The sequence below is a fragment of the Alosa alosa genome, chromosome 18 (assembly GCF_017589495.1).
Source record: "Alosa alosa isolate M-15738 ecotype Scorff River chromosome 18, AALO_Geno_1.1, whole genome shotgun sequence".
NCBI lineage: Eukaryota > Metazoa > Chordata > Actinopteri > Clupeiformes > Clupeidae > Alosa > Alosa alosa.
The window spans coordinates 14,271,798-14,343,886 of record NC_063206.1 but is presented as its reverse complement, the minus strand read 5'-3'; the positions used below and the strand labels follow the sequence as shown (position 1 = coordinate 14,343,886).

At 42.4% G+C, this 72,089-nt stretch overlaps 3 protein-coding genes across 3 annotated transcripts in view; all 3 read left to right on the top strand.

Annotated features, from left to right (window-relative positions):
- usp54a (ubiquitin specific peptidase 54a) overlaps nt 1-2,508 on the top strand; it is a 59,095-nt gene extending 56,587 nt beyond the window's left edge. The window contains 2 exon segments of the mRNA XM_048269632.1: nt 951-1,146; nt 1,823-2,508. Of these exon segments, the coding sequence (XP_048125589.1) occupies nt 951-1,146; nt 1,823-2,430 (804 nt within the window). The 3' untranslated portion in view covers nt 2,431-2,508.
- Nucleotides 2,509-24,519: 22,011 nt separating this feature from the next.
- Nucleotides 24,520-62,336, top strand: opn4a (opsin 4a (melanopsin)). Its single transcript, XM_048269648.1, has 11 exons — nt 24,520-24,684; nt 39,059-39,201; nt 39,471-39,604; nt 47,642-47,845; nt 48,760-48,931; nt 49,119-49,280; nt 49,916-50,023; nt 53,403-53,598; nt 54,081-54,251; nt 57,035-57,103; nt 58,614-62,336. Exons 1-11 carry the CDS (start codon nt 24,535-24,537, stop codon nt 58,848-58,850), a joined length of 1,746 nt encoding a protein of 581 aa, XP_048125605.1. The 5' UTR covers nt 24,520-24,534; the 3' UTR covers nt 58,851-62,336.
- Nucleotides 62,337-70,359: 8,023 nt separating this feature from the next.
- Nucleotides 70,360-72,089, top strand: part of ldb3a (LIM domain binding 3a) — a 47,750-nt gene continuing 46,020 nt past the window's right edge. The window contains exons 1-2 of the mRNA XM_048270363.1: nt 70,360-70,448; nt 70,608-70,803. Coding sequence (XP_048126320.1) covers nt 70,708-70,803 — 96 coding nt within the window. The 5' untranslated portion in view covers nt 70,360-70,448; nt 70,608-70,707. The remainder of the gene's footprint in view (nt 70,449-70,607; nt 70,804-72,089) is intronic.

Below are 72,089 nucleotides of genomic sequence, written 5' to 3'. Positions count from 1 at the left end.
GTGCCCACAGTCCTAATCTGACAGTAGCCGTCTGTTGGGGCAGGTTGAGTTTTCTCCATCTCTGGATGAGCCTCCTGTGCTTAAGGGCTCATCTCTGCAGCCTGAGCGTTGCCTCATGTGTGCCTTATAACATTACATCATCGCCAACCCCCCCAACCCCTCGCCATCACCCGGCCCCCTGCTGTGTTCATGAGCTCATACTGCCATCTGCTGTTAAAGCGATGTAACTGCAGCTGTTTGCAGTGGCGGGACAAGGCCCTCTTCTGGCTATTGTTGTACATAGCAATAGTAAGGGAAATGCTGATTATACTGTGGAAAGGTCCTTTTGACCCCACTCATGATTAGGATTTAGCTTTTTCTTACACTCAAAATCTTAAGCAGTTGTGCTTTTTCTTTGTGAAAACATGTTGAACAGTGAAACAGAGTAGGAGGAGTCATTGTTTCCTCCTGATGGAGCTCATAGAAAAGGAGTTAGAGTTGAGCTGTTGTGAAGCCTTAATGGTGGAATATAGGAGTTATTGGTCATATCTGTGGAATTTTGTTTTGGGGGTCAAAAGCAAGTATATTGTGTTAATGCGGATGGTGCCTAAAACAGACTTTCATTTGTGTGTGAGCCTGTTTTAACTCCATCTCTCTTCATGTCTCCCCTTCTGCTGTCTTCACCCATGGTGCTCTCATCCTTTGGCTCTCTCCCTTTCTTTCTCTCTCTCCCTTTCTTTCTCTATCCCTCTTCTTACCGTTCTGTCTCATTCTCTTTCTCTGCTGATCTGTCTTTCTCATCTTTTTTTCCTCTGGCCTCATCTTTCTCATCTCTTTTCTCTTGCTCTCTCTCTCCCTCTCTTTTGCTCGCTCTCATCTCTTTCTCTCGCTCTCATCTCTTTCTCTCTCTATCTTTCTTTCTTTCTTTCTTTCTTTCTCTCTCTCTCTCTCTCTATCTTTTCCCTAAGAAGGAGTCCTCTGTAACCAGGATGCCAAAGCATGCAGACGCGCGGGTCATCTCACATCACCATAGCAATTCCCCGCACTTCACATCCTCCCCCACCTCCCCCCACTCCCCCTCCTTCCCCACCACCACCCCTCAGCACCTGTACCCCCACCCACACGCCCCCCCGACACACCCAACCCAGCAGCCTCGGGGACTCACAGGTAACCTCCTCTGCTCCTGAACCACCTCACGGAACACACACACACATACACACACACACACACATGTATGCTTATACATACACACACGCGCACACACGTACGCTTATACATACACACACACGCACACACGTACGCTTATACACACACACACGCACACATGGATACATATACACATTCACATTGCACCCACACTGTCGCTCACACACAAATGCATGCACACACATACCTATGCACACGCATTCTCAACTACTGGCATTAGACCCCCATGCTACAGACAGATTGCTCTGATCAGCATGGATGGTAAAGGCCTGCATTACCATCACAGTTCACTTTCATTGTGTGATCCGTACCCCACTCCTCCCCACCACTGGTACTGCAGCTCTGTCCACAGGGCTGCCTTTCTTTAATGTAAAGAGTTTAGAATGTTAACATATCACATATCCTTTCACTGTAGACTACCGTAACTGAGTAGCAGATTAGCCTCTCCACTACCATACGTACCAGCTGGCACGTACCAACTTCAACCTTGTTTTTGTTGTTTTTTATTGAGTGTGTGTGTGTGTGTGTGTGTGTGTGTGTGTGTGTGTGTGTGTGTGTGTGTGTGTGTGTGTGTGTGTGTGTGTGCGCGCGCGTGCGTGCGTGCGTGCGTTAACGCTCTTTTTGTTGCCACGTGCAGGAGATCACTCAAAGGTCAACCCCTTTCTGGCTATGTTTGACCGGAGTGAAGCTCTCCAACGCGACTCCTACCACAACGTCGCCATGAGCTACGGCACGCTCCCGCGGGCTCCGCGGCGGCCAGCACCGGCCAGGCAATGGAGCCAACTGGACTCCGGCTACGCCACCCTCGCCCACCCCCGCCGCTCCGCGCCCCAAGACCGACCTGCAGAGGCCCCTTACAGGCGGCCCATGCCCACGCACGCGAGCCGAGTTCCAGTGCCACCACCACCACCACCACCACCATCGGCCCCCCAGCACCACGAGCTCCGCAGCCCACACACCCAGGCCCCCCCTCAGCCACTCCGCCTGGACGTGCCCCCCGAGGGCGACTGGAGGACTACCGGCTACCAGACGGTCACCCTGGGCGGCAGGAATACCCAGCAGCAGCAGCAGCCGACGCAGCAACAGCAGCCCTTCGCCAGGACGGACTCCCGGATGAGGCTGACCCGGAGCCCCTCGGTGGGTAGTCCGCTGTGCGCCCTGTGCCACCGCGCTCCCGCCGAGCCCATGGCCGGCTACTGCCGCTCCTGCGGGGCACACGTGGCCCGCTTCCGCACCGCCAGCTGAACCCGCCGACCCGCTTGCACACCTGGGACACCTGCCACTACCACACACCTGGGCTCTCTTCTCACCTGCTACACCCCAAAACGCTGAGTCACACTTCTCTAGCCGAGGTTGTGCCCAGCTAAGGGGATTGGTAGGGTAGAGCACTGGTTCCCTAACACAAACACAACCTGCTCTTCACTAAGAGTACAGCACTCTTTCTCCATTGGATGGCCTTAATGCATGCCCCTAGCAGAAATGGAAAAGGCCGAATTCTCTTGTGGAGTGAGATGGACTTCAGCCTCTGATACGGTCACTCTCCCGACTGCAGCGTCTCCACTGCCTTTCATGATGCCTGCAGCTCTCCTCTCTCCATTCTGCCATCGTCTGAAGTTCATCAGAAAGTGGGTTGTCCCTGTCCTCTGTAATGGTGGTAGTGGGTGACCATTTTACATTATCCTTGGTTCAGGGCCTCTGTGTGTCTGGAATAGGACCTGCAGTGATGTGGACTATGGAGAGCTTGCAATGTAGAGTCCTTCGGCAGCTCCTCCTCAAGCTGACCACTGCAGTATCTGAAACAGGACACTAGGGAAGTTCTGATGGCTCCCCCTTCTACAGACACAATGATGACACTGATCCTGGCCTCCAGTAAGGGGCTTCGTGTTGTATGAAGGCTTGGGGAGAGACACTAAAGATGGATTATGGGTCAGAATAGCTGTAAAACATATGAAGGAAGAGGTATGAAGCCTGCCATGGAACCATTGGAACCGTTAGCCTGAAATTCAAATCAGGATCTGCTATATATATATATTCTGTTTGCGATTTGTCTCACTTTCAGCAATGACAAGCACATAATTCTTCCTCCCAAAAACCAGTTTTATTTATAATCAACATAACAATTAATTACTTACTAATTATTTACTCAGAACTGTTAATACATAATTAAGACTATGAATGCTTCTTCATTTCAAAGTGATTACTAAACAAAGTGTTACCACAACTATCTTACTAATCAGTATACTCTTAACTTCCTTTCCAGAATCTTTGGTATATATCCTAGCAGCGTCTGGTCATTGTTTTGAAGCTGAAAAAGGGCTTTCCAACCATACACGTCATGGTTGCTGTGCAGAAAGCGACTGATGTTGATTACGGTAGCTTTTGTGGATAATATTTTTAAAAAATGGTTTATTTTAGTGCAGTGAAATGAACATAACAGTGTTAACACCAATTTAGTGCACTTCAGAAGTGCAAGCACTAGAAGATTTAGTATAAAAAAAGTCGCTCTTCTCCGATGTTCTGGGAGAAATGTTTTGTGAAATATTTATATTTTGTACAGTAGGCAAGGATGTTTAAAATGCCATCCTATAGAGGCACAGCTGTTTGCGACCCATAGGCGCCATTCTTAATCAGCTTTTGTCAGACAATGAAAACCCTGCATGTTGAAATGGGAGTGGTCCTTTTCGATTCTGGCAGTAGAGTTTTAGACTTGATGGATTTTCTTGGGAGGTTCTACTGAGAGGTGGGGGGATTATTGGGGGGATTATTTGTTGTTTATTGGGGGATTATTTATTGTTTTGTTACTATTATATCTCCACAAATTCAATTTCATATGTTTCTGTTACACCATGAATCCTTGGTTTTGCCATTTCTCCCGTAAGGGATCTTTTTTATACACTTGTAGGAGCTGACTGAATTTTGAGCAAATTCACTCTTTAAAAAGTCTGCCTGTTTTCTTGGCAGGCAAGTTACACAGAGGGTCACATGGCATTAGCAAGTGCAGAAATGTAGCATCGTGGGGCCTTGTGACAGTTCTCAAACTTCAGATTGTTTATGTTGCAATTTTTTTTTCACTTATACAAAAACAAACAAATGTAAAGCCTTATGAAAATGCTTTTGTCAAAGCATTACCTTTAAATGAAGGAATGAAAATGAAACATGTTTTGTTTTTAAGATAAAGTTTTTGCCTATTTTTTGGTTGCATATTTTTACATTTATTTTTCTATATTGTTGAAACTGCTGGCTAAATGCTACTAGTACAACAATGGGACAGGGTTGCCCTGGACTATGTAGTCAACAAGAGTGTGTGTGGGGGGGGGGTGATTTAGGGGCTAACAGATTTAACTTAACTGAAAGTCCTGAGAACTGGATTGTAACTATTCTGTTAAATTCATACTCATAGCTGGTCTTGGACAAGGATTAAACTCTGCTAAACCATCCATTGAACTGTTGAATGTTAACTGCATTCATCATAACATGTGTTACTACAAAATCAGAGTAAATTTTAATCTGAATTGGAATTTTGAATGGAGAATTTATATTGTGGTTAAGTCACACTTATAAATCCTTGTCTAGTGATTAAGCTGCCAGTATCTCAGTGATGTGAATAACCTTTGGTTAGGAGGTTATAAATATTGTTGTGTACTGAACAGCAACACTGCCCCCCTAAGGACAATGAGCAGACTACTGGATCCAGTGTGTCCTTAAACTGTACCAAAATGTTGGTGGTCCATCGCATACTGAAACTGTTGAAGTATGTATATAAATGTTTGTACATACATGAATAGCCTTTAAATCTAATGAATGAGCTTTGCCCATATAAAAGCTTGACAGATTTCCATTTCAAAGGTTGTTTGTAAATGCTGTGCTAGAAAAAAAAGGAAGTTCATGTGTATTTTTGCAATAAAGTTGCTATCCTCTGCTCCAGATTTGAGCAGAATTTAAAGACAAACACCCATCTCATTTTCATCTGTTAAAACAAAGCAAACCTTGTTGTCACGCTCATGCTCTTGTGGATGACAATCACCAGCCTCGTACACACCATCACATGCTCGCAGAGCTCTTTTCCCAGATTGGGGTGTGGGAAAAGTTTAGGGCCGTAAATCACCTTTTGGTCCCTGTAGCGGCAAAAGCCTCACACAACACCCATTCAGGCACAGTACCTCAAGAATAAAGCTCTCCATGCCCACTTCGCTTAAACTCTCACCATGGCAGTGATTAAGACCATTAGGCCACAGTCTCTATGTCTCTTGAGGTTGTGTTAATGTAATATTTTGTCTACTCTCACCAGTAATCTTCTCTGCTTTTCTTTGATCCCCAAACATGGAGTTCCGTAACTGACCAAGGGACATACCCTGCTGAAAAAAAAACAGCTAGAAACCAGCTTATGCTGGTAGCTGGTTTTAGCTGGTCTTTGCTGGTTTTCTTCCAGCTCTTGCTGGTCTTTGCTGGTGTAGCTGGTTGGACCACCAGCTGGATATGCTGGCGTGACCATCTAAGGAAGCTGGTCATGCTGGTTTGACCAGCCTGTCGTGTGGGATAAAGCAGGTGCAAGATGGTCATGCTGGTGACCAGCCTGCCAAGCTTGACATTGTTGGTGTAAGATGGTCATGCTGGTTTGACCAACATAAGCTGGCACGGCCAGTTAAACCAGCAGTGTAGACCAGCAACACCAGCTAAAATGACCAGCTTGAGGTGGTACGACAAGCAAAACCAGCTGAATTACCGTTAGGTGGGTAAACCAGCTGAAGGTATGTTTTCGCAAGAGATTTGCTGGTCTAGCTGGTCAACCATCATAGGGTGGTCAAACAAGCTGGTCAACAAGCTGGTCAACCAGCAAACCACCTTTAGCTGGTCAGGCTGTTTTTTTCAGTAGGGTAGTCATGAGCTTTAAAGTCTTCAAGATGCCTTTCTTAAGGCTTAGCTCTGAAAGGCTACAGAACCTGTAGGCCTTTAATATAATACTTTAAAATACATTATTTTAAAATCACCTGTCGTGAAGGCTGTGAACAAATTAAGACCATGTACAAAATAAATTTATTTACGATTATGCTTGTTGGCAGGCAATTAAATCGCACTGGTACAAAATGTTTCTTCGTCTCCTGCTCGCAACACCAAAGCCATGGATTCCATATCTAGGGCATATGCATACCTCTAACATATATTATTTTACTGTATATTACTCTGGGTAGAATCTTTCAGAAAATGGTTGGTGGAACGCACTACCAGTTACCAGAGCAGGGGGCATCCCTCTCTACCTTCAAGAAATTCCTGAATAGCCAGCTCTTCAGGGAGTATCTCATCTTGTAGCACTACCTACAACTAGACTTGCTAATTCTAGCACTTATCACCTGACTAGAACTGACACTTGACTATGGAAATGGCACTTACTGCTGCACCAACTTGTCCTTATCGTAGATGCAATTGGCCTTGGTGGTGTTGCAGTTGACCACCGGAAAGACATAAAGGCTGGTGGGAGTCCCCGTGAGCCATTGGCTCTCATGTAGGTCTCTGGACATGTGGATGCCAGTGACATTTGGTGGGGGTACAGCAAAGTGTTTTTCTTATATGGAAATGCCTGTGTGTGTGTGTGTGTGTGTGTACAGGAAATAGCTTGATCTTCCACCAAGTAGTATTTCTTTTGACTTTTGACTGTCTTCATGTGAGGCATAGTGAAGGCGAATTGGAGGCTTAGAACAAAATCCAACATATTGTCCATTCTTGTATCTGTCTAGTAGTACATTCCTCTCTGTTCTTGGATTACTTTATATTGCTATGGCTTACCATGTGGAGATTTGGAAATGGCTGATTTCGATAGACTGTGATTCTGTGCAAGTCTGTGCACTCAGTGGCTCTTAACCAGTTTTCCCTTTAGCAATCTGATTAGGACAGATTTCTGCATTTCATTACAGTCAGTAGTCTACTATATGCCACAGGTAGCCTGGCTGACGCCAAACCAATTCTCAATTCATATTCGGTTGTAATTGCGTCGGTGTGTTTCAGAGTTTTTGGTTATTTGGAAATGGGCTTGAATCGGATGGTGGGCAGGTGAATCTGTCTGATCAGAGCAAATTCAAATGTGCTCCCAGACTCGTCTGCGTTACCACTTGTTAAAATTTACCCACTGAATTATGTGATTAGAGCCAACCCAAGACATTTTTTTTTTTTTAACCTGCCTACAATGCAATGTGACTGCTGCTCCATTCACCCTTTCGGTTTCTATTTGAGATCACATCATTAGGCCTTCCTTAACAACTGCCTTTGCAAGGCATCCAGTTCAGTTCACTAGTGTCCCCTCACATTAACTATACCAAATTCGTCCATGTTTGCCTCCAGACATAATGTGAATACAAGCTTTGTGAGGCTGCACTGTTTGTACAGTACATTATGTTGACCCCAGCATGGAATCCTCAGAAAGAGCAAGTGCTTTTAGATAAACAAGAGAGCCTCCCTTTGACTGCAGATGTGCTACCTCAGGTAACGGAAATGTTTAGTGCGTTGCACTCCAATGACAAGGTAGCTTTTTCAAATGGGGTGCGCCTCGGGGGTCTACCTGAGATGATGCTCCCTGCAGTGCCTGAAAGTGCAGGAAAGAGCCTTTCTTGAAACTCAAACTAAATCCTGTGTACTAGGTGGCCAAGTCTCGGTGTGGTCTGCAGGAGGATGGCATGAGAGAAAGGACAATCCACCGTTTGGGCTTTGCTTTTACATCTATTTGTATTGCTGTTCAGTGTGCAGATAGCCTATGTTTATTTAGTTAAATCAAATCTATTCATTTGTTTTCTTTCTGTGTTCTATGTTTAGGTTCCCCATGAAATACACTACCTATCTGATATTCATATGTTATACATTAAAATCTTTATTATGTCCTGTGACCTATGCAGTAGCAGTAGCTGTGACCTATATGCAGTACTAGCCAGAACAGTTGTGGGTTCGACTCCCAGTCAACTCCTCGTTGTGCCCTTCAGCAAGGCACTTAACCCTGCCTCCAGTGAGGCTGGCCCTGTAACTGAGGTCTGTAATGGATAAAAGCATAAGCCAAATAAATAAATATCCCGTACAGTATATATATACACACACACATACCGTATATGTATATATACAGTTAGGAACAAAATTATTCATACTCCTGGCAAATATTGATTTAATGTTGATTTTCTCTTGACCAATATGTTTGTTCTGTCTGAAAATGACCCTGCCACATGGCTAAAGGTTGTAAGACAATGTGGTAGAAACATGGAATCAAAAAAACTTTTTTAACATTTTTATGAAAAATGGCATATCCAAAATTATTCATGCCCTTTTTAAATAATCAATGGAAACATTGCATTCAAAGCTCTTAAAATGGTTCTTATACCTACCAAGCCTCTCCAAGTCTCCACAATGATTCTGGCCACACCTTTTTAGCAGTAATCCGGGTTTTGAGGCAGGAACGATTATTTGCCATCACTCTGGCCGTTAACCATTTCTTGCCTTGTTTGGCTGTATGTTTTGGGTCATTGTGTGTTTTAATGGTCCAATGCTGCCTATTGGGGCAGGTCTCTCAGCAGACTGCCTGATCTGTTCCTCCATAATCTTAATGTAGCCCCTTGTTTTAGTGATACCATTTACTTTCAGAAGGTCGAGATTGTGAAAGAATGAATTATGTTCTCTTTTTTAATGCAAATTTTATGCGAGGCTAAGATGCCGTGGTGTCTCTTTCTTGACATGATTAAAACCTGAGGTGTTTGGATAAAAGACTGAATAGATGAATGTTGTTGTTTTTTTTTTTTTCCAGCCCTGCATGGATGGCCGCATTTTCTCATGTTGCTTGTCTTTTTTCACACATTATCATATGTTTATGCTGCACAAATGCACTCATACATAATCTTATTTGTCCTGTTGCTAAAGGCATTCAAGTGTGTGTGTGTACGTGACAGTGCATGAGTGATTGCTACAGTATTCTTTTAACAGCCCTGGGTGATATTTCTAAACCTATTGACATAATTTCTCTCATTTGTCAACCATGACAATCTAACATAAACAGTCTAATTTCCCTACCTTTAGTGGTTATTAAGTTCTATATTTTCACAAAGCTCAAACATCATGAGTAAACTTGCAATCAAAGAGGAGAATGTACCTGATCGGGGACTGTGAACTTAAGTGTGTGTGTGTGTGTGTGTGTGTGTGTGTGTGTGTGTGTGTGTGTGTAAGAGAGAGAAAGACATTTGTTTGCTTTTTATACATGCAGAGGAAGGCCAGATAAGGATCTTGATTAAAGTATGAACTCAAGGTTACATTTTTCAAATCTGCTGGGTGCTCTTGTTTACCTCAGCTTTAAATTATTAGCATTGTGCCATAGACCACATCTGACACATCACTACTTTGGAATGAACCCTTCAGGGCAAAAACTCGAAATTCATGAAACTTAAGTTTGCCTGATTGTCAAAAGTGTAAGATGAATCACAGTTAAAGCCTTGCCAGTGCCCCATTTTTGTCAGCAGCGAGCACAGTACGATTTCCTGACTGCAGAAGGATGGGAGGCTATGTTGTCTTTAAATTAGCACGCTTCCTTGTGTTGCCAGCTGGAGTTGAGCTCAGAGCACTGTGTTTAGGCTGTGCTTAACCAGGCTTTATTGGGCATTTAGAAACTGCCACGGGGTCTCCTACTTCTGCTGCTGTCTGAAAAGTTCAAGTTACTTTGAACAACAGCCCAGGCACCCCTGCAGAGACCTGAGAGAGAGGACTGTTCCTCCAGCCATACCCCCTGTGCCTTCTTGATAGTCCCAGCGCACTTCCATCTGAGGCATGGACTCTACCTCAAACACCTCTGGAAATGAATTCAATGACAAGGTCCCGTTCGTCATAATATTATTAAATCTATGCAGTGAGTCTGAGATCCTGAGGGCTTGGGTGAGATATCTCAGGGCTGCTTAATCAAAGGTTAGGGTTGCTGCTGCAAGTGGTCTCCCCATGTAGCCGGGTCAGGCATTTGTGCAAGATGTCAGGTATTTCTAACCACTAGGCTCCACTGAATACTTCCAGCTTTTTAATTAGCTACATGGAGGTGTCTGGCTGTGCAAAACATGCAGTAGAGAGTCCCTGTGAGTCTCTATATGCATCCAGGACAGCCGTCAGGTATCAGGGAAGGCAAGTTTATAAATGTTGAGAGGAGATGTGAGACTAGTCAGAGGATGCAGATTAGGGGGCCGAGAAGAGTGGTCAGCATTAGATACTGTATTCATCTTGGCGCTGTACTATAGTCAGGTTACTGGCTTATCCAGGTAACTTCAGGAGCTATCACTGATTTCTAAAAGAACATATTGAGTATCCGTGGTTTTAAATGTGACATGTTCTTTTAAGATTAGTGCTCCTGCTACCTTGATAAGCCAGTGACCTTATTTCATGGTATAGCCTTCTAGAATCTCAAATACAATGTAAAGATCGTAAAGAATAATCACAGGCATCCACTTGTCCCTGCCCAGTTCCTGTGAACCTTTTCCTCTATTCTTATTTGTTTGGGTTAAAATCCATACTTCAGTGGCTCATTGTTCTATACAATGACACATTTATCAATATGTAATTGTATGTGGACATCATATTATGTTCACTCAATTGCCTATTCAACTTTCCTCTTTTGCCAATAAAAAGCCTTTTCAATGTGTCACTTTTTTTTGTTTATCTGACACTCAAAACAAGTAATTTGTGTGCATTGACTCCTTAACACAAAGGCTTCCTTACACTAACATCTGTAATCACATCTTTGTGGGTTTAAACACGAACATGGTCTTTCTTTGATAACAAATTGTTCAATACATCCTTTTCAGTATTTTCAGAAAAAGGAGTGTATTGCCAATACATTACTCTGGTTGTATTGACACAGCATGTCCTTGAGTGTGATGGTTGTGTGCTTGAAATTGCAAAGAGGTCAAAGGGTTACATGAGGTACTTGGTCGGCCTTTTTTTTGCATACAACTGTGGCACTGTTACATCACAATATTATGAAGGAAGCAGTGTGACTCACTGACCCTCATTTGCTAACATTTGAAACTTAAATTGTGTCAGATAGTTTTGCACGGCCCCTCAAGGGTCATTTGGTAAATGCTAAGCACGACAGCAAAACAATGTACGCAGTTCATTTCCTGTCACTTGGCTAACATAGACTCAGAGGCCAGTTTCAGAAGCTGTATTAATGAAGGGCTTCTGTCTGGAGATTTCATGGCGATTGTGAAGGTTGTATAGATGTCAGCAAGTTACTGGTCAGCGCAGACAGTGAAACAGCTGATAACCAGTATCTTACTATCTTCTTTTACCATCCAGTCAAAGCTTATAGAATATAAATAAATGTGTCAGACACTGTATGAGTCTGAGTTTTTTGCTTCTTTCCTTTCTTTAATGTCCTTCATATATGTGATTTGTAATGTGTTTTCACATGTTGGCATGACCGTTTCCTTTTTATCTAGATCCATTGCCATGGACCGTCCGTCAGGTATGAATTTTACAGTCATGACCATTAGAGCGAGCCTCTATTAAGGTGACAGGAGTGAGTGGCTTTCAAGTAAAGACCCTTTCAACAATAAAAACAAAAACAATGCTTGAACGTTCTATTTGGTTCCCAATCTACTTCCTCTGCATTAAGATAACATATGGAATGTTAAAAAGGAAGTCTTGTGGGGCCAACTATGATGCTGATAATGGAACTCTCTTGAAAGGGTCCATAGTGTTGCTGCTGTCCTACAACCAGTTACACAAACTCCTTCTGGACCACAAACCTGTTCATGTCTTTACCAGCTGGGCCATTCAATCAATCAAGTGATTATGCTGCTCTTCTTTGCCCAAGTGTGTTGGAGAACTTCAGATGGTAGGTTTTGTATTCTGCATAAACATATTGTTTGGACATAAATGGGTTATCAACAATGTTTGGGATAGCGTGACTTGTTTTTCGTGTGCTGCACTGTTTGACCTGCTAAGTAAATGTAGGAGAAGGTGACCGCTACCTCAAGCTTTTTACCAATCTGAATTTTAGGGGGTAATTTTGTTGCAGTACATACTGTATGTGTATGTGTGTGTATCTGCGTTTGTGCTAGTTCAGACTCAGACTGGATCATGTTTAAGGGGAGGTGATATCTGTTGCAACCAGTTATTTTTTTGCCATTAGTTAATCTTACAATCCCAAAACAGAAAAAGTTGGGACGTTGTGTAAAATACAAATAAAAATAGAATGTGATAATATACAAGTCTCGTAAACCCATATTTGGCAGCAAAAAGGATATAGACAACATATCAAATGTTGAAAATAAAAAATTGGACTATTTCATGGAAAATATATGTTAATTTTGAATTTGATGCCAGCAACATGTTTCAAAAAAAGTTGTGACGGCAGCATGTTTACCACTGAACTGCTTCACGTCTTTATTTAACAGAATTCTGTAAATGTTTATGAACTGAGGAGACCATTTGCTACAGTTTTGAGAATTAAATGTTGTCCCATTACTCCCTTACTGTATTTAGGATTTCAGTTGCTCAACAGCATAAGGTATTCTTAGTCATGTTTTTCATTCCATTATGCACCTAATTTGACAAATCTGGACTGCAGACAGGCCATCTTAGCACCTGAACTCTTCCTCTATTGAGAAATACCATATATAAATGTGCAGAATTCATTTTGCCATTGTTTTCCTGAAATATTCAAGGTCGTCCCTGGCGTTGACATTGCCTGGATGGCAGTATATGCTGCTCAAAACCTATATACATCATTCAGAATTGATTGTGCTTTGCCAAATGTGCAAGATGCCCATGCTGTAGGCACTAATGCTCCTCCACATCGTCATAAATGTTGGGTTTCAAACTGAGCACTAAAACAAGTTGGATAGGTTGGACACTTGGATAGGCCCTCTCCTCTTTAGCCCAGATGAGTCCATGATTTCCAAAAAAATGGCACTTTGATTGTTCTAACCACAGGACCTTTTTCCACGTTACCTCAGTCAATTTTAAACAAGCTCAGGCCCAGAGAAGAGGGTGGTATTTTCTGCATCATGTCTCAATACAATTTTTGCTGTTACAATTTTAGCTGCAGTTTTTGAATTGAGTATCAAACTGCACATAGACAATGGTTATCAGAGGTTTTCCTGAGCCCATACAATGACAGGTGGAAACAGGGCTGGTATTGATGCAGTGATCTGAGGTCCAAAAGACCACGGACATCCAATTTGTTTTTCAGCAAATTCTCTGGGATGCTCTTTTTCATACCCAATCGTTAGATTCTTCCTTTTGTTTTTTTGTCATTACACAACTTTTCCAGCATTTTGTTACCCTGTCCCAACTTTTTTTGAAACATGTTGCTGGTTTCAAATTCAAAATTAACATATATTTTCCATGCCATAGTCAAATTTGTCATTTTCAACATTTGATATGTTGTCTGTGTCCTTTTTGCAACTAAATATGAGTTTAAGAGATTAGCAGATTATTACATTCTGTTTTTATTCACATTTTACACAATGTCCCAACTTTTTCTGTTTTGGGGTTGTACAACAGCTTTGTAATTGAATCCTATTATCTTTTATTGTGTGTTATCTTAGATTGACATGCACTTGTAGGGGGATGACCTGTATGAAAATATGCTGTCTTTCTGTCTTCTGTTCACTTTCACGCTGTAAAATGAACGGAAAGCACAAATGTGACCGTTTTATAGAGCTAAAAAGAAATTCTCAGAGAAACTGGAACTCTTGTGGGAGGACATTTATTTGGTGCTAAAAGTGCAGTCTAGGACAAAATGCCTTTTTTTGGCTTGGGGGAACACGCAAAGGAGGAATGGCGTCACCTCCCTATCTGTTGTTTTTCTGTCACTCATGAATATGTTCTCTGAAAAACCACAGTGCCTCTATGCACCGAATAAAAATAAAGATAGCTGAAACCACAAGTCTGCTTAGACTTTTAGAACCCACTGGATTGCTTACCGTTTTGCAACATTATCAAATAATGCAAATTTCAAAACTAAATTTGTTACCCCTGTTTCTGCATTTTGGGCATAGGACATGGTGTGACTTTGACTGTCTCTATATCAAGGCTTGGTTTACAGTTACATGTCGCTGTTTTGTTTATAGGTCTCATGGATCCTGTAGAATCACTGCCATTTCACAGTAATGCCTATATTTGCTTGTATAAGAACGCCAAATCCCTTGACCCATCATTGGTTTATCGTCTGCACTTAATGGAGAGACATGCAGACTCCTCTCTCTCTCTCTCTCTCTCTCTCTCTCTCTCTCCTTCTGCTGTGTTTGTGTGTGTGTGTGTGTTTCTGCCAACATTATAAATGATTAAGTAATTATTTCAATGTTGCATTAAAATTGTGAAGACATGAGTTGTTATTCATGTTTTCCACACAATGTCTGTGTCTGATGCATATGTGTTTGTTTGTATGTGTTCGTTTGCACACATTGCGTGTGTCTGTCTGTGTGTGTGTGTGTGTGTGTGTGTGTGTTTGTCTGTGTGAGTGAGAGAGAGAGAGAGTATGTTTGTTTTGTGTACATCTATGTCTATTTCCCAAAGCAATATCATCTTTGATTTGGCTCTGAGACAAAGTAAACCTCAAATCTGCCAGTGTTTGTTTAGAGGGTATTGTGCCTTAGAGCATGTTATTAGGAGTCCTGTACACACTTGTGTACTTTATGAGTTCCATCATACAGATACAGCCAGATGTGCATTCAGCATACAACACATGCAAACAGAGAGACATACTCAGTTGTTTTAATGTAACCGTGTGTACTCGTATATCCAAATTAATTACTCTTGTCTCTATAATCAAAGTTGTATTCACTTTTGTGTATCAAAATGATTCCAAATATTCTCTTCAATTTAAGACTATTCTTTTCGAATTTACCTCAGTAAAACACAGATCAGGAAAAACAATACAACAGGACATGACATGAAATATCATGAGATTAGAGACCATCCTAAAATGAAAACACAACATCTCACACTGCAGTAGGCTCTATAGCATAAGAAAACAGAATGTGACAAAAACACAATGTGACACAGCAGAACAGAATGTGTGGAGAGATAGTCTGCTGGGACACGCAAATCCATAAGCACAAGCCCCTGGCAAGTCTTCCGAGCTGCGCCGCACGACAGAGAGCTCTGCTCAGAGAGCTCTCGCACGGACATGCTTTTGGGAGGTTGTTTGTTGTCAAACACATTGTCCTTTTCTTTATTTAAAGGCATGAAGCTATTTTTCTTTTCTAGTGTCTCGTCCGTTTTGCACACATGGGTCAAACATAGTCTCAGGAAAGAAGCAGAGTAAAAAGCTCCCCCAGGTCTGTGTCTCCCAGCAACCATCTTGGCCACATGATATTGATATAGAGGTCAAGGCAGTTCGCATGACGAATGCCTTACATGGACATCGACTCTCTTTGTTGAGGTATCTCTTACGTCCCACTTCCGTTTCTGTCTTTATGTATGCAACTCAATAAATTCAATAAATTAATGGAGGAAAGAAACACACAGCACAATGTTTTTGTATTGACTTTCCTTTGTTTGTCCCGTCCGGTTAAGTTTGTCATAGCAGTTAAATAGCCTGTATACAGTTCCCCTGGTATTTAAGCAATATGGCACAAGTGAGAGTGGGTTGGTAAGGATATAGGCCTACCCACGGCTGTGGTTTGGTAATAGGCACAAAGCCGGAGGCCTAGTGCCGCAGGTAACCACAACCATGGGTGTATCCTTTACCAACCCCATGATCATGAGTGCCATATTACTGTATACAACAGTTCTATTTCCAGCTAATCGAATTAAAAAATCAAATTGTGTTTTCTATCTTAGATTTTTTTTTGTTCATCCTCTGCCCCAAAAGATAGCTCCAATTTTAGGCTTGGCATTTCCTGTTGCTAAGCAACGCAGCATTTAACTCAAGACAAGTTCAGTGAGAGAGGTTATAGGCCTATGTGCTTATGCACACAATCATTTGTCAGCCTTCTTGCTTGTCTATACGTCACATGCTAAATTGAACCCTACTCCATTTACTCAATTTTCTTCTTCAATAACTGTTAAATGTGACGTTATGTAATCACTGCTCTCTTGTTTTATTATGTTATATAGCCTAGGCCTACTGTATTTGCCCACAACCACAAAACACAGAAAAATACCTGTTGCCTAATGTTATTCTACCTACAGTAGGCTACTGTGCAAAATAGTTTAGGCACCCATTAGATTTGATGTTTTAGCAATGTTATAATTGACCATATATGTTTATTTCTCATTGACTTTATTAGAATTCAACCAGAAGATGAGGGAATATAAAAAAAAACACAAAAATTGTGCATTTCTGGTTCAGGTTCTAGTCTTTGGATCCATTTGTTTGGTTGTTTTTGCAGCGTTATAATGACCAATCTCGCAGGGGGGAATTGAAGTCGGTTGGTACTGGTAGACTACTGGTTCTGGCTCTGACACATTGGTATCAGAAGTGGGAAGGAGATGACGACACTTTGACAGATCGAAGATCTCATTGAAAAGCTACAGCTGAAAGAGTTCATTGCTCACCTAATGTGGGAAATGCGTGGCCAAAGATTTCTATTTAAAGAACCTTGATGAGGCAAGCTGACACTATATTACCACCTGGGAATACAATGAAGAGGGCCACTGGAGATGCACAGTGCTTTTCAGGTGTCTCCTCCACTTTGCGCCCTGCCAAAATGCTCTTGACATCGCAGCTTCTGGTAGGCCAGGCATGGTGGGCCAGGCATGCCCACCTGGGTGGGGACATGGGCGGATTATGAACTTTCAGGCCCCTGGGCCCAGATGTATTAAGGGCCCCCCACTCATTTTCGTATATGTGGGAGGGGGGGTTTGGGGGTCCTCCCCCAGAATTTTTTTAATTTGTTTGATGTGATTTCCTGTATTCTGGTGTATTTTGGGGATGGCCAATGCTAAATTCAATCAGATTCATAGCCTACATCCTGATTTGTTGATATTAAGGCAATGATTCCATGCAAAGGCTTGGGCTTCAGGGCCCCCTGACCCCTTGGGCCCCTGGGCCTGGGCCCGGTAGGCCCGTGCAGTAATCCATCCCTGGGTGGGGAGCAACAACAGCTCCATCAAGAACTTCTCCCTTGGTGATTAGTCATTATAACATTGCTAAAACAACAAATCTAATAGTAGCTTGAGACTGAAAATGGACTGGTATCACAACAAAAACTACATTTTATGTGTATTTAAATTGCCCTAATTAAGAAAGTGAAAAATAAACAATATGGGCCTTTTATAGCATTGCTGAAACATATAAGGTGCCTGATACAAAACATGTAAGGTGCCCGATACATTTGCACAGTACTGTATATCAATCCATGTAGACTGTCAATATTTGTGACAGGGTGACCAATTAGATTACTGGCATTGAAATACTTTGCCCCACAGCCAAAATAATGGTCCAGGATAAAGATTAATGTAATGGCACTGGATCAAAATTAATATGATGGGACAGAATAGACTTGCATGACCATGCAGCGCCCAAGTAAGAACAGGGAGGAAGTGGAAAGCCCAGGAGGAGGTTGACATGGCCATCAGCAGGTTAAAACACCAGGAGGTCACTGGAAGAGTCCAGGAAGGTCGAGCAGGGTTGGGGAGAGGCGAGACCCCCCTCTTCTGGTCCAAGGCCTCCAAGGAACAGAGAGCCATGGTGGTGGCAGAAGTGGCAAGGACGGAACAAGACCGTCTACGTGTCAAAGCTGTGTCTCAAAGCCGGCAGGGAGGCTGGATGTCTTGGGAAGGCGTCACAGGCAGGCCCATGTCATGGGCAGATCTGTGGAAGACCCCCCAAGCCAGACTCAGCTTCTTAATCAAGTCCACCTATGACACTCTGCCTTGCTCCCGAAACCTCAACCTATGGTTTGGCGCGGAAGAAAGCTGTTCCCTGTGCAACACCATCAACGCAAGCCTCCAGCACATCCTCTCTGGATGTAAGACGGCACTGTCACAAGGCCGCTACAGGTGGCGGCATGACCTGGTGCTGAAAAAGCTGGCAGAGGTGGCAGAGGCATGCAGACAACAGGCCAACAACCAACCTCCTGCCCCAGTGAGACGGCACATCTCCTTTGCTAGAGCTGGGGAAGATCCCAAACCCACCCACCAGACAGCAACACCAAGACTCCTCTCACCCGGTGGTGAGTGGACCATGAGGGTTGACCTGGGGAGACAGCTCCATTTTCCAAGGGAGATAGTGGAAACATCGCTCCGGCCAGATTTGATCTTGTGGTCAGTTCCAGACAAGACCATCCTGATGGTGGAACTTACTGTCCTGTGGGAACAAGGCATGGAGGCTGCCAATGAACGCAAACGTTCCAAGTATGCAGACCTGGCAGCAGAGTGTCAGAAGGCTGGCTGGAAAGCCATTACACGCCCTGTTGAGGTGGGGTGTATTAAATCTATGGTATCAAAATTACCATCAGGGCTTTGTGGGCGCCTCAACAGTTCGCTGCACAGGAGCAGGGAGCCGGAAAGCCATCAAGGAACTGGCGGAGGAGGCAGAGAGGGGCAGCTTCTGGCTGTGGCTGAGGAGGAGAGAAAGAGGGTGGGGGCAGAACACCTAGGGAATCAGCAGGGGGTGGCAGGTAGAGATACCAGCCATCGCTCCGCCACCAAGAGATGTGCTGGGGTTAAAGGAGCGAAACATCAGTGACTGGTGGTCCCCAGCTGATGACCCGTTCCTGCCCATAGGTGTATAGGGGAACACACTTGCATAGAGTGCACTGGTGGAGGTGCATCAGGCAGCAATGCCCAGCAGGTATACCAACAGCCTGTATCTTCAAAGCAGGACAGACATTCACATACATATCCAGAACAAATCTATAATTCTGAACAAATACTAAGTATGATTTTTAGTACTGAAGTAAAGGTGTATTTGTGCCAAATTCCACATTTACTTTACATTTAGTGATTACTTTAAATAAAGTAGTACTGTAAAGGCCGTCAAAATGTTACCACGGAAAACAGCTGAAGGGAAGGTTCAGGCGTGTCAGAACTTTATGGGACAGTATTGATGCATTAGACTTGAATATTGTAGAAAACATTCGTAATCTGACTCCATAATTAGTTGACAACCTACAGTATAACTAAACAGTTTATAAACCAAATGTTAAAAGCAAAGGCATGGCACACCAATAAGTATATGTACAGTATGGTAAGAACAGTTTAATACTGCAATACACGGTAGCTTAAATTTTACAGCTGGCAAGTAAACACAAAACCAAACCTGGGATGAGTGACAGAAAAGGGGAAGGGAAGGCAGAGACAAAGAGTGTGAAAGAGTAGATGAGCAGAGCCGAGAAGAGAAGCCAAGCTCCCGAACACCCGAAGGTGTTTTGGTTTTACACACTAAAACTCATTGCATTTGCCAGTGACCAGAGGCCCTAAGATAACACTATACCATTAATCAAGGCCCAGTAGAGATTAGATAGATAGATAGATAGATAGATAGATAGATACTTATAGATAGATAGATAGATAGATAGATAGATAGATAGATAGATAGATAGATAGATAGATAGATAGACAGACAGACAGACAGACAGACAGACAGACAGACAGACAGATAGATAGATACTTTATTGATCCCCATGGGGAAATTCAAGAATTGGACATTGGACTAGTTGAGCTATAAAACTATGGAACATATCTCAGATTGTAATGAAACCATGATCAGATTGCTGCCCATATAACAAGGATCAATTAGAGATCATATATGAATTTTTGCATTAATATACAGTACAATTACACAAACTTGAAATACCACTCTTCTCGAGTCTCCCTCTGACCCTGGTGAAGGTCTGGGTCAAAATGATCAAAGGACACAGGAGATGCAATCAGCAGCATTGTGATCAGGCCTTGGGTGCCTGTTATAATCAGTCCATGGATGCAAACAGTTCAAGTTGGAAAGCTGTGGTGTGACTTGCCTTTTTGGCCACCTGGGCAAATAATGCCATTGACCATTCATCTAGATGTAATCATTCTCAGAGTGGATTTGGCCTTACAGTAACTTAAAGTAAAGTATTACAGCTTGGGAGTTGAACATAGGTCAGCTGTTCCTAGAACAGTGATACTAGCACTGCTCCACCATGCTCGCTCTGCTTTTCCTGGGATTTCAATTTAACATAAAATTGGCTAATAATATCTCATTTGTCCATCTTATGATGCCAACCCCTTTGATTTCATATTGTATTAAACAAATATTTGTTCATGTTGTGTGTGAGCAGAGCCAAAGATGTTTGGTAGAACTGTGTATGCGTGAGCAAGATTTTTCTGTGTCTTTTCTCCAAGTTGCACAGCTATGACATCACACCAGTGTGATTGTTTATTTGCAAAGATGTCGTCCTTGACTGAAATGATATATAATGGTCCAGGTCCAACAACAATAAGCTAATATCAGATCATGTGGTAAGCACTTACCCACGGCTGTGGTTTGGCTGTTAGCCAACTTATACAAAATTGATTAGTTGAAGTAGAACTTGCGTGTAAAAGTCATATGGACCTTGTGATCGTGGGGTTGGTAAATGATATACCCAGGGCTCTGGTTACCTTCTGCAGCCCTTGGCCTCCGACCTTGTGCTTGAAGTCGAGCCACAGCCATAGGTATATCCTTTTCCAACCCCACACTCACTCATGCCATATTGCTGAATCACTGCTAAATTGATCAAGACCAAGATCAATTTTGGTGGACCAAGTCTTCCATGTGATTGTATTTGGTTGGTTGTTCTGGCTTGGGGAAACGGGTCACAGAATCTCCTTTCAATGTAACTGTCCATCTGCAGAGGTTAGATTATATAGTTCTATGGCACCAGTTTGTGGCAATGGATAATGTGCCACCTACTGTAATTTGCTTGTTTGTGAACATGCGGGCTGAAGTGAACACATGCTGGACACCATTTTCAAAGATGGTGGCAGCCCACTGAGTATATTTTTGGCTGAATTAGCTAGCCTAGCATCAGCCATCAGATAAATGTGGCCTGAACACAACATGTTGTGGTCAGCTGTTATTGTTTGGGAAAAAGAGTGCTTTTCTCAAATCACCAGCAAAGATCGAGGTGCTGAAAGGTTTGCACTTATGGCTTAATACATAGAGCTCTCTCTCTATCTCTCTTTCTCTCTCTCTCTCTCGCTCTCTCTATCTCTCTCTCTCTCTCTCTCTCTCTCTGTCTCTCCTCCTCTGAAACCCTTTTAGAGGGCACCCAGACCGTTTCATCTTTAATCCTGTTGTCCACGCCAGCCTGGGTTCTGGATTGACTTCCTATCCCGATGACCTCCACTCATCCATGTCCTCTAGGATATGTGTGTTGTCCTGCTCCCTCAACATGGGGTTAAAGAGAGTAAGGGACGCAGGGGCGGGAGTTGGCCTTCACCGCCAAATCTGTCCCCCTTCCCACTCCCCTGGAGCTCTTTGCGTCAGGTGTCAATCATCCAGAAGTCCTTGCTGTTCTGTGAGTGAGGTCCAGTCCGGGAGAAGTCCTACTTCCTTTAATCAAACCTCCCCTCCTGGAGTGCTCTGACCAGGTGAGGTGAGGTGGTGATGATGACCCTCCGCCCCCACAACCTGATTGTGTTACTTGTGCTTCAGAGTCTGCGAGATTCACAGCAGACATCTGCATGTCATCATCAGTGAATCTCGTCAGCTCATCAAGGACGGCCCTTTTTCACTGACCTACATATTTCAGAGACAGACTGTGTACAACCCTGTTTCTTTTAACAGTGGACACATCTTTTAGTATGCAGAGCTTCTTATTATATGTGTGCCCATGTAATGAAGATGCTGCAGCTGATTTTGAATTAGTTTACTTTTGTTATCGTCTGTATGTATTTATTTAGAGCTTTAATAATGTATACAATAGAATACAACAATAGATAATCATAACAGGTACACAACAACACAAACAAACAAACAGCAATAAAAATAACAAACAAACAAACAAACAAGCAAACAATAATACAAATAATAACATGATAATAACTAATTTATGTTCTTTATAATGCAAAATATTACTCTTTTTATGTAACTAGTTAAAGTATAAATATAATCATTATAATAATAATTTAAATATTGTGTACTTGAGTGGGTTTATGGGTGAATGTGTGTGTATTAATGAGCCACTGGTAGAAATCCAGAATGATTCCATGCCATATATAGACTGGTATATATATGGCGTCAGGTATGACACAGTTTTCTCAACCTTTTTTAGGGCAGGGCACATGAACCTGCCATGGAGAATTATGGACCTCACAAGTGGGGATTTACGAGACTTTGTGCTGATTAACCAAAGCTTTAATCTGTTAGTTTAACATGTCCTCATCCCATAGGCTGACCTTTTTGTGCTGGCTGAATGACTCGGGATATTTGCAGAGAGGGTCAGGCAGCAATTTAGATATGTTGCACAAAAAGAACTCCTTGTTCCAATTCCAGTGTTAATATAAATGGTCAATACTGTGACCCATGTTGTATTATTGACATGCAAAGACATGAACTGTAGACATCAGGTCTGTATGCAGTGAATTTTGAGCCATGCTTATCCTTTGAGGTGGAGATTAGTATGGTGACCTTAATGGCACATACCTACCTCCCCAAGCACAAGAATGAACAGGGGAACCAATCATTCCTGGACACGTGGATCACACTACAGAACAATTTCTTTTTGAGGTTAATGTATTGTATTATAGTTATCTGTTTTACATTGAACTATCAGATTTTGCTCATTCAAGATTTGCCTCTGAACCTACTTTTAAGAATGCTCTCAAACACACTCCTCACCCACCTATGCACGCACACACACACACATGAACACACACAGACAGACATTGAGCCACGAGACTCAAAGACCTGGCCGGTGGAGCGTTAGCACTAAGTGTATGAGACAGTTTCGGGCAGGGGTGGTGTCGAGACCAGCAGATCAGGGGGTCATATCTCACATCCAGACCCCAGCTGTGAGGAGCGGAGAGGCCTGGTGGATGCACATACAGACACACACACACACACACACACAGTCCACTGTCCCCTTCCGGTCGACTGGGCTCAGGTGTTCCTGAGTGGGCACCCCATGGGCCAACAACTCCCCCTCTGTGAGGTCACACTGCTGCTCTTGATTTATTTTTATATTTACTTATTTGTTTATTTGGTTGTTTTTGTTGATGATGACACATTTTGCTCTTTGATAGTCTGGTTCTACACCTGGAGGTGTGCACCAGGGGCCAATCTAAGTGACAAATGGATTGTAAAGATGTCCTTGATTTGTGTAACTTAGGTAACATTCACAAATTTGATTAACAGATCTCATCCTTAACATTGGTGAGAGGTAAGGTGGCTAAATTACATAAGGAGAAGTTACGTGTGACCCAGTTTACTGCCAGTGATGGGGCCACCAGTTACCCTAGCTTTTAATGGTGAGTGTATCTCTGACAGAGGAGCAGATGGCAAACCTAAGCTTGATATGAGGTTGGATATCAGGTTGAAAAAGATCAGGTTGATACCTTTTTGTCACCTATTTTCTATAACAACAAATCTCCATCTTCAGCAGATTTAAACACCAAATGCTGTCAAGTGTACTAAAACTTATAAATCCTTCAGAAGAAATTCAGTTTAGTCAAGTTATTTTTATTTCGTGGAGATGTTGGCTACAGTAGAGTTTGAGTTGGGAAAGTTTGGGGAAAAAAGTTTATATAGATTCACAGACCAAAGAGTTAAAAAGAAATCATTCCTCTTTTCAAAAAAGAACATTTTTGCAGATGTTTATTCTGCACTTTACAAATTCTTTGTATAAAAACTGCAACAACTAGGTCAAGGCTCAGAATCGTATTCACATGAATAACACAGCAACATATTTAACGAAAATGGTGACTCAACCTCTAACTGAACAGAATCAAAAACAAAACAATCGACCTATAATGTTTACTGACACAATCCACTCTGATTTAGATTTAATATTGATAGAAAATGAGCCATTTTCCCAATGGGTGGCCTGTGGTGTTACGTTGCGTGGGAGGCAGAGCGCACAGCTTACGCCTCACTGGAACTGTATAAGTATGCACACCACCAGGCTTGGGCAGATGAAAGCAGGGCGCGCGGTTTGACAGTGGCTGCTGTGGCTGTAGCTACTCACACGCACAGCTGGCTCGAGCTCATACGCGCGCTAACACGCGCGTGCAGTGGTTAAAGCAGAGGTAGTGGTAGTGATTAGACTAGTGAGTGCCATCGCATGTGGCCTGAATGCGACCGCCAGTGACTGGTCTGTGATTTAAGTGTATGTTGCTGTTGAAAGAGCTCCCCATTTAGTGTTGATTTTGCTTCTTTTTTAATCGCACCTGCCATTGACTTGACTGTTCGTGTGGGTTGCTGGAGTCAGGATGAGCGGCGACTTGCACTCCGTAAGGAAAATCATTCCTTGTCCATCTCATGATACTAACTGCACCCAAATCTCTGAGACGGTGTCTGCGTGGAACGACTCCGGGGTCAGCGCGTACCGGCTGGTTGACCTGAATCCTGTGGCTACTTCGGTGAGTTTGCCGTTGTTTTCACATTAGACTGCCTTCTCGTATGACTTTTGTTTATGTTAGGCAGCGACTGTTGTTGGACAATCTTGTTGACCAAGGTCTGCTTCAGGTGTTATTGTATCGGTCTTTCCAAATGGATCGTGAAATCCTTCCTAAATGAAATCTGGAGCATACAAATATATGCCGCGCGATGAATGCATAGTCCTAAAGAAAAAAAAATAAAGTTAAGGTTAACAACATGGGGCAAAGTTCTTTTTTTGCATGGTATGCTATATTCTTATGATACAATTATCAAGAAGTATCACAGTATAACTTATTTATTTTTTTTATGAATGTTTGGGGCACTTTGATTTGAGATGAAGAGCATGACTTTCTCATCATTATTTAATCTGCGAGGGATATCCTTTGGTATAACAAACTCAAACACTTGTTACTCACAAACAGATGTAACTACCAGTTTTATTTATAGAACACCTCTACTATCACCAATTTCTCTGTGTGCAATTCATATCACTAATATATGTTTAGAATATTTCTTTAATTTATTGTTTTCATTTGTTGCTTATGCATCCTGACAGCGTATACGCAAACATTTATAAGTTAAATTAACCTTTCCTTATCAGATTGATCCACAAAACACAATAATGCCTTGCTTCTGCGCTCCATAATTTTGTGTATTTTGTCCAATTATATTATTGTAATCTAGTCAAACTATAGACGATTACTCATCAAAACTCTTATTTTGTTGTCATAGCCTATCACAGGTCTAGCATCATATTATCTGATTAGGTTAGCATGTGTTTTGAATCAGTTAGGCCTAGGCTACACAGCAATATAGGCCTGTAAAAGAAAATTATTCTTTCTCAGCTGGAGATCCTCCAGGAACCTTGATTAAATTGGGTTATTTGAGGAACCTCCTTTCATACTGAAAAATCGTTAAGGTTCTTGCAGAGACCTCTAAGAGCATCAAGGCACGTTTGAGTTCTCAGAAGAGCCCCTGGGTTCTTGGAGTAACACTGAGGTTCTTCAAGGAACTATCCTATTTTTACAGTGGATAGGCTATTTGTCAGGCAAATGAAAATCCATTTCTGGTCTATGCATTGTTCTAGGCCTACGTGGGTGGGATTTTACATGGCCAAGGCGAAAAATGTAAGGTATGTGTGTGTGTTTGTGTGTGTGTGAGAGAAAGGGGGTGGGTCTCGTGGGGTGGAGGGGTTTCAATTAAAGAGAGAAATAAATTAATACTTATCTTGACTAGATTTAATTAGTTTAGTAGCCTTACTTGCATGCCACTGCTGCTATGCATAACGCATAATGCAAATCGCATTCCCAGTAATTCAAAGACATTTAAAAGAAGGGATGTGTGCTATGGTGGGTGGTGTCAGACCCATGATTCTGCTGTTTTAGCGCTAGGATACTGTTTTAACTGTTTCTGTGTTCTATCTGTGTTACCTTGGACACAGTATAGTGATTTGTGGTTGGTTTCATTTTTATCAGGTAATTAAGACTAGCCTACCATTGGTCAAAATATTTCCACAGTTTTGGCGGTGTCTGAGGTGATCTGAAAGAAAATATCTGTCTGTGTGTGGCAGGTGACAGCGTTTCATCTAATTTGATTTCCTTTTTAATATCACGGCGAACCCATCTGATAACGCGGAGAGTTGTGTGCCATCGAAGATAAAGGCTGATTCGAGCCCGCCGTAATTGAAGGAATAATTGATTTGTGAAACTGGAAGACAGATGGCTTTTTTCTCCGTTTTAATCTATTTTATTTTATATCGCGACTTTAACTTAACTTAGAGTAGACCTAGATAAATTATTGTTGGGGTGATGGTTGGTTTGCATGTGCCACCGTAGGCCTACAAATGACATTTTGTGGCTTGACGAGCTCACACTCCGCGGTTAAATGAATGAAAGGAACAGTATTATTGTAAACAGACGCTATTTGTTTCCCCCACATGAGAAATAAGAGTCACACTCACCACCTCTGTGAGACAGAAGGGGGCACTGTACATTTGTACATTTTTATTCTAACTCATTCATTTCATAAAAATTGTATTGTAGCCACAATGTGTATTAGGCTACTTGCTCAACGTCAGGTGGCTACAATATCCTCCATTATGCAATATTTCATATACTACAGACATAACATGACATGGTCCATTCAAGTGTACCCTGAAAAACATATGGATTGAAATTCAAACAAACACTGTTGAGATACTCTCCAGACAAAGACATGACTGTGAAATCAGCAGAGACTGCAGAAAATTGCTTTCCCACCATCACCTCCGAGCAGAGGTTTCAGGTCAAGTGATATAGACCTGGGGCATCAATACCAGTAATGGGTGAATTGTGTTTACATGCAGGAGACATGTGGCGGCATTGATGCCCCATCCATCATCATTCACCTGTTGAGTGGTGAAAATGGCTGACAATAAAGCCCCTGATAGATGTGAATCCGGAAGTGAGAGAGATTAAAAGAATGAAAAAGAAGAAAAAAACATAGAATAGGTTCACCAACAAGGTTCAAACCAACATAGGTTCACCAATCATAATTAAATTAATTGACAGACCAGTTCTTGATCTATTCACTGGCAGCATTGTGTAGCAACATGTTCTTAGGGCCAGGGGTGTGCTGCCATTGAAAACCAGCAGTGGGTAAGAGTTCTAACTATTGCAGTCATAATTAGTGCAACCAGTTTTATTGTGAATGCCTGTGACTGTGTGTGTGTGTGTGTGCCTGTAAAACATGGGAGTGATGGTGAGAATACTCCAAGAAAAGAGATCAAGAGGGTGAAACTGAGTCCTTTACGGATTAGTTTACTTGATTGATTGCTCATCCTTCTAAACATTTGCTTAGTCTGTGTGTTGGTGTGTATGTATGTGTGTGTGTGTGTGTGTGTGTGTGTGTGTGGGGGTTGTTATGTTTGTTTGTTCTCCCTGTGTTTGTGTGCACAAAGATGCACCAGTGCTTGTATTGATCCTTGTTTGTGTTCACATTGCAATGAAATGCTTTTAACAATTCAGGATATCTCTTATCGACGATGGGTGATTTTCAACCACAGCCATTTGAACAATAATCCCTGGAGGATAACCAGAAATTGAAAGAGGGAAGCAAGTTTGTGCAGAGGAGTCTGTTTTCGATTAGTTTCCTGTGATACGCAGAACTCAGATCATGGGCTGGCCAAAGAACCTTTGCCATCCAACTGAGCGAAAAAAATCAGGATTTCACAGGATATGGGCAATGGGATCCTGAAACCCAGGAAAACATGCTCCCATGCAAAGACAAAGGACCACTTCCTTTAAGGATGTGAGTGGGCCAAACCCGCACTTTTTAATAAACACTTTGGCTCGTCTTAGACTCCTGAAATAGACTACTCCCTGGTTTCATTCAGCTAATCTCTTCGTGTGTGTCGTGTCACTCTGTGATGGCACGTACCGAGATCACCAGATGGCAGATGAATGTTGAAGGGATGCACATTCGACCTCATCAATAAGGCTTCTGGTCTGTCAGTCCCATGCATGTTTTCAGCTGTAGCAGAGATGGGCTCAAGGTTGCTTCTTTTGTTTCCTTGTTTTCTGCCCAGGAAGCGTTCACCAGGTATTAGTGATAATTATGTATTTCTTGGAGAGCACATGGAGAGGATTGTTTTTAAGTCTGGAATAGTTTCCAGCATGCCTGAAGCACCCCCACCCTGCCCTTTATGCACTCATAACTCATAATGGTTTACTTTACCTCTACTGGGTATTTATTGCCAAACATGATTGCAGCCTCTAAAGACCTCTGATTAGTGTATGAAGTGATCAGTAGATCATCATTAAATATTAACCATGGAGTAATGCTATATATGATATCATTCTGTAAACCTCTGTAAAACTGCACATTTATAAGCATTTTGGATTGCTTCAAACTTAATTACTTGTAAGAGTGTAATAGAGGTCCTGTGATAAGTGCCTAAAAGTTCTCATTGTTTTTTTTTTCAAGTCTTATCAAACATTCTCACACAATTTCATTTGAGTTTTTTTTTTTCTTTTCAAAAAAATCACCTCCAACCCTGAGGATAATCCAATGTTTGGAGAGAGGAAATGCTGTAAAAGTGGGCACCGAATCAGAGACATGGATGAGAAGTGGCTGGTAAATCCTGCTGGATTCGCACAGAAACCTAGGTGTTAGCAGCTCACCTGAGGACTGAAGGCTAAAGCACTTTCTTATCAGCCACAGCACGCTGACCAGAGACAGCTTGCTGTCAGGAGTAGCAGCTTTCTACACTGTGTCCAGAAGCAGAGCCCTGACTGAACTTTATATCTGGTCGATATACAGTAGGGCTACTTTTGAAAAGAAATTTAGTTGGTTAATGTATGCGATGAGTATTGATAAAAAAATAATAATAATGTAAGTGGTTATTTTACCCTGAGTGGTCAATAGTGTTTATCTCAAAAGCGATAACTCATTAACTCTTGTTGACGGAGTGGAATTGGTTCTTGGGCTGTAATACGAAGCCAAAGATTAATAAATAGAGACATTGATTGTTTCACAGACTTTAGAGTTCACCGCGCAAACCTCTGAACCAATTCTCAGAAGCAAGCACACCGAAAAGATTTGTTGTCAGAATTCATTCCACACTGGCTGTGCTTATTAACACCGATGGAAACTATCTCAGGATCCTTGAATTTCTCCTTGGGGATCAATAAAGTATCTATCTATCTATATATCTAGGATTTGGGGGTGGGGGTTGTTGGTCGGTTCTTGATTGGGAGGTGAGGGGTGGCAAAAGGGAAGGAAAACAAGGAGTTAGCATCTCAGTGTCGGTTTCTCAGGGAGCATAACCTTAACCCGCACATAATGAATGAAAACAGTTTAAAATGAGTTATGGTATTTTTGGAACCGACATCTTCATTTTGTTGTTGATGTAAAACACTTTTTAGGACAGAAAATGATCCCCTTCGGCTGTGGAGATTGCAGTTTTTGGGCTTCTGGCGGCTTTGGTGCTGGCTGAATGCTGCTCTTGGAGAGGGAGATTTCCTTGAGAGGGAACCAAGTTTCTCTCATCTCCATCTTATAGGCTATAACATAGGGGAAAAAAACCCTGAGTGATCGTGCCCTTATCATTGCTGTTATATCCTAACACTCATTTAAAGAGTTTTTCTGTCCTTAATATAATTGTGCAGTAATTCCTAAGACTGTTTCTTACTTGCTGAGTTCTACTGACATTAATCTGTTCTCGGTGATTACAGCGTACACCACAACCTTAACTGAAAATGTACACAAAACATCATGGTGGATGCTTTCACACCTAGACCATTTTTCCAAACAATTGTCATCAGCAGAGATAGATCCTTTTAATCTCATATAGCTGGCACCCTGTATTATGTTAGTCAACATGTTTACCTGTAAGAAGGTGTCAAAAAAACATGTTGTAGGGTGTATCCAACAGCTCTTAGTCCAGGTCAAGTGTGACACAGTGCTGTTTTTAGTGACTTATAAGTGCACCTTTGGATTCTATGAAGCATTACATTACTTGGTTTGTCTTGTAAGTTTTTTAAGTGATGTTGAACAGTTGGCTACATGGAAATAGACATCGATATGATCCTAGTGTAACTTTTGCCATGGTGTAGCCATTCTTATTTCAGTTTGTCAACAATATTTAAAGACTTCCTATCTTTGAAAACATCATTTAGTTAAATAATAAGAATCACTAAGAGATGTTATTGGCTTCTTTCTTTCAAGACTGACTTGACTGTACACGGGTACGCTCATGGGCGGATTATGAACTTTCAGGCCCCTGGGCCCAGATGTATTAAAGGCCCCCCACTAATTGTCGTATATGTGGGAGGGGGGGTTTGGGGGTCCTCCCCCAGAAATTTTTCAATTTTTTTTTGATGTGATTTCCTGTATTCTGGTGCATTTTGGGGATGGCCAATACTAAATTTAATCAGATTCATAGCCTTCATCCTGATTTGTTGATATTGAGACAATGATTCCATGCAAAGGCTTGGGCTCCAGGGCCCCCTGACCCCTTGGGCCCCTGGGCCTGGGCCCGGTAGGCCCGTGCAGTAATCCATCCCTGGGTACGCTGGCGAGTCACGCCGCTCCGTCTAGCTTCTTGTTTATGTTTGAATGTTCGTCTTTTTCGTCTTTTTATGTAAAAATGTGTCCTGTCGAAGTGTGCACTCTTTAAGATGAACATAATGAGCATCTGTAGGCGCTTTTATCAACGCGGTTTGTTGCTAGCCTAACACCTGTTTTGAGTCCGAGACCTCGACCACAACATCCACGTCCTCTAGTGAGGATTCTGCCTGTCACTATAACGTTATGCCTGATGACTGCACTACGAGAGATACCTTCTCGGTGTCTGGTGAGAGAAAACATCTGTGGGACCTGACTGTGAGCTTTTGAGTGTCAGTCGAGCTGAACCGTCATCCGACGTCTGGATGTCGACGTAGTGATGCTAGCTAGCTAACTAACTAGCTATCCACTAACGTCAACCATCAACAGACGTCAACGCACAAGCTGTGTCAGGATTTCACCTTGAGAAGTTGCTGCTGCAGGCCTACGTTTCGCCACTGGACTGTCCAGGAGCAACGTACGGGAATATCTTGCAAGCGACTTTTTAATCACGATGCGGAGAGAAGAGAGCCATCACACGGCCACCGCCCCCCTCATCTGCTGGCTGATCTACTCACCGGGGCCGAAAGGGGACCTGTGGACTAAACTGCTGGCGAAGCACTATCACCTGCCTGTGGACTTATTGAGTGTTTTTGTTTGTCTTTATCTTTGTCTGCATGAGCGCTGAGTCTGTTTATTTTATGTCTGGTCTTGTTCTGTAAGCCTACTGTCTTTGTAAAGACAGGCTTGCTTTACTGTCTCTGTCTATCTGTTTATTTGTGTTTGGGTGCATTCAGGGCACCTCAAGAATGACAAGGACCACCCCCATGGCTACTTTGTTTTTCCGACAGCAAGTGTTCATGCTTTGCCATCAGAATGTGTGACAAACACGGATGCCACAACAAAGGTTAAAACATACACTCACTAATCCTAAACAAACAACTGTATTTGCTTAAAATATAGTGTAAGATGCTCGTGAAAGAATGATATGCAGCTTTCAAGTGACAAAAACGGCAAATTCCCAAGTTCACATTAAAACGGTTGGACATGAAAGGCCACAAGGACTACAAACGAACTACAACGTGGCGGCAAAAGTGATGACGAAATTTAACTGGGCAACTCTGTTAGCAAAATCTAGCCCCAGTTTCCGACCTCTGACTCACACATTAAGTGACGTGAATGACGCGGAATGATGATGTTTTCACTCGGAGAAAGGTTTTTCCGAATCCCATGAACGCTAGGTAAGTCTTGGTGTGATGTCACAGGTACGCTGGCGATTACGCCGCTCTGTCTGTCACCTGTTTTGTGTCTTTTGTTATTTTGTAAATTGTTTGTTTATGTCTTCATGTCACGGGTACGCTGGTGACTACGCCGCTCCGTCCAGCATTGTTTGTCTTTATGTGTCAATGTCTTTTGTGTGGAGCGCTTTGGATTGTACTATGTACATGCGCTTTATAAATAAAAATGACCTGACTTGACTTGACTTGACTTATTGGCTTTTTTCTTTCATATGCTTTATGATATTTTAGTCAGCTTTGTGATAAGCAAAGAATCTTTGGTGATAAGTAAGCAGGAAATCCACAGACATTTAGCAAAAGTACTGTGACAACTGTATAAGAAAAAAATGCTTTTAGTAGATTGTCCAGATAATGAAAATAGCTAGCTTCGCCTCATTTTCAGCACTCCCTTGCCAGGGATTTGTGTGCTGTTCTGGGGAGTAGAAGCTAACATTTTTATCTTTATGCACTCAGGCTACGTTTATACGGTGACGATGAAAAGAGAAGACGCAGAAGTGGCGTCTCGTCTTCATTTTTTTATTTGCGTTTAGACGAGCATTCTCAGGGGGAAATCTTTGTTTATATGAAGACGCAAGAGTATGTGATATTCGATTGGATATGCATTCCAGGCCGCTGGGTGGTGGTGTGATAGAACCCCGGTCCGTCACGCGCAGACATTCTAATTTGACAGTTTAGCCAGAGAGGTAATCAAGGATCTTTGGTTTAGCCGTTTAGGCGGAGACGCAACCCGGTCAGTCTTCAAAACTCTACACTCTGGAAGGAGTCTTCAGATTTTTGCGTCTTCAAGCCCCGATGGCAGGGTCGCCGTGTAAACGAAAGGCACTTATGATAAAATATTTTGTCGTCTTCCTTCGCAATCGTTCTCGTATAAACGGCCCCTCAGACTCAGGGAAGAAAGGGCTGAGAAATCCGTTCTGTACTTACATAGTGCTCATCTCACATCCATCACCATCACCATCATCGTCACTATCATCATCATCATCATCATCATCTCGAACACCCATGGCTCACAACAATAATCAGCAAACCAAACAGTAATTTCCCCTCCCATAATAACTTGAATGACATGATGAATAAGAGCCATCCTGCTGGCTGCATTGACTCTGAGGCAGAGACTCTGAAGCTGAGGCCTCAGAGGACAGGCAGGGCATAGGCCGAGCCTCATGACTGAGCATGCAGTCGGGATGTGGCGCTGCAACGCTGGTAGTGTTGCCTTCAACGGTTCCTCCATTACAGTCCGCGCAAAGATGAGCTGGGAAGGACACCACTAATCAGTGAGGGCAAATAGCCAAACCTACCCTGTTTGGCTCAAATGCCCCGATGAGAATTAATTGGCTCAAATACTCCAGTATGAGTTAATTGGAAAAGAGCCCCTTTAGCGTTCCATTGCAAATTAGCTTTATTTTTGTCTGAAGCTGAGTACTTTTTAAATAGCATGCGCAAGGCTGACAGTCCAAGGATGCTTGTTAGTCAGGGTTATGGGAAGGTGCTCTGTGATGAAATCGACATGTCCCATGGGTAGAGGGTTGTATGTGTGTATGTGTGTGTGTGTATGTATGTGTGTGCACTCGTGTTTTGAAAATCATAATAATTGCTTGATTTCTCTGTCAAGGGCATATTTTGTAAAGATTCTGTGCTTTTTTAAAAAAGCTAAAAGTTCATACATGCAAATGAAAATGTTCCAAACTTTAATGACTTGCTTCAATCATATTTAGCTGATACCCATCAGCTGCATTAATATATCTGATAGAACTGCGTGGTTGATTGCATTATTACCTCCGTGAATAGACATATTTTTCTTTATATGTCTGCTCTTCACTGGAGATTATGGAGCTCAGAGACAAATTTGGAACATTAGCGGAATCTATCATTATCACTAGGAGTGTAGACTGGGAACAAATCATATTGATTTATTCTAACATATTCTGAGAGAGAATCTTGGACAAGTTGTGTACTGCATAAAGCAGACAGACAGAATGGTACAGAGTGGTACATGAGTTCAGATATCAAACATATTAACTTACAAAAAATATTTGGTCTAATGCACCCCAAATCTAATTGGTAAGAGCTTTGAGTGATTGGATCACACTGAATCTTTTTCAGGATTTATCACTGTTCACTTGTGATTCAATACCCAGAACATACAAAAAAAGGGTCTAAAAAGGCTTAAAGGTACTATAAGCGATGTTGGACAACGTCACTTCTGTTGACGTTCAAACAAAACAGAGAGCTAGCTCGCTACTCCCTCCCCCTCCCTCCTGTGCAATTGAAACTCTCCTAAACGCACATCTCGTTGGTTAGTGGCTGCAACACTGCGCCGGGATTAGTGTGTGCGCTTCACCTCACTGTGTGCTGAGTGTATTTCACTAATTCACGGATTGGGATAAATGCTGAGACCAAATTTCCCTCACGGGATCTAAAGAGTATATATACTTATACTTACTTATACACTGTTTGTTATGTTTCGTGGTGCAGGTTGCACTAGTTTGTTTTTGTTGCTGTTTGTTGAGCCTGGGCTGTCTACAGAGACAGCGTTTTTTTTACAGTGTGTTCAGGAGACAGGCAGCTAGCGGATAGTGAGAAGATGTTTGCTGTATGTGACAAAAAATGTTTTAGCCTAAAAAACGTGTGACATCACTTAGAGCATCTTTAAAGTAACTGGATGTAAAAAAGGGGATGAGGGAGAATGGGTAAATAAGGAGGAAAGTAGAAGAGAGAAATGCATGCTGTTTCCTCTTTGCCAACTGCTTGTGCAAATTACACAGTCCAAAATCCATAAGCTGTTTTAGCTGTAGTTTTTTCCATCAGGAAACCACCAAACTATTACTAGTATAAATGAGGCTCTGGAGAACTGAAGACAGTAACTGAATACTTCACTTTATGAATGGAATCCTGGACCATTTGAATGTCCTGAGAGAGCAAGTTTGTGGCTGGGGCAGTGGCATTTAACACCGGCATTTCTGTCAGCCCGCACACAACTCTGTACAGGGACATCATGTTGTCATAGATATATGATCATCTTGCCAGTCCATTAGGCATGGACAGTCATTTGCATCTACTTATATGATGTGTCATGCAAACATTGCCCCATTGAACCCCTTGACTTGACTCAAAAAATGACAATAGTCTGTGGGCATATTGAAGAACTAGGTGTGAGGCATGCTGAAGAGGCACAACAGTTATTAGTTAGAGGACTTGGTTTGAAATATTTGCTATAAGCCAGCCAGCAGCCAGGCCAATGGATACCCTCTGCTGAATTACTAAAGCTAACCAGGTGTGGGCTTGATTAGTACTTGGATGGGAGACCTCCTTGGAAAACTAAGGTGGTGTTGGGTAGATGGCACAACAAAACATTGTAATGTGATGGGGACACTGTGCTGTAGGAGATGCTGTCCTTTGGATGAAACATTAAACCAAGGTCCTGACTCATTGTGGTCATTAAAGATCCCATGGCACTCATCGCAAAGAGTAGTGGGTTCCAGAGGGAAGCAGTTCAGTTGGTCAATCCCTTTTCCAAGATTTTGCTAGCCTTTTAATCTCAAGACTGAAGAGGAAAGCTTAGAAAAGCCTTAGGATTATATGCATTTCTGGGGACTGCCATGATGTCAGGTTTGCCACATCATCTTCTATCATATACCTCTGATTCGAAAACTTAATGGTTAAATGACAACGCACAATTATTCATCCTAAGCCCATACCTTTAGCCATAATCAGGCAGCCGGAAATTGATTTTCCCAGATCTTATCTTCACAGTGTACTGTATGTGTGTTTTTTCTTTGACCTTGTCAAATGGACATTCTTTCCTGGAAATTGAAGGGTCTGTCCTGTCATTAGAGTGAACAATGGAGACATCTGAAGCTGTCGGAGACTTATTTGAGCCAGAGATTGTGTGCTCTGCACTCAGAGAGCAAATACAGCTACATAGCCTTAGGTGACAAGGCAGTAATGGACCATTCAATTTCTATGGAGGGCATTTTTTTTGACAGTCTTATATGCTTGCCAGACATACATATGCCTTGGAAGTCACATGTGCAAGTTTCTGTACTTTTATGTCTTCACCTCAGCAAACTCACTAAGACATAAGTTTCTTAGGTACTGTTTTAATGGTTGTGCCATTTAAGTTTCAGCGTTTTGTTTATACAACCAATGGTGACAACAATTGACCTTCGCCATTAGCCATAATGACAGGTTTTCACTCTGGCGCCATTAGCCATTGTGTTTGAAGTTGCCGTTCCTACTGCTGATTAATTAACATAATCCACATGCAGCTGATCTGGAGGCATGTGTCAGAAGAACAGAGTGTGACCGGTGGTGGTGGTGTGTCAGAACACCAGCTGTTCATGTGAATGTGCTGCTTGTTGGCATCAGTGGTGGAGGAAGTACTGAACCTCAGTACTTAAGTAAAAGTACAAATACACAGATAAATATTTACTTTAGTAAAAGTAAAAGTACCACAATGACAACCCTACTTAAGTAAAAGTAAAAAGTACCTGCTTTTAAATGTACTTTAAGTATTAAAAGTAAAAGTATTTGCATAATGATGTATTCTCTTAATATCTATATTCTAAAAGGAAAAATCAGTATGGGCTGTGGCATTTTAATTAAGCTAGTTTTAGGCTAGATAGTTTTAAGTTAATGCAATTGTGCTTACCATCTGTGGCCCAGTTTACATTCTGACCTACAATTCTAGAGACTGTAATTCTGGTTATCTACTAGGGTGATCTGCTGAGTAATATCATTCAGCAAAACACGAGAGCCTAAAGTTTAACGGGTAGACAAAGGGAAACGTCGGGTGGATCGTAATGCCAATTATGCTGATTGAACAGAAAAGTTGCTGAGAAAGGTGTCTTTATGATTAAGTTCAGTTTCACTTGCGCAGACGATAGACATTGAATGAGCTCACGTTACTACCCCCAATTGTAGGCTATGCATCTTTATTTAATCACACACAATTAAGGAATATTTCCTAATCTGGAAAATGTTACGTTTTTTCCGGCCACCGGTTCATTAATAGTCTACCATTAATTTGTGCCGCAAATGATCAGACGTACTATACATACTATACATGCACTATACATTTTACTTAAGTAAAGTACAAATACTTGGAAAATTTACTTAAGTACAGTAACGAAGTATTTGTACTTCGTTACATTCCACCACTGGTTGGCATACAGTTGTACAGCCTACCAGGTTTATCCATGTCAGTCAAAGGTCTTTGATATCAAGACAGGAATCTCTGAGAGAGGTGAATATGCCATCTGTGATGATGAGTGTGGGAGTTGCTTTGTGTGTGTGTGTGTGTGTGTCTGTGTCTGTGTTTGTGTTTGTGTTTGTGTCTGTGTGCACGTGTGTGTGTGTATGTGTGTGTGTCTCTGTGTATGTGTGTGTGTGTGTGTGTGTGTGTGTGTGTGCTCCTGGACAGATCAAAGACCAGCAGGAGCTTGAGCTGCTGTGAGACTTTGTCAGCACACTAGAGAGTTATTAGACTGCACAGAAGTACACATTGTCTACAGCTTGCCAACAGCTTTCCTGACTAGTGCTCTGACAAGCGGAGGAGGAAAGGGATGGGAAAAGATGACAGCATGAGATAAAGACAGACGTGTATGTGTGTGTGTGTGTGTGTGTGAATGAGAGAGAGAGAGAGAGAGAGAGAGAGAGAGAGCTGGCTATACAATGCTATGGGGTTTATCGACTGGGGAAGAGGTGGAGGACAGGGCATTCAGCAGGAACCTACTGACCTCTGTGATTATCAAAGAACAGGTAGCTGCTTCCACTTCCAAGTAGAGGCCCTCTCTCCTTATTCTGATTTATCACTGTGTCTAAACTCTTAATCCAGCAAGTTTATGATAGTACATACCCACAAATGTAGAGAAACATTTTGTATAAGTATAAGTAAGTATAAGTAAGTATAAGTATATATAATCTTTTGATCCCGTGAGGGAAATTTGGTCTCTGCATTTATCCCAATCCGTGAATTAGTGAAACACACTCAGCACACAGTGAGGTGAAGCACACACTAATCCCGGCGGAGTGAGCTGCCTGCAACAACAGCAGCGCTCTGGGAGCAGTGAGGGGTTAGGTGCCTTGCTCAAGGGCTCTTCAGCCGTGCCTACTGGTCGGGGTTCGAACCAGCAACCCTCTGGTTACAAGTCCAAAGCGCTAACCAGTAGGCCACGGCTGCCCCTTTTGTGCAAGATCATACAAATTTAAAACAAAAAACAAAAACAAAAAACAATGCATTTGGTTTTAAGATGCTTTTTTGGTGAAATATAGAACAGTTGAGGGAGTTTTCAGTCAGGTGAAGGAGAGGTAAATCAGATTTGTTTGATCGATTAAGTGACACCTCAGTGCTTTGAATTTCAGCAGCGGAAATTGCCCCATTATTGGAATCCAGTCGATGGCAGTGTGTTCTCACAGCATGAGTCAAACCTCAAGAGGTTTAAGAAAGGGTATTATTGACATGTATTGGCATTTGTTGCCATTATTTAGGATTGACAATTACTCAATATGAAAGCTAATGACCCTCCAAAGGAAACACATTAATTCTGTAAGACTGTCATTAACAAAGTCTGCTTAGACTGGACAATGTGCTGTGAGAAAACAACTCTGATCATGTCAGTTAGGACTTTTCTGCCAGTAAAATGCAGATAATTGGTCAGAGAAGATTTTCTTTTTCACATGGCGCTCTTGTTCTGGCTAATTTTAAAGGCAAATACATGTAAAAAAATGTAATAAAATCCTTGACCTACTTTTGTCTCCTCTCACCTTTCATACTGATCCCCAGCTTTAGCCTAAACTGGTTGTCTCAAAGTCATTAATCTGCTTTCATCAGCTTCCATCAGGTCCCTAATTAGCATTGGCTACATACATTTTTGTTTCGCCATGGAAACGGGCTGACATTTTCTCTATTCTCTCTGACATTCAGAATCATGCCATCACTGCGTCACGTAAATGCCTGTGTTTTTGATTGCAGGTTGCCATGGTAGAGGAGGCTCCTCATCCCTTCCCCACAGTGGACGTGCCAGACCATGCCCACTACACCATTGGAGCCGTCATCGGAGCCGTGGGCATCACAGGCCTCGTGGGGAACTTTCTGGTCATCTATGCCTTTAGCAGGTATTTCAGTGTATTAAGTACTGTGGAGCTGAAGTTTATAGATTAGGGCCCCTCTCGAATGATCTAACTGTAAATGAGTTGTGTGACATACTTGTGGTCATTGTTTTTTTTTTGTCAGTGGTTGTTAATTCTTTTTTCTAACGGAGCAGCATGAAGGAATTGGAAGAATGTATTAAGATTGTGTTTTTAGTAGGAGACTAATAGAGGAGTTTCTTATGGAATGTGCCATTCACACATGTGTTAATCTCTGTGTGTGTTTGCTTCTATAGGAGCAGGACACTTAGGACACCAGCAAACATGTTCATTATAAACCTGGCCATCACAGACTTCCTCATGTGCCTCACCCAGACACCCATCTTCTTCACCACCAGCATGCACAAGAGATGGATATTTGGGGAGAAAGGTACTGTAAGCCTCCAGAAAATATAGACAGAACGTAGAATAGGGATCCAAAACAGAAAATACAGTATAACAGAAACCCTCCACAAACTTGAGAAAAAGGATTCATTTCAACAAAACAAAAATATGTTGTTGCTGAAAGAAGAGTTACACAGTTTAAGTGCAAAATATAGCTGTAAATACAATTGCAAACTAAAGCATCAAGTATTACTTGAATGTGCAATGATCTGTTAAATGCACTTAGCTTTGTTTGACCCTATCTCACATTCACACACACACACACACACACACACACACACACACACACACACACAAACTAAAAACTGCATACCACTGAATACCTATGCAACCTCTGTCTACAGAGCTCATTTCAGCTTACTTCAATAAAAAGTGAAGGGAAAAGATATTCCTCTGCCAGAGAACACACAAGGCAGTGTCAGGTGTCTGCATTCAGACAAAATTGCCCATCAGGTAAGTCTTGGCTTCCCCAGACCTGTGAGCAATTACAGTAACACTGGGAAGTTAATGTGTGTAAACTCTTTGTAGCCTACCGGTAAAATGGGTCACACTTAGAGAAGAAACATGAGGGACACAAAGAGCTGTAAGTAAGGAGGATACATCTAGAGGCAGGCTACAGAGGCGCACTAGGCTGATAGAGGCTAGAAACAATATTTTCTTAAATCTTCAAAAGTCTTTACTGTAAATAGTGGACTGCCAAGCTCACATCCTATGCTGGCTCTCAGTTGTTTCTTGAGAATTACCCAGACTGCCCGTAAACTGAACACAGCAAGGTTGCGCTCTCAATAAAAGCCCATTCTTTGCCTTCTAAAAATTCCTATCTTTCAGGCTATGAAAATGGCAATGTCTTTTAATCTGCCTCCCTTGGTGGTTCACTTGATGGAAATTGAATATGTCTAGAATGTACGCTAAAAATGCTAAATGGGTGGCCATGCTAAATGGGTGGGTGTCTAACAAACAGAAAATCAACTAGATGTACCGCATAGCGGTACAAAATATGACCGCCGCTCAGTCCTGTACATCCGTTCCGCGAAAATAAATCACACTTCAATTTGACTCCATATTTTACTCCATCCCCCACTCTTGAAACTTTTGTGTATGCTTGTTTGGCATGCCTGAGTGTGTGTGTCTTGGCTGCACAGAAAGTAGCCTACTGGTGCTGAAAAGGTGAATAGATTGTAGAATAGCCAAAGAAGATGTAGCATTGTTATAAAACCTTTAAAATCTCTAAACAATCACAAGTAGGGCAGTTCATCACAGTTCATCCATTGCAACTGGATTGATGAAGGGTCACTTACACCTGTAGGCTACATTGTATTTGGGAAAAGCAAAAGGTATCAGCATAATGTTATTTATTTATTTATTTATTTATTTATTTATTTTTTGTGTATTTATAAACAAAAACATCTCTGTCAGTTCCATGCGTTTTCAACAGCTATCAAAATCAAAGGTCATTTTTGGATGGATGGATTTTTTTTGTGAATGTTTCTTCTTCTACATAAGATTTTAGTCATCTTTAGTTCATGTAATACTTTATTGTCAATGCACAAATTAAGTAACAGTAGTCTGAAACGTTATTGTTAATGCACAAATTAAGTAACAGTAGCCTAGTCTGAAACGAAATGCTGTTTTACATCTAACCAGTGGTGCAAATAACTGACATGTCCAAATGGGCCTTGATGAAATGCGTCGCTAGACTGTTCATACACATTTTAACGGGCCAAAGTTGAAGAGCTTTTGTCGTTATTGTTAAATTCTGAAATATAGGCTGATTCATGTTCCCTTGCATTGTGTAACTGAGGTCCATGGCTAGTCTGGCTTTCATCAGACCAAGCTCAATTTTTTAAGAAATCAAAAATAAATAGCGGGCAGATCAGGCTGGGTTCACCCAGCCTAGTCCATAGGCACCCGATATTGTTTAATTTTCGATTGAGATATACACGCTCTGGCTATTCTAAATGCAAAATGCATCAGGGAGTTATGACAAAGCGGTAACTAACAAACTAGATCCTAATAGAAAGCTGTTAGCTTCCCTAAGCTACAGGTAGGATTATAAGGTAGGCCTATTTACAACATAAATTGTCAATAGGCTATGCTGGCGACACAAATAAAATCTCCTTTGGAAACCAATGGCTTCGCCTTACAGTATCAAGCGGACTTAAACTGCCATATCGTGGCGAAAAATTGTAATAACATTCAAGCAGCTCCATGAGTCAAGGAAAGCCTTGAATGAAGTAGCCACTTCTAGATGGGACCCACTACACAGTAGCTTAAGGTGTGTTGCTAAAGCAGCCATAATTAAATGAAGGTGTCATTGTTTGGATACTTCACACACGCGTGCTTTTTAATTTCACAAGACTACAACTACCAAGCTGTAATCAAAGCACATCGATTCCCCTCTCACACCCTGCACGCACTTAAAACAAAATAAACAGAAGCCTCAGTCTCCCGCATGTATAGGCAAAACTGTATCAGACCGGTTATAGCGTTGGTAAATCTTCCATTGCACAGAATGATTTTTGTAGCACGTGCAATAAATGACAGTCGAAGATACAAACAGTGCTGCTATCAATTTGCTTGGTATAACCGCATTTATAGTTTTCTACAAATGCAATCAATCAAATGCCTCCATCACTCAACTAACGCTTCGCTTGGTAACATTACCTAGGTCCTTATTGATATTACAAAATTAACGTGCCTGCAGTAAAAACCAAGCATGTCCGATAAACATCCTCAGATTTATTTAGGCTTCAAGAAGAAATGGGAATTACACTTCATGTGAACATCGTCCTATCCTTATTAGATGTCAGCTGCAGTAAATTACAGTCCTTGTAGGAAGCGTCCATTGTTTTTTCCAACCCACTTTTGACTTCCAACAAAATTACATCTCACTGCAACGATGCGCCATCTAGTGGACAAACGACTACTTATCGCCAATACTGAAAATGCAGCCATGATGATGATGATGAATATTTATTTTGGCTTTCTTTTAATCCTACTGAATTTGTAATTATGTATCGGCCGTTCTAATACCGATAGTATGTGGGTGCCTGTGTGTGTGCATGTGTATATGTGTGCACCGCCATTTACAGGCCAATGAGTGTACAGTCACTAAATGTACACATAACCTAATTTTTAGACCCCCATGGATGAAATTCTACGAAAACTTGGCATACCCCCAGAGAATGCCAGGTCAATCATACACATAAAATTTGCTGCAGTTCTGAACATCTTAACTGAAGATAGGGGCAATTAAAGCAGAATAATATTGCATTTTCATTTTTTACCGGGGGGTGGGGGTGCAAATCACAAATGAGTGATTATGAGCCAGGTTGATGTGGGCCCTTGGTACCAACATACCATAAAAGATTCTTCATCCTCAGTGCCACGATTCAGGTAGTTATTTAGGAAAAACTGTTTTTTTTTTTTTTATGGGGGCCCAGCCGGTGGGGGCTGGTGGTGGTCCCAGTGCGAAATGAAATTTTTCCGTAAAAGTCTAGTGGGGCTACATACCCACCAAATTTAATGTACCCCGGTGGTTCGGTGTCCCGGGTATCAATGACCAAAAATTCAGGGAGTAGATGACGGGAAAAAATCTTGAATTATGTGCATGTGATTATGATCATGTTGCCTCAGTCGCCCGGTCATGCCGTTTAGCACTCTACAACATCACGGAAAATCAGGACTTACTTGACTCAAGATGCTACCCAACTTCTGGTTCAGGCAATAGTCATCTCACGACTCGACTACTGCAATGCCCTCCTGACAGGTCTCCCAGCCTGCGCGAGTGAAACCACTTCAGATGATCCAGAGCGGCGGGCGCCTGGTCTACAACCAACCCAAAAGGGCACATGTTACCCGCTGCTCATCCAGCTACACTGGCTACCTATGGCGGCCTGCATCAAATTCAAGTCTCTAACGGCTTGCCTACAAAGTAGTCTCGGTTCTGCTCCCACCTACTTGAATGCCCTCATACAGACTTACACTACCTCCAGACCGCTCACCCTCTGACGACGGCGTCTAGCTCTCTACCACCCGGTGCGCTCAAGCCAATCAAACTTTTCTCATCTGTTGTTCCTCGTTGGTGGAACACACTGCCAGTTCCTACAAGGGCAGGGACATCCTTTTCCACTTTCAAAAAACTCCTGAAGACCCAGCTCTTTAGAGAACATCTACTCTCATAGCAACACTTACAACAAGTCTTACTGATCCTAGCACTCACCAGCCGTTTTAAACTGACAAGTAACTGCTAAAACAGCACTCACCGGCACTTATTCTTACTGTACTCTAACGTTTTTTTTAAACTGTCCTAAAATTGTGAGAATTGTTCTAAAACTTACTGTTTACCATGTTGTTAGTCGCTTTGGTTAAAAAGCGTCAGCCAAATGTAATGTAATGTAATGTAATGTAATGTAATGTGTCGCGTGTACAAATTTATGTTTATGTGTGTGGGTGTGTGTGTGTGTGTGTATATATGCGTGCTTGTGTGTTTGCCTGCGTATGTGTGTTTGTGCATGTGCATGCATGCGTACATATGTCTACTGTGTGAGTATGTGTCATCATGCATATGATTACTGTAAATGTATGTGTGTGCGTGTGTATCTGTTTATGCACATGTGTGCACATGGAATGGGTTAACATGACCCCTGGAGGCAAACATACGAAAAAAAATTGGTCATCCTAGGCCCTACAGTTCTCAAGATATTCACAGAGAACTGTGTCTGCCCCACCCTCCTTTAGGGGGTCCAGTCCAGCGGGGGGCTACAGATCAAAGCGAAGAATAGCGGTTCCATGCTATCCATGTGGGGGTACATGCCCACCAAGTTTTGTGTACACGGTCTTTCAGTGTCCGGAATCCTTGTTGGTGTCGTCACTAAATGTACACATAAATTATTTTATTGTAAGGCCCCCCATGAACGAAAGTACACAAAACTTGGCATGCATTCGGAGGGTGTCATAATGATCCTACACTTTTAATTTCGTGCAGTTTTGACCTTGTCAGCCAGAGATATTGTGATAAAAACACCTAATTTTTGCTTTTAATTTTTTTAACTAGGTGGCGCTATACATGAAATAAGTGGTAATGGGATGGGTTGACATGCCCCTTAAGACCAACATACATAAAAAGGTGGACCTCCTAGGCCCCTACGGTTCTCGAGATATTCACAGAAAACTGTCTCCGGCCACCTACAGGCCAGTTGGTGTATAGTAACATAAATTAATTTATTGTGTGGCCCCCCATGAACGGAATTCTACAAAACTTGGCGTGCATACAGAGGGTGTCATAATGATCCTACAATTCCAATTTCATGCAGTTTTGACTATGTTAGGTCACAGATACCTTCAATTACAACACCTCATTTTTACTTTTTTGTGTTTAACTAGGTGGCGCTATACATGAAATGAGTGGTTATGGAATGGGTTGACATGGCCCTTGAGATCAACATACAAAAAAAAGGTCCTCCTAAACCCTACGGTTTTCGAGATATTCACAGAAAACTGTGTCTGCCCTACCCTCCTTTCGGGGTCCAGTCCAGCGGGGGCTACAGATCAAAACGAAAAACGATGGTTCCATGCTATCCATGTGGGGTTACATGCCCACCAAGTTTCGGTATCCCGTCTTTCAGTGTCCCCGGAATCATTGACGGAAATTTGGGCATCGAAAAAAAAAAAAAAAAAATCTGACTAAACCTATATGACGCCCGCTGGTCATGATAAATAAAGATGTAACTTTGTGTGTGTGTGTATCTGTGTGTGTGTGTGTGAGAGAGAGAGTGCCAGACACCAAACAGGGCCGAGGACCACAAAAGCGTCCACGCTCAAAAAAGTTTATTTAAGGGGTTGGGGGTTAAGGGGGGTTTCAGGGGTTCGGGGGGTTTAGGAGTTCCAAGAGTCTGCGTGTCGTGTTCCCCAGTAGCCGAACAGCGATGGCAGGAGCTGGATGATCCGGGGAGTCCTGGAAACACACACACACACAACAATTGAAACGAAGCAGCTGTACAGTCAAGGACTAGGGCGGTATTCAGAGAAGAGGGACGGAAGGCAGGTCAAGATTACGGGGCTGGAGAACACAGAAGTAATGAGCGGGTCCGGGATCACAGGCAAAGAGTCAGAGGCGTTTTCCAAAACAGGCAGGTAACTGGTGCTGGTTGCAGACGATCTGACAAGTGTGGACTGAAAAGCAAGGCTTTATATACAGGGCATGACGAGTGGTGAATGCAGTGCAGCTGGTAGGTAAACGAGGGTGAGGCAGAGCAGAGCAGGAACAGGTGGAGGTCATCAGACTTCAATCAGCGCGTGTTACCAGGCAGAGAGAGAGCTCATGACAGAGAGAGAGAGAGAGAAAGAGAAAGAAAAAAAAAAGAAAAGAGAAAGAGAGACCGTGTGTGTGCTTGCATGTGTGCGTTTTAAATGTCAGTTGCTTATCTCAGTAAAAATCTTAATTGCATTCATCACATCTGGTAGCAATGTGAGTGGTGATGAAGAGCAGAGGTTGGCTCAGAATATTAAATACCCTACATGAGCCAAAAAAGAATTCCCCAGACCACACTAGGCGCCTCAATTCATGTTAATTTCCTGTGTTGCAGTTCCGTCTGATTTAACAAATCTGATTTACCTCTCCTTCACCTGACTGAATAATCCAGCAATTAGGTCACCTAATTTCACCCATCAGAAAACTGACAAGAATCTGCTTACCATGTACACTTCCTGCTTATCATACTTCCCACATTACACACAAACACACACACACACACACACACACACATACACACTTACACAAAAAATAAATGCAAGAAAGCGGTCAACGATTGTCTATTTATAAAGGCTTACAAGCTAAGCCATGTGTGCCAATCCAACTATCTCCCTCCATCCATTAAATTCCAGTCACCGTCAGCCGGTTGTTCCCACTTTGTGTATGCTCTGGACGTGAAACCGCAATTAAGCTGATGAGCAGAGCAGCGGCCAGTAAAAGCAGGCTGAGTGTCACTCATATCATTTGATGTTCCTCTGGATGTGTGCAGGCCTGGAATCAGAGCAGACAGAGGTCTAGATGTATCTGTAAGTTGCTTTAGATAAAAGCATCAGCTAAAAGCATAAATAAAATAAATAAATAAATGCTTAAGTAGCTATTATAAAGTCCATGGATATTGGGAATATGCACTCCTGTGCATTTCTTCCCAGTGTTACTGAAGTAGCCATAATAAACTGCAATGACATTATGTTAGATGCTTATGTAAAGACATTATGTTCAGGACCAGCAGACCAGAACTAAAGAAGTGGCCAGTTGCCTCATTGGATTTGTCTTAGAGGCACACATATAATATACCTACATGTGTGAGATGAAGGTTGTCACGCGGCATGCTCAGCACTAAAAGGTCTTCGTCTTAACTGTTGTATTTGTTTGGTGCTCTCCTTGAGTTTAATTAAACTAGATATTTTTCCTTACTGCTAAGTGTCCCCAATCATCCGATGTATATCACCCACATCAACCACATTCAATGCACCAAGCGAGTACAAAATGTCTATGTGTTTTTGTACATGCCTATTAATGAGCACACCTGTAATCATTCCGTTTGAATCACACAATCATGGATGAACACTTTGTTCCAACACTCACAAAAAGGTCATACATGATGAATTGGAGCCTAAAATAAACTCCACAGTTTTACACCTCAACAACCGTCACATGTCAGCAGTGGCATTTGGCAACAGGGATGTATTACTGTATCTATGCCAATCATGGCAATCCGGATGCACCATCACTCAGTCAGCCTCTGATTTGACATTGAAATCCTATTTGTCACCGGCCTACATCTTATACAATGTCTCCATTATGAATGTGTTATCAATTTGTCATTAAGTCTGTGTGTTTCTTGTCTTTTGTTTTGTGTTTTCCCCTTTGGAGATAAATGAAGTGCTATATCTGCTTGTTTGTCTGTCTGTCTGTCTGTCTGTTTATTTAACTGTCTAACTGTTTATTTATATGTCTTCTTGCTCCTCTGCTTGTGACTTGCCCCCTCAGGTTGTGAAATGTATGCGTTCTGCGGTGCTCTGTTTGGCATATGCTCCATGATCACGCTTATGGTCATCGCGGTGGACCGCTACTTTGTGATCACGCGGCCGCTGGCCTCCATCGGGGTCCTGTCCTGCAAGCGGGCCCTGCTGGTCCTGCTGGCCGCCTGGGTGTACTCGCTGGGCTGGAGCCTGCCCCCATTCTTTGGATGGAGTGAGTTCTTATGGGGGGGAAAGTTTGGAGTTGTTTTGTTTTAAATTCAAATAATTGGCTTAGTTTCAAGCGTAAACACATGAATGACCTTGCCTGTAATAGTGTGCATGTCTTTTTAAATATGTTTTTGACTTTGTCGGTATCCAAATGAACTTGTTATAACATGTCTATTGACTCTTGTGGTGTGTAATAGTCCATTGACTCCTGTGATGGCTAATAATGTTTTAACGGCATACTCTGTGTGCTTGTTTGTATTTGTGAACTCTGAAAATATGACTGGGTGAATCTTTATTTTGGCTGTTGTAGTGCATACTGTGTTTTTTGAGGAGGATCGGGGGTTGGGGGGAAGAATGTGGCTCAGTAGAGCTCCTCGGCTTCCCTTCAGCGGGCTTTCTTTGTCCCTGGTGCTGCCACATGTCAGTCCAGACGTGCCGCCGAGTCCCTTGTCCTCCAGTGTGAAGGGCGTCTGTCTCTGCCAGCGCCTCCCTGGGCCTGTTTGCTCCGTCTCAGCTGATTAGCATGCAGTCTCCTCTAAGCGTGCAGCCTCCTCCATCAGAGGCACTGGCACGCCAGGCGGGCACGTACTGTAAAAGGCCAACTGAAGATGTTACGCAACCAGAGAGACAGCTTGTCTCAACACACATCTTTTGATGAACCTCGATTTCAAACTTGTCTCTCTGCTCAGATCCTACATCAATGCTGTTTTGGGGTTTGAGTAGTTTATGTAATATGGTTTAGTTCCAAGCCATTTATTATTGTCATCCCATTCTTAAGATTCTGTGACACTTGGGATATTTATGCAGGCATGAGAGAGATAATGATGGAATTTGACCCCCCCCCCCCCACCACCACCCCTCTCCATCGTGACCCCCAGCTCCCCTCTTCATCTGGTTTGTTTTTTTTCTCTCTGTCAGGTGCGTACGTTCCCGAGGGCCTCTTGACCTCGTGCACCTGGGACTACATGACCTTCACCCCCTCGGTGCGGGCATACACCATGCTGCTGTTCTGCTTTGTCTTCTTCATCCCCCTCATCGTCATCATCTACTGCTACGTTTTCATCTTCCGAGCCATCCGCAACACCAACAAGTCAGTCCCCAGCCAAGGCTCTAACTATGCATAAATGGATTTTAATTGCGCCAGTTTTATTATGACTATAATCACAAGCAGTGTAACTGAGTAATTTAATTACAGTGATTATAATTCTATTGTGTGTACTGCATGTGTTTGTGTGTGTGCTTGTGCGTATGCGTGTGTCTGTGTCTGTGTATTATAGTGCTGTAAGCAAAATCAGTGGGAACAACAACAGGGACTCCATAAAGAGATTCAACCGGCTGAGGAATGAGTGGAAGATGGCCAAGATTGCCCTCATTGCCATCCTGCTGTACGTCATCTCCTGGTCTCCCTACTCAGCCGTTGCCCTCACTGCCTTTGCTGGGTGAGCGTTGCCCATACATACATACATACATACATGAAATTGCTGCTTTTGAACTGTCAACAACTAGTTACCTTATCCACAACTTCGACCTATCAGCAAAAGAATAATACATATATTCAAATCATGCACAAAGTTAAGATTTTCCTGTTCTGTTTTCCTTACTCTTTCTCTCTCTCTCTCTCTCTCTCTCTCTCCTCTTCTCTATCACTCTTTCAATCACTGTTCCACATTCTGTTTGTGTGTATTTCACACTGTCTGCCCCTATGCATTTTTGTGTGTTTCTCACACTGTCTCTATTTCTGTATTCCTCCCATCTCCACCTCTACTTCTCTCCCTCTCTCTCTCTCCCCCCCCTCTCTCCTCTCTCTCTCCCTCTCTCTCTCTCTCCCTCTCTCTCTCTCTCCTCCTCTCTCTCCCTCTCTCTCTCTCCCTCCCCCCTCTCTCCTCTCTCTCTCCCTCTCTCTCTCTCTCTCTCTCTCTCCCTCTCTCTCTCCCCCCTCTCTCTCCCCCTCTCTCCCTCTCTCTCTCTCTCTCCTCTCTCTCCCCCCCCTCTCTCCCTCTCTCTCTCTCTCTCCCCCTCTCTCTCTCTCTCATTCTCTTTTCCTTTCTCTCTCTTTCGTTCCTCCCTCACACAGGTATGCTGATATGCTGACTCCTTATATGAACTCTGTGCCTGCTGTGATTGCCAAGGCTTCTGCCATCCACAACCCTATAATCTATGCGATTACACACCCAAAGTACAGGTACACACAGAACGCCCTCTTACTCTCATGGCACACACACACACACACACACACACACACACACACACACACACACTGAGAGAGATTAGAAGAAAGAAAAAGACAGAGATATTGCACATTCAGGGCCCTATTTTGACGATCTAAAACGTGTGGTCTGAAGAGTATGGTTTAAGTACACTTAGGGCGTGTCCAGTTGTGTCGCACCTGGTGCTGTGATGCATTAGGCCTAAGATACGGCTCTCAGAAATCAACTCCCACCGCACACTGACTGCCTATTGTCCTGCTGTGTCCCTGACCTGATTGTGTAAGGTAGACACCTGAAGCATAATATGCTGTTAATTCTGTTAATTGTGTTAATGTGTGTGACCCAGTGACCCATCTAACAGCAGGTTAACTGATCAAATTCATCACACAGTGGGTACAGCGGTCACATCAGCCCCACGATTCTCTGAGTAAATCGCTTCTACATTTTCAATTAACCTGAATGCTAATGGCATTCAGGTTAATTAATGTGCAGTGAAGTCACAGCGTGAATCGTCGCATGACGTGATCTTCACAGGGTAGATGACGTGGTCTTCAGGGCAGCCGTGGCCTACTGGTTAGCAGGAAAGTCCTAACTGACATGATCAGAGTTGTTTTCTCACAGCACATTGTCCAGTCTAAGCAGACTTTGTTGATGACAGTCTTACAGAATTGATGTGTTTCCTTTGGAGGGTCATTAGCTTTCACTTTGAGTAATTGTCAATCTTAAATAATGGTAACAAATGCTAATACATGTCAATAATACCCTTTCTTAAACCTCTTGAGGTTTGACTCATGCTGTGAGCACACACTGCCATCGACTGGATTCCAATAATGGGGCAATAATTTGGGCTCACTGCTCCCCGAGCGCCGCTGCTGTTGCAGGCAGCATGTCAAGCACAACCTCTGGAAATGTAGAAAACTGTGCCACTGACCAAAGCAGTAACACTAACAATGTGTTTATTTTCTGCCTTTTGTTTTTCATTTCTGAACCCAGTTGCATTCATTTATAGTGACTTAAAGCTATGGCAATTGTGTAAATAATGTTATACATTCAGATCATTTATTGTTTATTCTGTCTCACATTTTACAGTGTTCTGTTCAGCTTCTATTGCAATGTACCTACATGCATAATTGGCACTATATGTATAGTGAACAACAACATACATCTTTACTTTTTCTGGATTTTTGTTTGTCAATGAATGAGCCAGTAGTCACTAGTAGTCATCATTATCAATCTAGACTAATTCCTTTGCCTTCATTCAGTAATCAATAGCCTGAGAGTAAAGCATGATATATCCCATGCAATCTCTGTACCATGGGTTTTGTCCATGATTGGGACAGAACCCATATCCATATCCATATCAGACTGTTCCAGAAGAAGGTTCATTCTCTAGAAAACACAGATCAGACTTCTGGAAAACGCACTGCCACAACTGTATAAAGTAACAGTATATAGTTCTCTGCTTAACTGTTGACAAGGTAAATGTATGCTTCTAACACCTGTCACTGACTCCCAACATGGTGGTCATTTGTAATTCAAGTGTGTGGATAATCATTCTAGAGTGTGCATGACTCCCAAATTTAACAAATGACATTTATCAGTCATTGTTATTCACAATATGTGCTTGTAAGATTGAGTTTGTAAATCAGGATTTTTGTTTTGGAGAACCCTTCCATTTGCAATTTAGGAGCAATTTTATTCAAGAATGTGGCCCACTGTGTGTGAATCAAACTTTTGAAAGCAATTCATCCATGAAGTAGCCAATTTTGATGACATACTGTATTTACTGATCATCTTTGACCGTTTTCTGTTATTATGCATTGTGCAAGGAGAGACCTACTTTCTGTGGTGTCAACCTGGAATGTGTTTTGCGTTTCCACCCCTGGGAAAGGCTTCCCTCTCGCCCCAGTCAGACTTGCCCCTGGTGGGGGAGTTGCGGCCTAGTCCTTTCATCTCACCTTTAAGCGTTTGTCCTGGAGAAGAAAAATAGAGCAAAAAGCCCCTAACGGAGCCGTGTCAACCTCAGAGCCTGGATAACGTTAAAAGTCATCTTCTCATATGTGTGTGTGTGTAGGTTTGTGTGTGTTTGTGTGTGTGTGTGTGTGTGTGTGTGTGTGTGTGTGTGTGTGTGTGTGTGTGTGTGTGGTGTGTGTGTGTGTGTGTGTGTGTGTGTGTGTGTGTGTGTGTGTGTGTGTGTGTGTGTGTGTGTGTGTGTGTGTGTGTGTATGTGGTTAAAATGCCTCCTAAAGGGGTCAACCAGTTCAGAAGATTCTGCTTAGGCCAAGCAGTCACCTGATACCATGAGGTTCTGTTTGGCTGGTGCTAGGAATTCAAATATCTCCTTATGATAAATGCATGTTATAGCATAACATCACACATAAGGGGAGATGACTTATAGGGCTCATCTATGGCCCTGTCATTACAAGCCTGTGGCATTGGGGTTGGCTTAGTAGAGACTAAGTCTTTATTGGCAAGTCCCTCCACTTGGCAATCATCTTGGCAATGCCCCTGGGCAGCTATTTCAGGCAAAAAAGCAGGCTCCTATCTAAATTAATAGGGGATAGTTCCATAATTCCAACTAGATAGAATAGATTAGATTGGTCAGAATAGAATAGATTGGTCAAACAGACATTAAAAGCACATCATGTGAATCTCCATTTACTGTAAATCTGACATAAAATGTGTCAACATTTCTTCCTCAATCACTCAGAAAAGGCTCACTGCACATGCTGCACCAAATGTCACATTGCACTTATAATGTCTCTGGTGGGTTTGGAGTGTGGCCATTTGTGTGTGGATGTGAGTGCATTTGTTACTGAGTACATGTTTCTGTCACATGTCTGACAAGTGTGTGGTATTTGCACAATGTATTCATCTTTACATCTTTTAGCATTCAGGTTAATTGAAAATGTAGAAGCGATTTACTCAGAGAATCGTGGGGCTGATGTGACCGCTGTACCCACTGTGTGATGAATTTGATCAGTTAACCTGCTGTTAGATGGGTCACTGGGTCACACACATTAACACAATTAACAGAATTAACAGCATATTATGCTTCAGGTGTCTACCTTACACAATCAGGTCAGGGACACAGCAGAACAATAGGCAGTCAGTGTGCGGTGGGAGTTGATTTCTGAGAGCCGTATCTTAGGCCTAATGCATCACAGCACCAGGTGCGACACAACTGGACACGCCCTAAGTGTACTTAAACCATACTCTTCAGACCACATGTTTTAGATCGTCAAAATAGGGCCCTGAATGTGCAATATCTCTGTCTTTTTCTTTCTTCTAATCTCTCTCTGTGTGTGTGTGTGTGTGTGTGTGTGTGTGCGTGCGCGCGCGCGCGCATCGCAGGTCTGCCCTGGCGAAGTACATCCCGTGCCTGGGCACGCTTCTGTGTGTGCCGCCGCGTGAGTTGCGCTCCATCCAGAGCAGCTTCGCCTCCACCCGCCGCTCCACCGTCACCAGCCAGTCGTCCGACATCAGTGCGCACTTCCGCCGGCCCAGCTCTGGAAAGCCCCGTCTGTCCTCCGCTTCCGACAGCGAATCGGTGAGTCCTGCTGCCGTGCGTGCGGCCTCTGCGTTGGTCTGTGTGAGGGCTGCGCATTGTCTGTGGCTGTCCTTGAGTGCAGTGAATGACCGCCCTTTTGTCCCCATGGCTTTTATTTATTATTTGACTGTGTATGTTCTATGACATGGCAAGTTATTTTTATCTTTATAACTTATGAATGTATGTGTGGGTGGGTGGGTGATGTATGATGTGTGTGTGCTTGAGTTTAGGTTTGTTTTCACATTTGTGTACGTGTTTGTGTGTGTGTGTGATATGTATGCATGATTGTGTTACAGTAATTATTTTTATTTATGTATTTATTTATATTTCCATATTGGTTTATCTGTGTATGCCCGCGTGCATGTGTGTCTATGTGTGTGTTCGCATGTGTGTGATACGTGATGTGTCGGTGTGCATGTGTGTGTGTGTGTGTGTGTGTGTGTGTGTGTGTGTGTGTGTGTGTCCTTCATCCTCTTCCTCAGGGCTGGACAGACACAGAGGCTGACCTCTCAAGCATGGGCTCGCGGCCTGTCAGCCGGCAGGTGTCCTGTGATATCAGTAAGGACACGGCGGAGCTCCCTGACTTCAAGCCCGGCAGCTCCTCCAGCTTCAAGTCCAAGCTCAAGAACCACGACTCGGGCATCTTTGAGAAGGTGAGTCCTCCAGCTGGCACCGCCGCCCGGGTGTGGAAAGGTCACAGCTAAATGTTAATGAACAAATGAACATCAGCCTTTATTAGAAAAAAAAGAAATTGCTGCAGGCGCAGAGTGCGGAAGTAGTTCAGGCGTTAAGGTTGAAGTTTTCAGTGCATGCTCAGATGTAAGCATCCTGCCATGACGCTGGAGATAAGAAGCATTTTTTCCCCATGAAGAGTAATGTCCTCGCTAATTCTTTATGCAGTGTTTATAGTTTGCACATGAATGTGTATGTACTGTATATGGTAGATAGAGAGAGAGAGAGAGAGAGAGAGAGAGAGAGGCAGAGAGAGAGAGAGGGAGAGAGAAAGAACGAGAGACTCATTCTAAAGAACGTAGGTACTGGGAAATGCTTGAGAAGTTGCTGTTTGTGGGTGTAGACACAGTTGTGGCTGTAGGGGGTTGTTGGCTGTCAGTGAAGAGTCTAGCACAGCTACTTCTGTTCCAAGGTTTGAGAGTGTTTTATGGTAAGTAGTTAGTTTGGAAGTCTTCCTAAAATAGTGGCATTACATTACTGCTGAGTGAGGCATTAGAGGCAGACGACTGTCAGTGTGTGTGTGTGTGTGTGTGAGGCGCTAGAGGCAGACAACTGTCAGTGTGTGTGTGTGTGTGTGAGGCGCTAGAGGCAGACGACTGTCAGTGTGTGTGTGTGTGTGTGTGTGAGGCGCTAGAGGCAGACAACTGTCAGTGTGTGTGTGTGTGTGTGAGGCGCTAGAGGCAGACGACTGTCAGTGTGTGTGTGTGTGTGTGTGTGTGTGTGTGTTTGTGTGTGTGTGTAAAGCTAAGGCAGCATCTGGACTCCAGCTGTGTTTCACACTCGCTGGTTGAAAAAAAGAGCACTCTCACACACACACAGAAAGCGAGAGAGGGGAGAGATGAACATGTTTTAAAGCATTTTTAGAACAGGGGAGGCAAGTAAATAAAGCATGTTCATCAGAAAGGACTCTGTCCTAATCTCGCATGAATCCGTTAAGTGTCCTTTGGTCCAAAACATGCACTCACTAATGGGTCAGAGCCAGGTGAAGGATGTTCTGTCGATGCTTTATGTTTGACAATGTGGAACCACTGAGTTTGACCACTGCTGCCTCAGTCATGTTAGGCAGCAAGGACTCCCGTGACCCCTGGTTGATCTTGGCTCACCTAAAATGCGTGAAACTATGTAATGTGTGTATTCCTGAGTGAGTGGCCTGTTTCTATTGCCGCTGTTTCACAGTTCAAAGTGTCCCAAGGAATGTAGACTAGAAAATGACCCCCTTCTGTAACCACTATGGGGCTAGCAGTTGAGCATGGCTTTAATGGGCATTCATACAGACAGCAGGAGGTGTCAGGCATGTTGTTCTGTGTTGTGTTGTGTTGAACAATCATCAGCACAGTCATGCACCAAACTCACACTCGCAACCTCGGAGGGTGTGCTAGCAAGGAGATCCATCGTGGCAACCATGTCATAAGCACATGGGTCGTTGACAAATAAGGCTTTTAAAAATGGACAGAATGCATTTTTTTATTTGGAAGGCTGTGTTTAAACAAGTCTTAACTGCTGTGCAACATTTTCAGGGGTTTTGATACATTTTTAGTCTGTATTTGCAATTTCACCAATAAAAAATGTCAGGTGGCACAAGCAAATTCTTTCTGTTTTTTTTTAAGTGTTTTCTAAATTTCTAAGTATACCTGAATGTCAACAGTGTAATAAAATTATTATTTTGTAGTTGACCTTGGTATTAAAAGTAACTTATGAATACTTTATTGTGTACTTTTCTTTATTCACATTTTAATACTTTATTAAAATGTGAATAAATACTCTACACATTTAAAAATATATTGTTTAATAGAATAATTAGGTACAACACATTTTTCAACCATTTGTTGACTTTAATCTACTATGTCTTGGTTTAAATTAGTATTTAACCTGGTTGCACCATCTGACGATGCGTAATGTCACGTCATTGACCCACATATCTTAAAGTCTTTAGGAGTTCACTCACTGCACAGTACTACCAACTTGCTACCATTCCACAGCCTCTAACCATTCTCCCTTTAGTGAGAATCACCTATTAAGTTCTTCGCCATCTTGGCTTGGCATCAGGTGCTTAGCCATTTCCGGAAGTCATTCATAGTTCATTTTTCAAGTGTCTCTGATGTTGGTGCTCAGCCAGAGCTTGTGACCTCACATCAGAGCCTTTAAAGAATTTCATTTGCTGTGTGACAGTTAATAAAGTCCCATAATTACATTCCCAATAACACAGGAATGGGAACATTTACTTTCATGAGAAACTACCCTTGTAATCAGATTCCAATGACAGAAAGTGGCCTTTAAGACTTGTTGAGGAGTAATAATTGAAAAAGGCAAGTGAAATTAAATTGGGTTTCTTTAGCAATTCCAATGAGGGCTGAGGGGATGAGGTGAGAGGAAAGTTAGCAGCCAGAGATCATGGGAAAGCTCAGGTTACTTGGCAAAGAACGCTATCAGCTTATTTCTAATTATTGAGCTCAGTTCTTGCCCCATTTATCTCAGTCCAACAGCTTGACACTGCTTCTAGAAAGTCAACCTTGAAGTGGAGGTCTAAATGACATCTTCTGATGTCCCCAAATGACTCTGAACAATACAATATACAGTATTTCGCAATAGAGTGCTAATTTTAAATGCCGAATATACCGCTCCCTAGACATGGAGTGCTGTCACGAGTTTACCTCAAGAATAGTCATGTTTTCTCATGTTCACACTTACCTCCTTTTCCCCAAAGACCTCCTCTGACATGGATGACGTCTCTGTTGCTGGAGCGGGTCACCCTGACCGGTCCTTGCCTCCAGGGGTAAGTCCTAGCACCCTGCCACCTCCTTGTGTGTGCAGATCAGTGTCCAGTTGTGTCTGCTGACGCGTGTGATTGAGGCAGGATCTCATGTGTTGCCACTTGGAGGGCATGACATTGTTTCAGCCGGTCATCACAGTCCATATCTTATCAAGAGGTCACAGAGCTACTACCGTAGACCACTGGAGAAATACACAAGTGAAAAGCATCTTTTCTCAGAGCCTGTTATTGTGCCTTTGACAGGGCTTCCTAAATGCCTCTAACAAGTAGTCCAGAACAACCAAATACTGTAAATGTTCTGCCATTTTCCTGTGGTTTGCAAACAAGTCACAGGGTGTTCCTTGTATTCATGGAAGCTTCGCTGTTTGTGGAGTGTTACACACTGTTTCTGTTTAATTCTATTCAGTCTATTATTTTGGATTTTTTTGGGGCTATTTGATTTTTCTTTACTCTGATCTGTTAATTCTAGGGCTGTCAATCGATTAAAAAAAATAATCTAATTAATTACATACTCTGTGATTAATTAATCTAAATTAATCGCATACATAATTTTTGCTGTGAAAGTATTTTAAATATTTAAATTCAAATGAATCATTGAATAATCAGCATTAGTGACATTAAAGTTCAAAAACTCTTATTATTATTTTCACTGTTCAAATAACGGCCATAATAATCTATGATATGACCTAATATGATGAGGAAATAAATTCAAAACTGCTTCGGGAAGAAGTTTTTTCTTCACATACAAGGCATTTCAGGCCACAGATATAACCTAGGGGACACAATGAAAATAAATTAACACTCCCCTCAATGTCAACACTTATTCCTTTGCATTGATGTGCAACTATAGAGTTGATGAACTCCGGTGATATGCAAATTCCTTGCTGCAGACATTGCAAAGAGTAAATGTTCCAATCAATGATCCAGGCAGCACGTTTTCTTCTCTCTCCTTCATTTTACAGTCTAATTTTTACTGACTAGAACGGCTCGGGTCAAAGGTCATAAGGAATCGATTAATCTGCACTCATTTTTTTAATCAGTTATTTTTTCTCAAATTAATTAATCGAAATGAATCAGTTTTTTTGACAGCCCTAGTTAATTCAATGTAATGTAATTTAATGTTAATATATTGTTTACTGATGTCATTGTTAGTCGCTTTGGACTAAAGTGTCCATAAACCATAAACATAAACATCCAGATGAAGTGTTGTAATTAAATCTTGGGCACCACCTGGAAGAGTGGTTCTTATATCCACAGCCTATGTAGGTTGGGTGCACCAGAGCTGCACAGCGTATGGAAACGGGATATTCTTCTCTTGAGGAAAATGTGACTTGTATTATGGGCTTGCATTCCAGCCTAATCTCCATGGGTTACTGAACATATATAAATAATAACTTGAAGAGCTACAGATGTTATAGTGACACTAATATTGCACTAGTTTAGCTGGAGATGAGATGTAATACTGGGCTTTTCCAGCCAGGTGTTGACTAATGAATGTTCCATTTTGTGGCAGGGTGGAGAATCGACAGATGGTGTGGTTTCCAGAGGAGGGATTGGCCGGATCCCTAGCATCGTCATCACCTCAGAGTCCAATCCTTTCCTGTCCTCCCTGAGGTTCAATTACCGTAGCAATGGATCCCGTCTGGCCAATGGCAGCGTGGCAAAAGGGTCTGCCACCTCTGACCTGGCAGGAAGTGCGCCGAAGGCATCTGCCCTTCCCTCTGCTTCTGACTCCACTCCTCTGTGCTGAATCACCCGCTGGTCTGTTTCGTTTGTTTTGTTCGGTTTGTTTCAGTTCGCTTATTTCTCAGTTTTGTTCTTCTGAATAAGATCCTTCTGAAGCGTAGCTCCAAGATGAGTCTGGCTGCTTCTGTCCCTTCTGATAATGTCCTCTTCACCTTTCCCTCAGCCACTGCACACATTTAAAAATAACTCCATGGCCACCAAGTCTCTGAGGTTATCACAAAAACTGCCCACATTATGAATTTATAAGCTCCCATGACATTTATTGCTGCAAAATGCAATCTGCTGCCAATGTGCTTCTGTTGATAGTGACATCATGCATCCAGTCAGGTGGTTGGTTGATATTTAAACAACCTGCAGCCTACATCTTGGACAGCCAAGAGGAACATTGCAGGAATGTGTAATTGAATGTCTGACTTACATCAGTGATTGCCGAAGTCAGACAGTTATCCCAGAGGAAGTCATTAAAAGTTGTAGTATTACAGTAAGATTTCTTAGTCAACATCATGCTTCTACACTCACAATTATGCAACTTTGAAGAAAAGGTGAACAATTGTATTAATCTTACTTTGCATTCTATGCAGGGCTTGATGACTTTTAACAAAATTGAATACAATGCATGAAATAGAGAAGCTGTACGAAAAGAATAGGCTTGCATCCTAATGCCGTCTTTTCAATCTTGCTTATAGAATTACATTATTGGCATACATTTTTTATTATTATCATCATCATCATCATTATTATTGTGGAAATGACCAAGATGATAAATATAGTAAAATAAGAAAACACCAAACCATGTACTAAACACTAGGGGGAGCTACCAAGTTTTCAACAGTGTTTCTCCCTAAACTGGCCCCATCAATGCATACTAACCTATTGGCCCAATGACATCAACTGGCTTGGCTGGTGATTGCCTACTGTAGACACCTGTTTTGAGGGTGGCCAGTCTTGTATGTGAGTGTGCTGGTGGGGGGTCTGAAACTCAACCCTAGTGTGTGGGACAGACTTTTTCCTCGACTCAGTCACTGGAGCTCAATATGTGACTGAATCATTAACGCGGTATATCGTCACTATAGCATGGTCTCGTACATTGATCAATTCCCTATGTCTCCTCGGTGGAGGAATGTAGTGGCTGGCCTTCTCTTTAGTCTATGTATATCCTTCTGCCTTTCCATCAGTTTGCTGCCCAGCATTGCTGCTAATCAATCGTATTAGCACAGGCTGACAGTTGCACTCTTACTCGGTTGTTTTGAAATCTACCCTGTGTGCTGTTGACATTTCCTTTTTGTTTCATTTTAATCAAGGAAGGTCAGGTGTAGGTGTATTGTAGATATTGATTTTTAATACATTAAATTGAATTAGTTCCCTTGTTTGTTTTCTCGTGGATTGTACAAATATGATCTGGAGTCTAAATCAGTGGAACAAGTTAGTTAATGTAAATCCAACATAAATGAAGCGCTTGGACATGGCAAGGTATTTAGTATGTAGCATTATAAGAACAAACACTAAGCAGACAATGATATACTCTCAGGAAAACAATTCATGGGTTTCATCAGGTCCCTTTCCACAGGTGTATTAATCAAGCACCATACAGTCTGCATTGATAATTAAGGTGCTTGATTTTATACACCTGTGGAAAGGGACCTGATGAAACCCATGAATACGGCCCACTGTCCACAATATCTCTCCCCTTTAGAGTGATTGAGCCTGATTATGTATTGTGGGTAGAATGTAAGTGAAGTGTTTGTAACAAGATGGAACCACTTCCAACAGTGATTTTTACTTCAGGATCTGCGGGCAATATCTCAGTCTCCTGAGTGCAAATTCATTACCTACGTCTCTCTCCATAAGAGTCATCATCAGCAGGGGGCAGCACCTTTAGATAATCATTATTCTTATCAGGCATTTCTTTTCTTAACATGACCTGAGACGAGACGAGAGCCACCTTGTCAAAGAAAGTCTTTAAAATTTCACACTAGTGGGAGACACAAAGGTCATATGTCCAAAGGTGGACCAGAACTTTACTTTACTGATTAAACTTTCTGCATAATTGCATTTTTGATTTCAGGTTCTTCTTGATTATGCTAAGCAATGCTGTTTTTACCTCAATTATGTGGAAGTGATTCACTTGTTCGCAATTCAAATGTCATCATCAGAGCTATACAGGGAACTGGGAAAAAGTCAAGAAAAGTGTTCTATAGGCTACCAAAAATATGTGTAGAGCAGGTTTGTGTCCATCTATCATGAAATGCTTTGGTGGTGTGTTGCTGCAGCCATGGTCAGATGTTTGAGTTCCTTGCTTCATCCTGGTCAAAATGTGTTGGATTGGCCAATGTGAGTGTCCTGCTGTGAAGCGCTATGAAAAGGTATGCCACAGTGGGTGGCAGCATTGTCACCCCAGGGGGTGTTAGTGCTGCCAACATGGTTATTGTCAACATTGTGATGGCTTAGGGCTATGAAAAGGCAAGGCTGGTGGGAGGGTGATTGGAGGAGTAACTGAGGTGTACTTTTGACCGCTACCACGTTGTAGGCTACTTCTCTATTTTGTTGTGAGTTCCCAGCCATTGTTTTTCTGACCTATCTGAATGTGTTAGTCTTTTTGAGGCTTTAACTAATTGTAATGTGGACAAATTAGCATAACCTATATTTTCATTATATACATGATGTGTATTTTGATATATTGTCTTAATGTTGAAAGTCTTAAGTAAAAATGCTAAATATGTTTTGAATTTTTTGAAAACATTCAAGTTCACACTTATTATTGCATTAACTGAGGTAAGCTAGTGGATGGCTGTGCCGTCCAAACTTCACCGAACCAGCAATGAAAAACATGTCAGTGCGGTCAGCCGTGGCTTCTAACCCCCTTGGTATTGTGCCCAACTCCCACACTCAAAGTCACACTTTCAAGCCCGGTGGGGGGGCCGTTAGATGCACTCCTGGTAGAGGGAGTGATTCCTAGAAGTAGCTAGATGGCTCGGCAGCTCACTGGTCATTGAGCCTGACCGACCCTCAACAATCCTCCCATTGCCCATGACCTTTTGACCTTTTGTATGATTAAAGCAATGTCTTTATTTATTGGCTCACATTTATTTTTTATTTTGTTCTGTTGTACCTGTGGTGAAGTGTATTCTATCTGTATCTGAGAGTAGTGTACATGCCGTGGTTTAATGAAGTATAACATGATGTTGAATGTAAATAGTAAAAAACTTCCTTGTGCTTTGATAAGAAAAAGAAGGGGAAGACTGTTTCCTCATTGTCCTTGGGACTCCGTCACAATATTCTCATAGCTGCTTTTTTTACGCCTGATTTTACTTTTTTTAGAACAAATGTAGCCTTGTGATGGAGGTACTTTCCCTCACATACACCACTAAGCCACTGCAGTGGCATGGCATCTGCATGGGCCTGAGCAGACCTCCTGTCGAGTCCACAAAACCTGCAGTATGTTCAGCTCTGGCTCCTGTTTTAGCCTGTTTTTTTTGTAATGAGGAGAATGATGTTGGTAATTGCTTCAGCCCCCGCTGCAGCTAGTCCAGTGAGTTGGTTTAGCTGGTGCCATACACACGCATATTTGATATTTCAGAAATGGCCTCCGAGGTCGTTTACTCAAGTATGTGACGCCACCTTATTGAATTTGGCCAGCTGATAACCCTCTGTGGGTCTTTTTCTATGCTATTTCTAAAAACATTATTGTAATCTAAACACTAAATCAAAAGATACATTAACTTACCTCAACACATAATTCACCTATTTGCTTTTTAAAATCTCATCCTTGTCTCCTGGTACTTGACCATGCGTCTTTATCATGGTATACATTTTCTGCATTTTAGGGGATTCTGTGAGCTCTCCCTAAATTCCCAATCAGCAGAGAGATATCATAGTTCATGTTACTCAAAATAATCGTAGAGAACAATGCTCTTGTGTTTCAGTCATTATTTGAAGATGTGCTCTTTTGAAGGGATTGATTCATGTGTATTCTTTTTTTGAAGATTATGAGATTAAGAGGATGTTTGCTATTTGTTCATGTGTATTTGTAAAATCTTAAGCTATTACAATATTGTAAATATGGTCAAATTATTAGTTGCTTCTGTCTCTCAGTGTTGTAGGCCTACTTATTTATTTTTTTAAATAAAGCTTCTCTATTAAGACCTACAATAAGTGTGGACTTGTTATGTGGTCTAGGAGTTGTATGTATATAAACATATTCCATTAGTAGGCCTACTATTGATCTGGCCATCCCTATCGAGATAGACAGGTTCCCACAATGCACCAGACAAAATATGGGTTGATTTCCCATCAGTCCTGTCCGAATTGCATTATGACTGAGAAGATCAAACATGCAGTCCATGTTGTTTGTAGAGGACTTCTGCTTGTGCAGATTTCTGACAGCAGTGATACACTGTCAGTCTTGTCTGGGTGAATCCAGAAAAGATCCCATTGACAACAATTTCCAAACTTGCAGTTTTGCTACTTCCACGGGTGTAACCAGCAATCAAATGAAACTTAAATTTGTGAATTAAAGTCTTACCAAATCATTTCAGAAGTGCAGCAAACATCTTTCTTGTAAACAAAGGTTTTAAATACAGTTGTTTCCAAAGAAAATACATGTCCCTGGGTTTTTGGTGATTCAGAAGCGGATGTCAATGGGCTACTTTCCAGACAACCTGCAGAGCAAATTCAAATTTGCTGACAGGTTCATCTGGGTTCACCTGGGCTACTGTCAGTCATAGGCTGGTGCCTTTTTTCCTCTAAGTAATAAAATAATAATAAGTTTAATTTATATAGCCCCTTTCTCAAACCCAAGGCAAATAGCAAATATAGAAATGAACATCAACCTAGCGTCCCTCTACCTCCTCTTTCCAGCTCACGACCCTCATTCTCTAGCCCCCTCTAGAGGCCAGGCTGACACATGCTGCGTGCTAGAGGTTCAGGGTGGGTGGGCTTTTACAGTACATGACCCCTGTCCTGAGTTACTGTTGTGTGTCTGTCTGATATGGAAACTGGAAAGGGAGAAAAAGAGAAAAAGTTAGATGGGAACTGGAAAAAGTTAAATGTTTGGACGTTGCTCTGACCTTCCGTGTTCTGAGAAATGTGGATCTGAGATTATTTATTTTACTGTGGAAGATTTTTTGAATAATGTTCCTGGCACGTCCAAAGTCATTTTTGCTGGTATGAGAGTTGAATCTCATCTTTCTCTCTCTTCCTTCCTTTCCCTCTCTCTCCTGTCTTTGTAGTCTTTCATTTTTTTCAATAAAATAGCACAATACCTCTAGTCACATTTTGTACTGAATGTGGGTGGCACTGAGTGCAGTCTCTATTCGTTGCCTTTCAGGACTTGACAGAACTCTCCCTGTAAGCTCAGGGGCAGTAGCAGAGCTTAACTGGTCTTTGGAGGGAGTGTGTAGTACTTCACATTATATAAAACTGATTTCAAACATACACATTTTTGTTTACATTTTTCATAGACCTGCTATGCCTCATTAGTACAGCTTACTACACAAAAATGTACTTTTAATTCAAATCCAATAATTTATTGTTTGGCAGCCCTATTTGCTGTTCTGGGAATGTCAGGAATATGTATAAGTTTACTTTATAATAACATGTTTTATGGCCATGTCACTGGTGACATACTGTAACACATGGCTAGCTTCCTTTTTAATACCCCCACAGGTGCTGTAAACCGTGGGGCTGACATGGATTGAAGATACCAGAAGATTCAGGTACTGTACCATGCTTGCAAGTATTCTCGTATCTAAGAAGAGGAAAATCACATGTAATATATACAGGCTATTCAAGGCTATTACATACAGTGAATGTCATGTATGGCATTCCAGTTCCTGATAATGGTATAGAAAATCTGACTGGACCAATGGAATGTGCCTTTCCATTCTGTGACACTGATAACTGATAACAATGCCGCTCATTTATCTAGGTGTGGAAAGTGTGTCTGGCATTACGTTTCTTTTACTGTACAAAGCAAATACCATGTGATTGTTTCATAGCTGTTGAATTAGAATGTGCATATTTGAAATACTGCTTCTTTAATCTGTGCACTTGTGATTGGTGCGCTTTGTAATAAGATGCCAGACTCCACTCATTTCAGTTGGAATACACCAGACAATGCTTAAACTATGGTAGGGGGTATGCATTTAACTAAATGTGCATATAAATGCCCTTTAAATAATAAAGTATCTATCTATCTATCTATCTATCTATCTATCTATCTTTAAATGAAACAAATAAGACAAAACAAGCCATGTAGGCTACCCTAAGTGATAGCATCCAAGAAAATTATTATTTTCTGTCTACCTTCTCACTTATCTTCTGCCAGAAAATAGAAAAAAAACAAAACAGAAACCCATACCAATGCCAGAGGAGTCTGCCTTCAAGTGGAAAAGAATAGTGATAAAAGTTGATTTTAGTCTGTCTGTGAAGGACTTCATCATATCTGTCTGTGAAGGACTTCATCATTTCTGATGCCTGTCTGCCAATCAGCCCTTGGCCATACAATCCCATCCATCCACATATGTAATTGCCTGCCAGAGTGTTCTGAAACAGATTTACCAGTGATTACTGCGATTTACAGGATTAGTGAGAGAAAAAGCTAAATGAACCCAGTTTTGCTTTCACATTTGTGTGTGTGTGTGTGTGTGTGTGTGTACACCTTTCACAATTTCACAAAAATGTTCATCCCATTGAAATTATAATGCTTGCTCTATGAGAACAGGTTATTGGGTTCCGTGTAGGAATAGGAATCAATCCTAAATATTACAAATACATCAAAATGCAATTGAACCTGGATGGATGATATGTACCTTGTTTCTGATAATGTGACCTTGAGCACTTTAGTGGTTAGAAAACAAGTTACAATGTAGGAGTACCGTACATGCTGCTGACTTATAGTTTGTGATATAAAGTGAAGCTCTGTTGTATAAACACTCAGTGCACCAGTGCGTCCATAGTAGGGATATAAGATAGACAGAATACCACCCATCTTTGGTGTTTGACATTAACATTCACATGCTCACACAACACACACACACACACACACACACACACACACACACACACACACACACACACACACACTTTTCTCTCAATATAGGCCTATGTAGTGTTTAGATGTGTAAAGAAACAGACTGTCCTGTGCTTGAGAGTAGGCTACTGTACAGACTGAACTGTTATTCTAAACTGTTTACAGTTACTGCTCTGTATCTCCAACTACAGTGCAATAATAAAGCTTAGGCCATGCCTTGTAGTCTTGGTGGAAGTATTCAGCAGAACTGGTGTTCCATCCCGAAGCCATACACTGGTATGCATACCCCTCATGTTTCAGCTGACTGAGACTGACTGACAACTCCTCTGGGCATGGAGCTACAGAAGCCTATAACCTATCTATCTGTGAGTGTTTTTATTGGGTGGTGGACTGCGATCTGTGTGACATAAATATTGCAATAGGTGTTGAGACAACACACACACACACACACACACACACACACACACACACACACACACACACCTATAAAGTTACCTACTGTCATTCATTACATGTGCATACACAGGAGGGATATCGGAGCCCTGTGTGGCGCTGATAACACAAGGGAAATAACTCCTCTAACTTTTCTATCTTTTCCGTTCCACTTTCAATATTTTTCTTGGCGCCACAGTGAACTTAAAGGACGACTGTAGCTTTAATAAGTCCACCTTAATGAAAATCCCCCACTGCCCCCCCCCCCCCCCCCGCGCTTGTTCGAGGTGACGTCGAACAGGGTCCTAGGGATCGGATCAAGCCGGCCTGTGTGACACGGTTCCACGCAAGAGGAAAGCCAAGGGAGAGAGGATCCGCCACTACGGCAGGTAGTAGCCTACGGCCGTCCGCGGGATCACTCGCCATGAAATGTACGTTGAACGTAAACTTTTCCTAGTTTTAGTCTATTCCAGTTAGCTTTGGGCTTGTTTGGATGCAACAGTCATAGTGCATGTTTTACAAGCAGAACATCCATTGAAAAGACGCAACCGCTGAAAAAGTGCACCTGCTCCGCGCTGTTGCGTGCGAGAACTTTAATCCTCCCTGATATTCCTAATTCCTGTTTTGTTTTGTGTGATGGAATACTGCTTGGGATTTCGTTTTGTTGATCCGTTTAGGTTGTTGTTCTGTTTATTCAGATACGGTCAACTTTTCCTTTAGTTAGAGGGGCTTGTCAGGATGAGCATCGTAGTCCGTAGGCTACACACCTGTCACGGCATATGAGAGGAAGTTCAAGCACATCAAGGGCCTTCGTAAAATGTAGGCCTACTATATATTTAACATTAAGGAACTATGCTTTTAAGTTTGTGGAGGTGCCGCGCTGTTAACACTGCTTAGGCTACTGTACAATCTACACATTCCGTAATTCCTCTCTTGATGAAATTCTGCTGTCAACCATTAGCCTGCATGTAGTCTGTTGGCTATGTTGTCACCTCACATATACAATTGCATTTAATAACATTTAGCCAATAATGTGTATGATTATTATGCCGTGATTATCCTACAGAACCAATGTAGGCCTGTCATCATGATTGGATGAAAGTTTAGATGCACGTTGCTGGTAGACAGTTTGTTCTAAATCCACTGCTTATGCATGAGACTGGCATGAGCCCCATTATGGGCCGAAACTGAAGCGGTCAGGGTGGTCTTTCTGGTCACATGAGCCTCTCTACTTTGCCTTTTTAAATGCTGTTCCCCCGAGAAATGTCCTGTGGTGTGTTCTCTGGCCGGTGTTAGAAAAGACCTGGGCCAACCCCAACTGGCTATTCTTTTCATGGTACATAGATGCCTAGGCCTGGAATGATGCCATGGGACTGTGCTTGTCTTGAGCTCATTCAGACTCTGCTGTGTGGGTTGCTGTAAGTTGCAGTAAATTGGCTGCTAACAGGTGCTTGCTTTTAGAAGTCAGCTCTGAGATTCTGTGTGGCTCCGGGGTCGGGTAGACTGTCCTGAAGATGGGGGTTATGGAGATGGTGGTGTCCTGGAGAATCCCAGGAGGGCGGAGAGTGGAGGCTCTCCAAGGATCACCCCTCCATCAGCATGGCAACTAAGGAGTACGAATAGAAACCGGATGTGGATTAAGGTCTCTGGGCATTTTGAGACGCTGGCTTGGCATTTTGGATTGATTTCAATCATGACATTTGATATATTTGTATTCATGCTACATTTTGCTCACATGTGTTATGTTTTTGTGTCTTTTAGAGGTTTTCAGGCTTTAAGTTATGGTTGGTCTTATGTAACTTTTATAGCTTCCGCTAAATTGATATGTGAACCACACATGTTCCCATTTGAAATGTGAAGCTTCTAACAGCACTGCCAATGGGGGAAGTTTATTATCAGGAGTCCCAGACTGAGACTCTCCTTCTAGCAAGTTCTCTCAGTCTGAGGCAAATGATGCAGAGATGCCATACACTCAGCGCTTGGATTACTGTAAACCCACCCCCTATGCTGTGTTTGTCCTGGCCTTTGGATCAATCTGGCAAGGACTGTGTGTGTGTGTGTGTGTGTGTGTGTGTGTGTGTGTGTGTGTGTGTGTGTGTGTGTGTGTGTGTGTGTGTGTGTGTGTGTGTGTGTGTGTGTGTGTGTGTGTAAGAGAGAGAGAGAGAGAGAGAGAGAGATGTGATGTGATGTGATGTAATGTGATGTGTGTGTGTGTGTGTGTGTGTGTGTGTGTGTGTGTGTGACCTTATATTCACTTTATCCAACTTCTTCAAATACACACACACACATACACACACACAGAGGTATGCAGAGACCCACAGCTGGACTCTCCCCCCTTGGTCTGTCATAAGGTCATGAATGAGCATCACAACACCTGACTGCTGCCCTCACTCAATAGAGATCACAGCGTCTGAGCTCACTTCTCAGAGCGTCTGCATCATTCATGTGTCAGTATGAAGCCTCAGGTGGTTTGGGAGATAACACTAACCTTTTCATTCAAGCCTGCCGAGAATAGTTTTCAACCCACATGCAGCACATACCAAAAATTACATAGCTGATATATTTAGGTAGAAATATAATACTTATCTTAATGTTTTACTGTAGTAACAACATTTTCCTGATACACTTACATATTTATCACTACCTATCAGATTTATGAAACTGATATGCTTAAGCAGTGATACTGCTGAATTATGTTTGATTGCATTATATGTCAGAATCAGTTGCGGGCGTGATGAAGCAATGCTAATGTCACTGACTGATGGTGTCGCTTCGGAGAATAGCGTCTGCTAAATATCTCTCAATTTCAACTTCATATAATCAATGCTCTCAACAAATTCTCTATGCCAACAACAAAGTGGTGTAAAAGCATCACATGGATCAGCTCGTGTAGGTGGATGCCGTCTGCCAAATTAGGCCTGGTGCTGGACTGTCCTGGACCGGTTGGCTTTTCATGATTATCTTGACTCCTGTGCTCAGGCGCGCCTCTCATGTCATAAGTGCCTGTCTTATCAGCTGGCCATGAGGCGGTTGGGCTGGGATCTCGGCTCTTTTGCAGAGCCGCCTGACTCTCAGCTCCACGTTGCGGGGTCCCGACAGGCTTCTGTTTAACCACCCCACCCACCCCCAGGCGAATACCGCATGGATGTCTTCCCTCCTCACTGCTGTCAGGGACTATTTTAGCTCTCTCAAACACCCTTACTGTACGACTATGCTACAGCACGACCTGGTTTCTGCTAAAGCCGAATCACCAGTGCCGCACATTAAACAGCAGGTTATTTGACGAGTAATTAACAGTAATAACTTCACTAGTAGATTTTCTCATGAGGTACGGCATTGGCCCCGCTGGTCCTGTGATTTAGGTGCTAGTGGCCATGCAGTGATGTTGGTCGTGATTCATGCTGGCAGGTGCTGGCCTGAAAGGAGCCGGTAGTTTAGGGAGTTACCACAGGATTCACACAGCAATCCTCCTCGTCAGCAGTTGTGTGGCTGAAGGGGTTAGACAGGAGGACTGACCCTATAGATTTCCAGCCCTCTAGTCCTACACAAGGTCTGGTTCTGCGTGTGTGATATGTTTGATTGACTTTGATGGTTTGGTTCTTAATGCTTTACTGGCAGAAAGTTTTAAAAGCACTGTAAGGAGAGCAGATTGTATTCGTGTGATCTTGTCTCAGTGTTGTGGTCATGCTTTGCAGTGCATAACAGCGGGGGAAAAAGTGAATGTGTGAGCCTGCTGTAATGTCCACTTCACGCCTTGATAGATGAGTGTTCATTTGTCATTTCCCGAGGCTCTCTGCACTGCCAGAGGGTAGCTGATGTGATCAGTGTGGGACCCTGACACCCGGGTACAGTGGTCTAGAAAAAATCAGCCGGCCTGGGAAGAGGCTATATTAGCACTGTGAATCACAGGAAGCCTGCCATTCTAGGTGTCCCCTTGCATGCCATATATGGCACCCCCCGCTCCCCACTCCCCCCCACCACCACCCCCACCCTCCCACAATGCCCCTGTACTATCACTTTCTTGCATGGGTTAGCTATTCTTAGCCTGTCACTTCGGCTCATCTGAGCAGGCAAGACCTCTCCTCCTTTTGCTCTTTTCTGTCTGTCTTTCATAGTTCTGGCTTAGCTGAAAAAAAGAGTGTAAGCATGATTTGATTATTTGCTGCTCTGTTGGTGTAAACTTGTTGGCTTGCTGTCCATTCTGTTGAGCTGTTTGGGACCTGCTGACTTTTTCCTTCCTTCTGCTGTCTTTTTTGTCTCACATTTTTTTTGTAACATTTTTTTTTTCTCTGCTTACAGAAGCTACCTGGTGCCTGTTACACTTCCTAACCTCCATTTTTCCAACTGTTTGGAGGAAGAATCAAAGTCCATCCAAAGCAAGTACGTTTTTTGAAAGAAAATGAGCACCTACACCATCACCCTCAATGGACCGGCACCTTGGGGATTCCGTCTACAGGGAGGGAAGGACTTCAACATGCCCCTGACCATCTCCAGGGTAAGAGCCCACCAGGGCCCCCCTTCCCCCTGCTGGTCAGCCCAGCACGAGCTTGCTGGTTCTCGGCTGGTGTGTGTCTGTGTGTGCCCAAGCAGAGAAGACTCCTCGTAGTGTTATGACAATTCTGAGAGATCTGTGAGGCCTCTGACCGTTTGAATGAGTGTGGGGACTGCTTGTGCACTGGCGAGCCAGGGCAAATTTAAATTTAAGGCCTTTCTAAAAATGGCACTGTGAGTCATCGCAGAAGACACTGGGTATTGATTAAACCCCTTATCATTTGCCCCATTGGATCCATTGTAGTGTTGATGACATAACTGGCACATTTAGGGTGAATGGGTTGAAGTGGACAGGCATAAAGGGAGGGGAGGAGTTTCCCCATAGGAAAAAGATTACAGCTCTGATTACAGGCCTATGTCGTATCTCCACATATTTCTGGTGTCTTTCACAAAATCGACTAAGGGTTTAACAAAGTTTCCACTTAATATGCAGTGGTATATTTATATGGGCTGTAAGTGCTTCAGCTGACTCTGGTGCAGTACAGAATTAGCCTAGCATTTGCTGTGGTTCAGTTTCGTGTGACTCCAGGCTCAATTTGAATGCTCAGGTTTTATGAACCTTTAGACTGGCATAAGATATAAATGGAGATAATATAAATGTTTGGCTATTATTGGACACGTGTGGTTTCTGCAGGAAAGTTATGAAGTAATTTAATTTATGATTCAGAGGTTTCTTCTGGTTGTATCCAGTTTCATTGAAAACATGTTCCAGTGTCTCTTGACTAGAGTAGGGGACATGCATTTTTGTCAATTTGGATACAGACCTCCTCAGTGTTCTCACAGCACGGCCTGTCTCACAACATTCACCAAAGTGAAAGGATATCCTAATCTTATAATTATAAATAATACATACTTTTGTAATTACCACTCAATTGTGATAATACATGGTCATTTTATATTATACTAACATGTCAGTTAAACTTGATGAAGACAAATTTTAATTTTGTTAGCCCCCCATGAAGATCACATGAAGGACACAGAGCCTGTCTTGGTTGTCTTAATTTGGCTTCCTGAGTGTGACCCAAGCGGAATTTGTAGTTTGTTATCACAATGCAATAGTGTGGATGTCTTTCTGAAGAGGTGTCGTGGTGGATGCATGTCAGTGTGGCTATAGATGTCGCTTAATTCTCAGAAGTAATATGAATGGAAGAGGCAGGAGATATGTTGGAGAGTACAGCACTGCCTCTCTCTGTGAGTGTGTGTGTGTGTGTGTGTGTTTGTGTGTGTGTG

Excerpts from the sequence above, each read along its gene's own strand:
- opn4a (XM_048269648.1), top strand. The coding sequence starts at position 24,535 with ATGAGCGGCGACTTGCACTCCGTAAGGAAAATCATTCCTTGTCCATCT. Across the intron at positions 39,202-39,470 it reads GTCATCTATGCCTTTAGCAG|GAGCAGGACACTTAGGACAC; the intron begins GTATTTCAGTGT and ends TTGCTTCTATAG. Across the intron at positions 47,846-48,759 it reads GCCCCCATTCTTTGGATGGA|GTGCGTACGTTCCCGAGGGC; the intron begins GTGAGTTCTTAT and ends TCTCTCTGTCAG.